The following is a 62,482-nucleotide window of genomic DNA, read 5'->3' on the forward strand; positions in this document are numbered from 1 at the left end:
AAAGCCAGTAGGAGAAAAGAACCTTTCATTCCACTGTGGTAGCCCAGTCAAATCAACCATGCATAGTATTTTTTCCTAATGCTTATATTATAATAAAATGTCTATATCCAGCTGAACTTATAAATCTCTGTCTTGTCTAATGAAGATTTCTGACATGCCAAACATAGCTGCTGGCTCAAAATATCTCACAATATTCCAATATTTCAGACATTTGGTAACAAGACAACCAAATCCTATAGATTTAAAATTGAAAATAATTTACAGCAGCTCCTTCACAAGCTGTCCTGCGCTCCCTCCAAGAGCCAGTCTCTCTCTAACCCCACAAAACCCTCTTCTGCTTTATCATCTACCCCTACCCTTCCTCTGAAACACAGGGCTTGCAAAACATATCCGTGGCCATAATTCAGTTGAATGCTTGAACTTTTAAACAAAAATTTTCAAGACAGTAAATAAAAAGAATAGAAATAAGTCAAAACCCTGAAATATCAAAAGCTCATCTGGTTTTCAGACTTAAGATTTCCTTCATCACATGTTTCAGGAGCATCAGGGAAACACCACTCACACCCACATTAATAAAAACTGGGAACATAAGCAAAATTCATTTCTCAAAATCCCCAAGCACTTTAGGTCTTGGTTCAAGATTTTGTTTGCTTGCTTAAATTGTGAAAAAATCTGAGTAAAAGGTGTTGGGTTTGAGGTGTTTGGGATGTTTTTTTCAGAATTCCCTGTTGAAAGTAATTTCTCTTTTCCAACCAATCCTGCCTGCCAGCTAGGTGTGCCATCAATTCACTGGAAAATTTGTGTCAGACCATCTTGTTGAAATTTTGGCAGTGCACTGTTACATGTGAGCATTCACAAAACACCAGGGTTTTCCAGGCTCCCTGCCAAAGGAATGCTTCGGAGAATGTATGTATATACTGTATTCCTACAGTCTTCAAAGTTTTAGCTTTGAATTATCTGAATTGTTTTGAGTTTGAGACATCATTAGGTCCTATTAAATAACAAAATATGTAAAAATAAGAGCCTGTGCTTGCTTGAACTAGCAACTCTGTCACTTTTACCTTTGTGACTTTATCTATGATGACATTTGCTTTTTTGTGCTCTTCTATTTAACAGTTCTTCCAGCAGTTGCTTTTCTGTTTTTCTCAGACTTGATTTTCAGCTCCATTGTTTTGCATTTTACTTGGCTGCATAAAAGGTGCATACATCCCTTGCATTCTTTGTGAATGGGATTTTTCCCCAAACATTATTTATCTTAAATCTTCACAGTACTTTTTTAAAGGCTTTTTTTATCTTCCTTCTTTTTTAACTTAATCTATTTGCTACCACCCAAGGATGTCATCTCAGTCTCTTCCTCCTCTCCTTTCCATTTTTATCCCTCTCCCTCCATTGCCTACATTTCCCCGTTTGTATTATCACCACCCTTCTCTAACACCATCTTTTTGGAGTATCACATCAATTTTTACCTCCAGGAAGCTGAACTACAACTAGCAATAAATTTATTTGAATATTTTACTTTTCTTGACTAGGAGCTGAGCCTGCACAAGTATTTTGAAATGTTATCAAGCTCAAAACAGTGTCAAACCAGAATGGTTTCTGTTGCCACAGAATCCAAACTGAAACTGAATCAGAAGATGCACTGGTTTAATTGCCTGCCCACACACCCATCCGCAGTGCTTGCCTACCCTCACTCCCCACTCTCACATGCCACCACTGCTCTTAGTTTTTTCCATTCTGTCATCCCTCATCTCGTATCTGTTGCTCTTCTCTCTCATCACCTCCAGCCACTGCTGTTCCTGGAGTGCATCTCTTCTTTATCTTCCAAATTTCAGTCCGTCTAGATTGTAACTCTCACACAAACAAGGATTTCTCCAAGTCTAATGCTGCTTTGCCAACAGCATCTCCTCCTTCACTCCTTGTGAAGATCTTATCTTATTCCACTTCTAGCTGTTCCTCTTTCCCCACTCTTCCTCCTTTGAATGGGGCTGCCAATGAGTTATTTTTTCTTCTCTTCCTCTGTGTTCCTACTGCCTACTTCAGTCTACCCTCTTTGCTTAAATTCGCCAAGCTCTGGTCTTGTTCTCCACCATTTTCAGGTCTCTTTCAATATCATCCACCAGTGCTTCAGAAATTCACCCTGTCACCCACTTTTTCTGGGACTTCCAATTCTTTTTCAGCCCATGAGGAAAATTGTCAGCTGTGACATTTCTTGGAGATCTTCTTCTCTTTTACTCAGACAGGACATTAACTCTTGCTGGGTTTTACATAGATATATCTTACTTTCTTTCCCTTCTCATTAAAACAAGAGAGTGGGTTTGTGATCTGAACTATCTGTGCCAGAAGAAACACTGGGCTGCTCGGGTGGTACCTTCCATCTGTGCACACAGCAGTCCTCCCTGTTTTTTCACCAGTAAGTCCTATAATGCCTTCCTTTCCCTTTTCTTTCAGTATTTCCAAGAAGTGTATCTTCTTTTTCTTTAGCCCTCACATGTAGCATTTTCTTCACCCATATCTATCCAGACCAATGTTTTAAAGGTAATTTCTTTCATTTTTAGAAGAAGGTTTTCTTGGGTTATTTCCAGGCTGTCTACCATCTCTTCATACCCTGGACCAAGAGTAATCCTCTTAAAAGGTTCCCACCCATAAAATCTTCCACTAGGCAGCTTGAAAGGTTCTTGGAATAAATTTTCAAACACACTTATGTTTTGTCTTCCACTCTCCCAGATGCTCAAGAGCCACTGTCTGTAAATTTCTACGAAACAATTCATTATTTCCCTTCAGCATTATCTTTAAAGCCCTCTGGTTTTGGGCTGCCTACAAAAGACTTGACAACATTTAGACCTCTGGTATGCTGAGGTCACTGCCTATGATGCTGACTAATATTTTCTGTGTTTCCTGGTGTTCCTCCGTCTGCCTGTCTCCATCTGTTGTTTCCTTGCTCATCCTGGTAAGCTGCTCGGAGGCGGGGCTGACTTGCTGTTCCCTGCCGGCGCAGCTGCTGCAGCCTGCGCTCCCTGGCCGAGGCTTGTGCCCGTGGAATCTCTGCTTCCACAGACCACATGGGATAACCAGGCCCGTGCCTCACTGAGGATCTGCCCACCCCTGTACTGGGAGTTTTGGCCAGGCTGCTCTCGGGATGGCCGCTGGCTTAAGTGATCATTTACTCTGGTGCCTTATGTTCAAACACTGCTCACCATCAGCAGTGGAAGTTATTTCATTGACCTCACTTAGGCAATATCACAAAACACCAAACACTCTGGCAGAGTAAGGTTCCCTCTGTAGGATAGCTTGCCCACAGCATGTGTCTGTCTCAGGGCCAGCCTTGCTAGTCCATCCATTTAATTCACTCAGAAAATCACATTGAGACGGTAGGACATAAAGAGACCCATTTGCCCATTGCACTAATCTAAGCCTTTTAATTTGCTGCAGTATAAGTAGGGACCAGTGAAGAAAGATGATTTAGCATAAAAACCTGCCCAGCATGCTGATATGAGAACTATGAATAGATCAGTGTTAGAGGTGCAGGACAGGTCATGATAGTGTAATGGCTGTCAGAGAGGAGGCTGCTAATGCCTCAGCTGAACTAAATGAATTCTCCCCAGGTCTCTCGCTGAAAAGTAAAAGACAGAAACTAGAATTCTAGCAATAAATGCAAAATTTTACCAGCTCGCCCCTGACTGCCTGGTACAGGAGGATGGTAGCATGGATGCAAGTGAGAAAAGCACTAGGATGCAAGGCTAACAGAGAAAGAAGGCAGAAGCCCACAGCTGTGCTCTTTCTTCAGGATGGCAAAGGCTGATAAAGTTTTGACATCCTAAGATGAATTATCAGAAACCCAAACACGAGCATATTGTATTACTCTCCTAGCTTCTGCTGCTTTCAATGAAGGGGGAAAATTATTTAATTTTTTTGACAATTGGACTCCAGAAATCCTAGCTATTTAAAGATGTGAGGCAGAGGATCATTAATTTGAAAGAAAGCATATCCTGGTCTATAAAAAAACTACAAAAATACAAGTAAACAAATAAGCATTTTCTGTGGGACCAATGAAACTCTACTCTTGTCTCCATTTAGCAGTGTTCCATAGTTTTCACATGTGCTCCCTGTCCTCAATATGTAACAATATCACAGCCATACAGCTTCCTACCTCATTCCAACTGAGCCTGCATCCATCCTGGCAGCATTTAAAACAATATTTTGGATTACCATCTCTTACAGCAAAATCTTTAATTTGCAGCTCATTAAATGCAATCTCTTTGACCTTATAAAGCCAAGTACTATTCTGTTCTCATTCAAATCCTCCTCAAATTCAATCCTTTGAGGCTCACACATTCAATGTGAAAAACTACAAGAGAGAGAAAATAAAAGGTCTAACAGAACCCCTTTCTCTGACTTTCTCATGGCATGTCAGAAAATCCCAAAAATAAGATTCCAAAGGTCCTTTGAATGACAGGAAATCTTTTGGCCCAATTCAGCTGTGTATTAAACTTTCTTCTCTAAAACTTCCCCTTTGCAGTGCTTAGCTCTCACAATACAAATAAAAAAAAAAAATCTGTCTTCTTGTTGCAGCACTAGGGCTTTTTTTTTTTTCATTTTTATAGAGGACATAGTATAGTTCCAGCCCATGAAAATAGAGCTATCATCAGTAGATTCTGTAAGTATCTGTGCTTCCCAAGTGTTTTCTTTTCATTAGACTATTTTTAATTTCACAATGATTTTTCTCCAACATTAAGTAAAGCTCAGGTGATACTAACACTTTTATCCATTGAACATGTTTAGACAGGCTTTTAGTCCTTCATTCATATTAGTTTTGACTGGTATACAAAAGTCCTTCAAATTTAGAAACATTTGGAAATGTAATTAAAGCTGCTTGTCCTGACTTCTAAATAGAGAAGACAAATGCTAAATAAGACCTAGATAAAACAGAAGCCTTACTTTTCAGTTATTCTGTATGTAATTCATAAATTTCTTAAATCTATAGTTCAAGAATTTCAAAATATTGAGGGGTTTAAAATATTTCCATTCTAAAACCTCTCACTATATAAATTTACAAGAGCACCTAGCTCATCTATATAGCCAAGACAATTCTAAATGTTTGAGGTTAGATGTCCCAAGATTGGGACATCCAAAACAAGTGACTACTTGTCATCACTGGTATATTTTTAGGACCTTATGCCTTTAAATTATGTTAATGTACTTTCATGTCTTATTATTTAAACTTCACCAAAAGCTTCTGCTAAGGGCAGCACTTCTATCAATATAGTACAGAAGGTTTTCAAGGTGTAATTCAAGGAATCGTTCAGGCGATAAGAGAACAAGAAAACAAATAAAAGAATGAGTGAAAATATCCAGTTGAATTCCTTCCTCTGGATATCTCACACAGTTGAAAAAAATAATGCCATGTGTAGTCTTGGGAGGAAAGTTTGTTCAGTGTCACCCTAGGAGCTGCAGGACCCAGGCAAACTGATTTGTTACATCTCTGAAGTATAGTCAGGATCAGGATGCAAAACTGAATTCCTGATCTTTGCATAGTTTGGTGTGGGATTTTTGAGTCTTTTCATCATACTTACTTTACATTACTTTAGAATCTACATTAATCGGACATTAGGCCAAAGTGTTTGCTAATATTCAGGATTTCTGAGGAAGGGATGTTGGTGAAAGCTTGTTTCATACAGATGCAAATGTGAGGATGGACACAAAGTCCTCCTTCCCTCACACTGGACATGGTGAAGGACAACTTCAGCCTTGAGTCAAGGCCTACTGTGGGCAGAAGGGCCTCCAGGAGTACTCACTGGGGGCCACAGTCCCAGCAGTTGCCTTTCTGGATTCTTGGCTTTCTATTCCTTTTCAGCTTCTATCTCTTTCTCAGTGGGCAGAGAAACTTGAGCTCTTCACCCCAGTGAAACTGGGCAGAGGTCTGTGCTCCTGGTGTTCAGGGAAAACCCATTAAAACACCAGGTCACAGTTCCTCTTCAAGTTTTTCCAAGGAGGTTGGTGATTTAAGCATCAGTTCTAATAGCACCTTCTGGCGTTAGACAATGGGAAATTTAAGTGCTCTTACACTTGGGCTGAAAGGAAAGTAGGCAGCACTTCACTGAGACACTGACCAGTGAGCAAACACACTCCCTGGCAGACCTCCAGCCTACACTTACCCCAGAGCTATTCCAAGAAGAGCAATGTCAGAGCTCAGATCCAGAGTTCAAACTGTATCTAATTATAATCAATCAATATTATTGTGGAAAACTTCTTCCAACTACATTTGGAAAATGTGTGAGGTAGCCAAAGCATCCCTGAAAGCCTTCAGAGAATCTTGGCTCAACAAGGGGGTCAAAAAACAAAACATTGTATAACAGCTCACCATCTGTTCTGCACTTTTAAATTCTGCCTCAGCACAGAGAGGGGTGTGACACAAAGAAATGAAGATTTGAACTCAGCCTCATAGTACACCAGCATTTTTTCTTGCTTGATTGTGTACTAAAACTGCCTGTAAAGTCAATAACTTCCTATGGCTTCACAGCAAAGCGGAAAGATTAAAAAAGAGTCATGGTCCTTTGAAGATGTGGAAGGCAGTAAGTGAGCAGGCTGAATCCTCTTTGGATTTGAAAGTCTATGCAGTGCTAACAGTTCTGCTTTAAGGTGTCAAAATTGCCTTAAATCTTTACCTTTGTTATATCCTGCTGGTATAGACATGTAATAGAACAGGCCTGACTATTCCAAATGACGTAGACAGCATCATTTTTCTGTCTGCGTTTTTTTGAAACACAGCCGATGAGCACCTTTTTTTTTTTTAATTTGTTTAGTTGTTTAATGCACAAACACTTTTAATTACTTTAACAAGAACAGTATGGCTATGCAATGTATAGCATGAAACCCCACTAGATTTTACTGTGGTTTGTAGAAACTCACAAACATGAAGTTCCAAACCAAATACTTAGGCCTCTGTCTCTTCATTAGGCTATTAAGTTCTCACTAAACTCAGTGCAAAGCCAGAAGTCTAGGAAAGACTTAGGAGCAGAAATATTTTGCTGCTCTCTGTTTGGAAAACCAGGCTAGTGTATTTTAATGGAAACAAGAAGAAACAGGAGGCAGGAGAAGGAGGCATAGCATGGGGGTGCAACATCTCCCATGCCACCTTTGGTGGCAACCTGGCCAAGGCTTGCACAGTAACTCAGTGCCCACCGCACCAAAACTCCTTGTCTGGGAGGTGGTGTCCTGCCCCCAGCGTTGTGGTCCCTGGAGCTCCCAGGAACACAGGGCAAATCTGAGGCCCTGCTGCAGCACAAGCAAACGGCCCAGGGCAGGCTGGGAATTGAACAAAAAGCACTTTCTGGAATAGTTGGTCCCCTTCACCAGACTGGGTGCCAACCCTTCCCTTGTTTGGTGCCAAGTCCAGCAGCTTAGTTAGGCTGTCACCAAGGACCTAAAACAGCCTATTATTTCTTTAGGGACAGCTTCACCACCTTTCTCTCCTCCTTGTCTACTTCTTTGTTAGAGTTTTTCACAGGGCTGGTGAGCAAGTTTTTTAAACTACAGTAATATAGTTGTTCTTAGTATTAATAAGAACGATCACTACACATTCATTTGTTACTCCCCAATAACAAAATGCATGGCCCCTCTCAGTAAAACAGTTTGTCCACATCACAGACATCCCTGGGCTAGTCCTATGAATTTTTCAGCCTCCTACTACGACACCATAAAGAGCTATTCTGGACTGCATAGACACATTTTTGGCATCAGGTATCTTCCTCAAGAAACTCCTGCTGTCTCATGGGAATTGTCGAATTAGCTTGAGGTATAGCTTGAGTGTTGCCCCTGAGCAGACTCCCATAAGTTTCTATCACAGACTAAACTGTGCTTTAAGCTTCAGGCAGCTGACTTAATGGAGGGCAAGGGATGGTAGATTGAAGCTCAAGTGTAGCTGACCTTTCAGCTCATAAAGCAGCGAAGACCTGAGTATCCTGTGCTAATACAAGCACTCCTGCTGACAGCACATGACCAGAGCTGCTGGCATACAGCTGCAAAAGCGGGAGATGGCTTGGCTTGGGTGCTGACAGGGTCCCTGTCCCTGCCTGACCCTCACTATCACACTGCACAGGCCTCTGAGCTGCGTGGCAGTCAGGTCCTGAGCCGCCACGGGTAAGGGTGCACTTTCTGGGCTAAATCATCATCAGTTATAGCTTGCCTGAAAACAAGACGTTGTTAATTATTTATATTAAGCCTTTCTTATTCCTTGGGCTGAGCTTTGAGTCCTAAACAGTATGGCTTCAGCTTGGCTACTCATGCAGTTGGCACTGCAATGGTGTTTAGCACAGATACAGAGAATGTAACATCTATCATATAAACGTAGCTATGTAACAGTTACCATATAAACTTTTCCTTCTAATTTTTTTCAAGGCTTTCTTAAAGAAATAAGATTTACACAACTCACCTTATCTCTTCAGCCTCCTGTCTGTCTGTCTGTTTCCCTTCCTCAGTAATTTCTACTGTGTAACTTCAAACAAATTTGAAAATTGCTTAGGTGTCTTTGGTATTTTCAAGCAAGTTAAGAGAGGTCTTCTTGAGTTCTAACCAAAAGAGACTGAAATAAGAGTTTCATTTTAAACAGAAATAGCAGACCAAAGTGCAAATATCAGCAGGAATTCATACTTTGCAATTTCTGCTTCTTACGGAATTACTTGCTAGGATTGCAAGTGACACACATTGGGACATGCAGGGAATGATTAACATGAGTTAAGCATCTTCTTAAGCATATGGAATTTGACAAAGCAGTGAGCAGGGGGTAGGATGTGATAACCATATGCAAGTATCTAAAGCATTCAGATAACAGTGCAGGAGAGAAATCATAGAAGCACAGAATGATTTGGGTAGGGAGGCACCTTAAAGATCATCTCATTACAACCCCTCTGCCACGGGCAGGGACACATTCCACTAGACCAGATTGCTTAAAGCCCCATCTAAACTGGTCTTGAACACTTCCACAGCCACAGCTTCTCTGGTCAACCTGCTCCTCACCATTTCTATAAGGAAAATTTCTTTCTAAGATCTAAGCTAAACCTACTCTCTTTCAGTGTAAAGCCATCACCCCTTGTCCTATCACTATGTGTGCTTGTAAAAAGTCCTTATTCAGCTCTCTTGTAGGCCCTTTTAAATACTGGAAGGTGCTACAATCTATCCCTGAAACCCTCTCTTCTCCAGAACGAACAACCCCAACACTCTCCGCCTGCCTTTAGAATCACTGTGGATAAGGGCTGGCCAAGTATGAACTCTTAATGACACTCTACATAAGCTTCTTCACCCCTCTGTGAAGCTGGCAGTCTCAGTAGGGAAGCACATCCATTTCACACAAGCAGGAGAGGAGCCCAGCATAACAGCTAGTGCCAGTGATAAAATCCACACCTGAAAGGGGTCAGAGTCACCAGAAACTTCATATTCTGGTCTAAAATCTGCTCACTCAGTGAGACATCCCTCCTTCACCCTAAAAACCTCACTTACAAAACCAAATTAATTTGACTCCTGTGACTGTGAGGAAAACCCAAGATAAGTAGTCAAATGCCACAGATGAATGTGGCATAAAACCTTGAAAGCACAGACAGTGATGGCTTCAGCCTTCCTGGAGTGTGGTGCTTCTTCCCCCTGAGCTCTGTGACTTACTCCTGAGTTGTAAAGTCAAGCCCTCAGTCCTTTCCTGAGTGCTAGTTTTGATTTATAATATACCTTCAACCCTGAAAGACAGTATGTTGCACATACAAAGTTTTCTCAGCCACTCCCACTCCTCAACAGATTTATTGTCTTCAAATAGTTCTGCTGGAGTTCCACTCCAGGCTTCTGCACACTGGCTCTGTTTTGTCTGCCTGAGGTTAACTTTCTTAGTACTCTCTAGTATTCATTCAGTCCAGGAATATAATCCCCAAGGATTTCAAGATCTCTTTACTATAGCAGCATTTCCAGTTTCTGACTGTGGAAGAAATATTGATGTGAGTTCCTTGAAACCCTTTCCCTATGAAGTGTCAATAATTACCATCTTGGCATACAAAAAGGAGACTTTGGCAGGCTGCCCAGTAACATCAGACAGGTCTGGAACAGTCACAAAAGCTCAGCTTTCTGTAACAGTACCTGACATGATTGTAAGAAATCACATAATTGACTTCTAGGAATTTGAAAAGAAGATATATTTCTTGTTTAACTTTTATCAACAACATTAGGACCTATCCTTTTGATACTGGGTTACCAGAATTCAAACATAAACTCTGACTTCTTTCACTATCTATTTAATTGCTGTTTCAGTTATGAAAGCAGGGTTTTCCTCCTGGTTTAAGTCACAAAAAAATTTGCTGGCCAGAGCATTTTTGATTTAACTTGATAGTTCTATGTGGTGTGAGGTTTTAACTAAAGCTGTATGAAACTTTCTTCAAACTCAAATTTTTCTGAATTTTTTTTCCTATTTTTGAGACAAAAAAAAAAAAGCAAGAATTGCAAACTAAAAATAAATGAATTTTTTTTTAAAAAAGCGAGATGCAACTATCAGAATTTAAACTGATTTTAAACCACAGGAATCATTTGACCCGAGCCATACCAGGACAGTGTAGGTCAGTGTACGCCATTTGGCCCAAAGTTCCTTTGAGAAGCACATGAATTTGAGTTAACCTGACCTCATTGGAAGGGCCAAACAGATTAACATTTCACATACCTCACTTCTTATCTATGCATCCACTGAGGCCTGAATTGCATCCTTATTAAAAGTTCTTTAAACACCAGCATATTCACAATGCCAAGGGCAAGTATTTTATCCCACTTATTTCAGCACTGATTCAGAGTAATCAGGTAGAAAAAATACTGTGTTCAAGGAATCCATGCTCAAATCAAACTACTAAATATACCCCAGAAACTATATTCCTCAGTGGCAAAATGTCTCTGCTTTTCCTTTTATTTTTGCCTTTACTTTCACATTTTTAGTTCTATTTCTATATTCTCAGTGTATCCATTTCTAAGATCATAACATAATCACTGAGCTCAAAAAGATTATTTGAAATTCCAGTATGTCTGCAGGTTCATCAGTGTGTTAGAAAGGAGACCATACAACATGCCAGAAACACATAAACAGAGGAGATGAAGTAAGAGGAGTCAATAAGAAATTGTTAACAATAAATATAATTATGTATGGTACTGAAACACCAAATGAGAAGAAATCTGGCCATAACCTACTGGTCAATGAATGGAGTTTTTTTCCACTTTAAGACCTTTCTAACAGCAGCTAGAGAAACTGATGAAAAAAAATTTATAAAAATAATAAAAAAATTTATTTTATAGACTGATACATGAACTGTTCTGAATATATTATTTATGATATTCTTTCTTTATGGCTGTTATGGTAATTCTGTACAAAATCTCAAGATCCATTCAAACTCCACAAGCACACAAAACTTCCTGTTACTAGCACTTAATCAGCCCTAAAATAGACATTATAAACCTACAGCTCAACTGGAGAAATCAGCAAGGAAGGAAAAGAACTGCAAGAGTATTCCGTGAGAAAATGCAAGCAGAGCTGAAAACGGCTCTGTCACCCTCTGATGCCCCCTCCCATGACCTTTATCAAGTGATTTCTCTACTTCTTTGCCCAGTTTACACATCCTGCCATGTTCAGTAAACACACAAAAGCCAAATATGTAAATGCAGAACTGAAAATAAAGGGCTACCGGGAAATAAGAAATTACCAGCTGGCACAAATCACCATTGCTTGACTGAAGTCACTTTGTGCTGATGGATGAGCCAACTGTATCTTTCTACTCTAGCAGTCAAGTGGCCCTGGGATCCCACAGCACTCTTTCTTATGTCTACTCATTTCATTGCTATCATATCTTTGTCTAACTCCTTAAAAAAAATAAGAAAAACAAACAATGAAAAACTGCCACAGCTGTTCTTGTAAAACACTATTTTAAAAAAAAATATCTGAATAAACATGCCTTAACAAAAGGACATTTGGGACTTTCACGTTGTCATCAATTACTTTGTCTGAGGGGGTAGGATGGAAACATGTACACCATAAGGATCAGCCCGCCATCAGTGTTGTGCTACATGGCTCATACACACTCATTAGGTAAGCGGCTGTCAGTGAATCTTAAAGATCAAAACAGAAGATGCAAGAAATCTGTTTATATAATAAACTGGAGATCAGACACACAGGACATTACAAGAAAACTGGTTTCCATCTAGTATAGATGGATTTGAATTTGTTTATGTTACAGAAGAGTGAGTTACAGAGATCTGAGAAAAGTGTTACAGCACTTACCACAACTAGCAAACAGCTCTTCTCTTTAAAATATTTTTTAGAATGCTACTATCTTTCTCGCCCTCCTGTTTGCCCCCTCAGTTTTTACAAGAAAGGCTCTAACACAGCCAAGAGGGAAATATTTTGAGGTAGTGATTAGATATTTTTCCCTAAAGCAGTTAGCACAATTGATTCTTCATGTATCAGGATTGCCCAGCAGGAAGCTAAACTCTAAAAGCTTTCTGGTCAGAAGCAAGTCCCAGCCTTCGATCTTTGCGTTTCCCAGCCTCTCTGAGACAGCCCATATCATTTGAAGGAACGCAGTAAAAGGGACGTGCCAAACACCAGTTACTGTGATGAAGAATCAGAGACAAATCAAACGGCTGTGCCAGGGCATGCAGAGCCCGTGCGTCTCTACAGTTTTTATCTGGAGCTGGGACAAGGCTTGCAGAGTGTGGTACAGCTGATTCCCATCCTTTCTGGGCAGGGGTTCCTAATTTCATTCCTAGAGACTCTAGTTTTCAGATTCCGGAATCACAGAGATTACTTCCATCTTTAAAGGACATTTTTAGTGATGCCCAGGGCTCAAAGGGGGCTGGAAACTCACAGGGAAAAAGTTTGTCTGATTCGTGACATGGAAATACCATCTCTCAGGGTAAAAGAAATCTTTCTGAACACACTCATTCCTATTTCTGTCTCCCTGAGGAGGGTATCTGTAAGGGAGGCAATGTAAGTGGCCTATTCACAAGCCCACAAGCAGCTTTTAAAATATTCACATTGAGAGAAAGACTGCAGATTAATTTACTGCAGATTTGGCATTAGAAGTGGAGGCACTCTGCAGGATTTGGGTGCACTGTGGAACAGCACTCTCATGTAATATGGCAGAAACACAAACACATATACTCTAAACAATGGACTCTATTGGCCCCAGCTGGGAGGCCACAAAACAAGAACATTTCTAGAGACAGACCTGGCCAGCAATTAGTTGTATGCCAAGAAGCAAGCTCCACCAAGACTGCCCAAGCCAATTTCTACCCAAGTCACCTGCATCAGGCCTCATTTTATCTGTCCAACCACCACCCATTAGCAATGTCACTGTTTCTCCTGCGAGCTGTCCCTGCATTCTGTCCCTCACCCTAGCATGGCCCAAAAGCTCCCCAGCATTTCAGTGCTGACCTCCAGTTTCACCCATCATTTTTATCATGGAATCAAGACTACTGTTCTTAGGACCAACCTATTCACATGAGCTGTGTCTAAACTTTTATTTCTGTATCAGTCTTTTTAAAATAGTTTATTTCTATGCAATCCAACAACCTAGTCTTCATAAAATTCTACCAAGATAAAAAGTGCTTATGTGGGTTTTAGCTTATTCACATATCTTTATCTGCAGCTTGAGCAAAACGTGAGTGGATGAATCCTTACTGCTGCAAGTATATTTTCTCCCACAGTATGGTCCTTTTTTAAAAAAATTAATTCATTCATTTCTTAAAAAACCCCTCTTGATATCAACTTCAGGTCAAAATTGTTAATCCAGTGTCAACTCCATTATTGTCAATTACCTTACAAAACCTAGATTTTAACATGAGAAATAGAAATATTCATCATGTCATTTTATAACCCACCAAGTGATTATTCAGACTAAAGCACTGATTTCAAAATCACAGCAAGCAACTAAGACACAATTAAACTTTTATCCCTGCAGATTTTGAGAGGTATTTATTTCCTGCTAAAAAAAACAAAAATAAAGGAAACAATAGTTTTCTGTAGTGGGAAATTTTAGTTTGATTTGATGAAAGAGCAGGAAGAAATATTTTCATGTAAGTACTAGACATGAGAGATAAAAATTAAGACAGCAAGCAAGTTTTGTTTTGGGATTTTTACAATCAATATTTTATTTTGCATAACACCTTGATGTTTCCCCATATTTTGCTTCATTTTCCCACTTACGTCTACATTAGAGTAAGAATAGAATTGATCTGCTTCTACATTAAAGAAAAGTTTTTCATCTGGGACCAACTTAGTGAAATACATCTAACACTTTTCCAGCACAGTGGCCATCTGCATAAATACCACATTATTATTTCTGAGCCACCTGTGACCCTTTCCATGCTGCAAACAACACCAGTTGGTGAAATGAGCATCTTGGATAATCATTTGAGACAATCATTTTGTCCATAATTATAAGTGGAATTTTCTTGTCAAGATCCTTTAGCCTAGATCACACAAAAAATGCAAGCAGAAGCCAGGTTCCAGGAAATGGCTTCAAGCAGTTATAAGCAGTATGTTACCAGCTGCACCAGCCAGGAGCTTCCAAAGCCAGCAACAGGTACTTCCATTCTGCCCTTCACTGCCCCAGCTCCACTGATAATCTGCCCTGGGTCACCTCCCAGGCAAAAATGCACAGGTTTGGTTTTGGTTTCTTTCTGCCAAAGTCTTCATACCTTACTGCAGCTTTTGAACACAGAACCCTTGCAAACAAGGTCTCTGCAAGTCCAAGCATCACTTGCAGCAGTACAAACAGGACCTTTAAGTACAAACTAAAGATTACTATTCAACAGAAATTAACCGTACTCAAACACCGATTTTCCAGGCCTCAATCCTGATAAAGTGCTTTAAATTCATTTGTAACAATGCATGAAATCTCACAACTCAAATTTAGTGCTTGACCCTCAGCCCTGCAGGAATTCCAAGAAACGACACAAGACCAGTGTTCTGGCACACTGACACTTCATATTCTGCTTCTGCATGAGATAAAGAGCCAGGTCTGGACTTCAAAGTAGTATCATCCCATGATCAAGCTTTTTTAACGTGACAGTCATACACACGCCTGGCTGCTGCAGTCCTGTTCCCCATGGGCAAGGAACTAACTCACAAGAAACTGAGCCACTGACCATCCTTGCACTTGCCAATTGCCCACAATGGTTTAACTCAGCCTGCTCCAATGCTCTTCAGACCTGTGTGTGTATATTCAATCTCACCTACTCATAAAATTATTGAGAAGACTCCTCTGGACCTGACTGTGGAGATGGACCATAATAAAAATAATTGGGTCCAGACAAGGTTATCACCTCCCATGAGGGCAGGCTGAACACACAACAAAATGTAAGGCTTGGAGGAAACCTGACATTTCATTCCAGGGCCCAAGCTCCATTCTTTACAGCATTTCCATGCAGACACTGCCACAAGAGAAGCGAATCAAATCCAAACCAGCCTGTGTTTATCCTCTTTCTTCCTAGGCCTTTATGTACTGTTGCGTTTCATCCCTTCCCTCCTGCACTACCTAGCATGACCTATTGTTTTTTTCATCAAGTTATCTAATTAATTTGGGGCCAGATCAACAGATTACTCACAACACTAGCCTTAGCAAATCACCCATGAATAATCTGGATCAATCCCTTAGACTGTCAGCTCTTCTGAGCAAAGACTGTACTTTATTATTCACATGCAGAGTAGTCTGTACACCAAGTGTGTAATATACATAATTCATTTAAAAATAATAATAGTACACTAAGAATGAATAACATGCCAGCAGGAAAGTTCCCTGACTGCACAATGATCAGTAACTCAGAACTGCTCACACACAGCTGAGGCTTGGAAAACCAAATGGATGGTAAAGGCAAAGGTTTAAGGCAAAGAACTAAGAGTAAGAGCTGCAGTGGTACTCCCAAAAAATTGTCAGGAAAAATCTTCAGAACTCTCTGTGCCCCAAGTTCATGTTCTGAAGAAATAACAGTACCAAATGTGCAAGTATTCTCCTTCTCCTACTTGATATACTCAAGGGTAAACAAGGACTTGGAAATAGGAGGACAACATAGTGTATATTAAACATACGTAATATGTAATTGCATAATGGCATACTTTTCAATGTGAGACACCTTCTTGTGTTTATTGTTTATAGATGATATCTCAAAATCTACAACACAGTTAAAGGAAACAGACACTTCTGCACCCCAGTGTGTGGGGTGTGTGTAACATCATGTGAGCTATGCATTGACAGAAAATTTACATTTACAGAACACAGACAGTACACTAGAACAGAAAATGTTTTATGATAAAATATAAACCTATGACATTGACCTTCCAGCTTCACCATTTAATCCGGCCTTGACCCTCCAGCAACTAAATATTCATGACAAGCATGACCTCTGGGCTCTTCTCTCACACCCAGTTGTACCTAAGAGTCAGAGAATTAACCCTTTCACAAGCCAATGTTTTGGGGGAGTTGTCTTTTCCTCTTACTATTATGCCAGTGGGTCTTTTTTCACTTTGCCATCTACAATAGCCTGGCTATTCTTTTTTCATATTTAAAAACCTTTATGCAAATCAAGCTGGTAGCACAGCAACCTAAAGTTCTTGCATTAATGCAGAGTATTATTCACATATAAAAATTCCATTTAAATCCCATTAAGGTTATGACATAAATCCAAACAAACTAGAAAATGCACAGTTAAGGTGGAAAACTGACATATGTCTTCCAGTCTCTTAGCAGAAGAAAGCAGAATAAGAAACCTATTAGTGTGTCACCCAGTTGGAGCAAGGCAGAGAAGCACATATGTTACCTTCCTGCCTTTTAACTGTTCATTCCATTGCATCTGGCATTCCTTTGTTTTATTTTTCCTTAATGCCTGTGTCCCAGTGTGAGGGGTCCTAGAAGATTGTTTTTGTCTGTAAATACTTCTGGACAATATCCGTTCTGAGGGACAAGAGAGGCAGCCACTATAAAACAGCTGTAAACTGGGGGGAAAAGCCAGATTAGCATTTTATATTTTTCTGGAGGTGTTTCTGGTGTTTAGTAAAAGTCAATGACACATACGACAGTGTCCCAATTAGCAGCACTGCTGCTACAAGCTAGAGGCACCTACTTTTGTTCTCACATGTTTCTCCCTTTGAATTCCTGACACTTCATAGTAATGAACGACACTGCAAGGTCTTGGGAAAAGACCAGAATTATGCTTCTGCAATATTTAAAATGGTCTCAGCATGGCTGAGCTGAAGGAATGGGTGTAGGCAGCACTCTCTTTTGGATAATCCACTACAGCTTGTGAGGATGTGCAGTATGGTGGTGCTCCTGGGCAACTATAGCTTGTGCTGCACATACCTGCATAAGTAGATGGATCTCTCTGCCTATTATGCACAAAGTTTCATCCTGCAGCCATGCAATAAGAACAAGGGGAAAGGGAAGAGGTTAGTTGAGCTTTTAGCTGCATTAGTCAAGCTACAGATGCTACAGTTAGTTGTGAAATTTCAATCAGAATCAAGTCCAGAGTATGTGCCACTCCATATGTTTGTTACACAGGCAAGTATGGCATAGTGGGCTGGTATTGGAAAATGTGGGGTCTATTCTTTTTCTTTGGAGTTGAATGCAACTTGATTGCTGTTTTTCTTCTTTTTGGTAATGATAAGTGTACAGAAACAAGCTGGTTCAGGCAGTGAAGCTGTTGTCTTGACTAGAATCCCAAGTTTGATTTGAATTAGCCATTCATAAGATATACATATGCACACACACAGGCGCACACACAAAGCTTTGAAAGTGGTTCCATCTGTTTTTTGGTAAGGCTGGGTGATAATTAGGAAAAGTGGAAATATTTGATGTTCTGGGTTTGTGACCTGACATGTCTTTCTTCGTGTTGTCATTGAACACTTCAGTCCTAAACAGAATGGTATTAATTGGGGATACAGTAGAGCTGAGGATTAAGGTTTAGAGAGAGGGTGATTTTTTTTTTTTTTAATTTAGAGTATATTTTACTTCACTCTCTCTTGAAGAAGATATTTTTCCCTTCCTCTGTTCTAAGCAAACATTCTACAAATCATACTCTGAATAAAACACATCACAGACTTCCATGGAAACAGCAGCCAGCACGAGGAAAGAGTGGAAAGTGTTCAAGGTGACAAGAATACCTTCTGCACCGCCATCACAAGATACAAGATACAAGATGAACCCTAGCAAGTACAGAAGAAGCTGACATGACAGTACAAAACTAAACAAGATCACAATGTTTGGGAGAGAGAGGGAGGAAAGGAACATATGTGCCCAAAGCTATCCTTTCCTGCCAATTATTGAATCCTTGACAAATGACAAACATTCAGGGTCTATTTTGGATGAACCTTCAAGGAAGGTTGAGAGAACAGCTTAAATTGCCAATGTCCAATGTCTTCTTGGACACTTTGCATTTCAGATTAATAAATAACTGCAATTAGACAAATATCTGTGAAGGATGAGAGGTGCCTACAAGTACATATTGTGCTTGAATTCATAGGAGATGCTTTTAGCCTTTGTCCTTAGAGGCCTCTTTCAAACTGTGTTGAACTGCTGTAGAAGTCAGGTCTTCACTGGCTTGTGAAGAAAAATGGATTACAAGGCTGACCCTGAAAAACACAGAGATAAAATATGTAAGTAGCTATCAACTCCGTGGACAGGTATATTTATGGGAAGCCTTTCCTAAAGAAGCAAGATTTTTTTTTTACTTATAGTAGTATTCTTACTCTTTCCAACATCCAAGTGCTCACTGACTCCTATTCCATCTTTTCTTCTCCCATTTCTAAATGTTTATGCATTCTCACCCAGAAACTCCTCCGGAGCTCCGACACTATATTTTCTTCCACCTAGGATTCCCAGCAGCTCTCTTCCTCAACTCCACCTTACTCACAGCTCAGCTGCTGCAGTCATCTGATCGGCTCTATGGCTCATGTCTTCCCATCACATATGTTCCTTCCTCAACAAATATAAGATTGTCTTCCACAATTGCCATTTCCACTGTTGCTCATTCTAGGTGAGCATTTGCTACTCAAACCAAATGGTTTTTGCTCCTTATGTTTCCAATCCTTCATTCTGCACCACTATTCTGCTCCTCACCTCTACTCAATATGCTTCTTTCTTGAAATCTCTTTTAAAGACAACATAGAGATGACAGCAATAGGGCAGTTTTGACCTTTCACCTGGAAGAGTCAGTGTGTTTTTCTGAAATTTTTAAGGGTATCAGTCTGCAGAGACAAGAGCCAGCATACTCCAGTTTTCAGTGCCAAGAATGTAGCTCAGACTCCAGAAATAAAAGGATTAAGGCAGTATGTCTTAATAGGTCTCTTTAGGTACAGATAGGCTGACTTCAAAGGTTTGCAGCTCACTCTGCTCCAACCTCGCTGACATCCATGCCATCTAATCAAACTCATCACCCAGTCAGATATGCTACTTGAACTCATCTTTATGCTGTCACCCAAATCTGAATCAATCCAAAGAAACCAGGTAGCTTAAACACCGGGGTTCAGAGGTTGAGACTTCTAGGATGACTCATTCTGATATAAATGGATGAAAAAGCTCTTACCTGAGGAGCTCAGCCAGGAGGTAAAGCAGAATAGTCTCCTCAGAAAGAGGATGGTGCTTGCATGGCTGAAGGTTTCAGTCCCACACATCTCCTCTGCATGTGTGAGTGACTCTATTGAGTCACTCATGCACATTATCATGCATTCAAGTGCAGGAGTAGTTTCTTTTAAGCAAGTAAAAGGCTAAGCTATTTGATCAAGGCCACAAATCAGCATGCCAGAGACAGGACTGTTCTAACATGCTAGTAAGCCAGTCAGATTGAAAGCTTAAACTCTGGAGACAGGAGTCACCTTTTATGTATTTGAAGTGTACCCAGCATAACAGCATTCAGTCCTTGCTGATGTTTCTGAGTAGCAGCCTAATGTAGATAGTAAATGACACGTAGACCAATGGGCATGTGGCTTTATATAGTTTTTTTAAAAACCTCTTGGGATCATAAAAACATCACCGTTTCAACAAAATAGGGTGTGTCCTCTGCTAAATGTCTCAAGCTATTTTCCTGAATTAATAAAAAAAATACCCTGCTAAGACAGCTTTCCTATACCAAAATTTTCCTTTCAGGTTGTTTTGTTCCCTTTACAACTGTCAGTGACACCACAGCATTTGAAGCATAAGGAGGAAGTTATGTTGAGTAGCTACTGTGAGAGGAAATAAAGGTGGACAGAAAATGAATAAAATATCACAGATAGACTTAAAAGGTGTTTGAAATCTCTTCACCTGTATTAACCCCAGCACTTTGTTAATTATGAGGATTAACATGCTTCCTGTACATTACAATAAGTTATTTCAGCTGCTGGAGAAAGATGGTGTGCCCACTCAGACATTAAAGTCCAGTCTACAGATTGCTTGCTCACGGAGTCATGAAATAAATGCAGGTGTCCTAACTGGCACAGTGAAAACACCAGTCTATCAGGAGGGAACAGGCACGAGGCAATAGCTCATATACAAGAATGAATCTAAAACCAAACATATATACTCTCGATAAGTTGTAAGAGGAGCTTTATTTCTGTCACATCTGATCATCTTCAAAAATTGCATTAGTTGACCTTATTAGTTTCTGGATCAGGTGTTGCCATCCTCTCTACCACTTGCTTAACAGATATAATCATTTTGTGGAAAACTTGTATGGGGTTCAATTCCTCCCAGACTACCTTCTACTTTGTTTATGTCAGTGAAGGACTGATCGATGATAAAAGGGGTCACATAAGTACGTGTACAATTCCTGACCAAAAAAAAAAAAAAGCTTCAGAAATAGGTGGGCAAACCTTGTTCAGAGTCATCCTTTTGCCAGCTGTCCAAACACCACTTCACTTCTGAAGGGCTAGGGCTCTATCTAGTTTGCCATAATTTAGCCCCTAAAACATCAGAAAAAGTCTCAGTAAATGAAATTCAGCACACATTCTCCTGTTCTGATACTCTTTTAAGCAACACTGCCTCAGGATACATTAGTTTCATTATCTCTGTGTCTATAATAAGATCCTAGTGCATGACAGCCAAAGATTGCCATTTATCCTTCCACAATGACATGTTTCATTTTGGTTAGTGGAAAGGGTATGTTATGTGAGCCACAGCCCTGTAATTTCTACTCAGCATCGTATCATGGACATGACATTTGGCCCTGAATGCTTCCCATGAGAGGAGGGCTGTTGTACTGATTCAGAATAAATATTGCTGGCTCCTTCAACAAAAACAAAGTTTCACTTTTAGCTGAACTGTTCAGCACAGAAAATTTCTTGGGGGAAGAAAAGTATAAAGAACTATTTTGGAGAAAACTACACTTTTTGTTTTCACTTTTGAGGTGCATGTTTCACAGAGGACGAAGATCTTCTTAGCTCTAAGACATACATTTTGCAATAGGAACAAGTAATTAAGTGCCAGCTTATTTCTGTGCACCAGTTATGGCTTGGTTGAAACATTAATCCCTATGATGAAGACTGAAGAACTGAGACTCAGTTTCTCCATCCTTGGTTTCCTCAACATTTATGAAGAGTACTAAATGAAAAAGAGCAAGAATCAGAGAGCCTACTCTAGATGTCTGTGTTAAATATTACGGTATCTACAAATAGATACTTAGCCTCAGCATTAACTAATCCTAAAGTAGCATCTCCACGCAGTCAGAGAAGAGGTTCAGGCATCTTCAAAGAGGAACTCAAAAGCCTAGTGCTCAGTGGGTAAAGTGATGGAGTTGAATAAAATGGTCAGTGAAAAATAGTGAGAGGAGGAGTATCTGCTGTTTGGCTGAGGATATTTGATGTATGATTTAAGGCTGCTTTAATGATGTACTTCCTGCTAGAGTTTACCCAGACCTGAAAACTCCTCTAAGCACTCAGCAGTGGTGACATTTAGGGATCATGAGCTAGAAGTGGGAAATTTTCTGAGTAACTGCACTTTCTGATGACTCTTTACAGTCACCTGTACCTTCTGTGTTAAAAAAAAAAAAAAGGGCCGGGGGGGCCCCCCGGGAAACAGCAGAAGAGCATACTTTTAAGATTAAGCTGGTTCTTTCTATAATGGAAATATGTATAACATGTTTTTTCCTGAGATTTTGGAGGACTTCATTCGATGATGCAGCAGACCCTTTTCTATTTACTGTGGGCTTGTACTTTGTGAGGCACACTTAGCTTAATATTAAGGACATGTCACTGGGAAAAATTTTAGTACTTTAAAGTCTGTCCACCTCCTTAGTCTAGAGCACCACACACCATATGTGAGCTATCTAGCCCAGCTTCACTGTTGAAGGGTTTGTGTCGGCTGTCTGTGGAGGGGCAGCTGCAGAAGAGACAGCTAGAACACAGCAAGCTCCATAGAAACAGCAGAGCTGTCACTGGAGCCATCCAATGTACAGGACCACCAGGGACTTTGAATAGGTACTCCAGTAGGTAGTCTGTGCTGAAATCCTTTCTGAAAGTAATGTCTGTGAGTTACCATGTCTATGCAAGAGGCAGGGCAGCCTCTCTGGAGTGGCATCACCAACCCCATTAACAGCACTGTCCCACCCAGTGGTGCCTCATCTTGCAAGTGGTTTCCCTGGAGATACCGTGATAATGATCTCCCACTCTTCTTTCCACATATCCCCTTAGTTTGTCTAGAGCGGGATCAAAATGCAAACCCAGCGGTGTGCCACTGAGGAACAATGTTTTGGTTTGTATCAAAGATGTAGAAGAAAATTATTTAGAGGAACATCCCATGCACATTGCTCTCCAACATACTGTTAAATACTCTGTGGAAGACAGGGTAACTTGCGTATTTTCTGCCAGTCTCCCGAGGTTGATAGAGCTTATAAAAAAATAACAGAATCATCAATTCATAGAACAGTTAAGGTTGGAAAACACCTGTAAGATCATTAAGTCCAAGCATTAATCTAGCACACCATGTTCACCAGTAAACCATATCCCCAAGTCTCATGTCCACACATTTTTTGAACACTTCCAGGGATGGTGATTCCACCATTTTCTTGGACAGCTTGTTAAACTGACCAGAAAACAAAGCACCTCTTGTGAGTTTATTTCAAAAATTTGAGTACCTTCATGCAAAACATATCGTGATGCCGTAGCTGATGCGAGATACAATGAATAAACTGTTAACATCACTGGTGAGGGAGAGGGAAGTATTTTTCTGATTAGACATCACCATAAGTGTAGTCACTTTAGCTGAAACTTATATTTGTTTATGAAAATAATAAATATGAGGTCCCAAACCAGCTTACCGTACAGAAGACATCTAAAACCAATAGAAAGGATCACTCTCTAAAAATGCCTTTTTCTCTCCATAGAGTATAAAGAAATTCTACTTTAATCTGTAATCCCTAAATTGTGACTGTAATCCCTAAATTATTACTATATAAATGTCTAAAGCTGAGTGGAGAGAAGCTCACCCTGTGTTTTAGCTCAGGTCAGCTAACCAGAATTGAAAGAAGTTGTTTGACTACCTCCCATGACTTCATACAATTCTGTTGTTTTTCCACCTGCAGTTTGAGTGTCTGCAGAAATTTCCATTAGTCATGTCAAAAAAGAGCCTCTCTACAGCCCTTGATGGTTACATCTTTGCTTAGCAGTTCATCATGAAGTAATGCAAAGTATCATACTTTATTTGCTTGACCATCAATGAAATTGTGAAGGGACACAGCTGTGCTGGTACTTTATTATTATATTACCCCTCAGGAGCAGGAGAAGCAGGACTACCTTATACACAGTCCCTTCTGTCTACTTTGGGTGAGGCACACAGTTTTTTCACAGTCTTTTCACAGTCAGACCGTTTCTTCTTAAAGATTTACACTCCCTATCAGCTTGTTAACATACTGCTGCAAAGCATTAGGTAAGAATCTATATAATAAGTGCTTTGTTTCAGAGACCTTGATTAAAATCTGTAAGATCATATTGATTACGTTCCTAGTAAAAACTGACAGCATGGTTGAATTATATACAACATGTTGTGTCAGGTTGCCTGTGCAATGGAAAGAACAGAAAAAAATCTGGATAACTTGCATTTTTCCTATGTGTTTTCTTAAATTTTGATCTATACTCTTTAGATGTATTTCATCTAATCAGAACATTATACTTCACAATCCTGAAATAAACATTAATGGCTGATCTAAGCTTTGTCTCTTAGAAATGCAGGATGATGAAGTGCACAAGCAGAGATGTAACAGTCTCCAGGCAGCTATTCTGCCCCCAGGAGAACAGCAGCAGCATGGGTGCCTTGGAGAACTGATACCCCCAAGCTCAGCTCTGCTATGGCCCCCACGAGGCCACTTGCTGTGACCTGAGCTCTGGCCACATGCAGGCATAGGGGTTGGGCTATCCAGCTCCCCTCCCCAGAATCACAGCTATCCCTGCTCATATCCTTTTCTTTTATTAGCTCTGTATTCCCCCTAATTTGAGACTGTTTCATGGCTACATGAAGCTCCATCTCCTCTCCCCACCTTCCAGCAACTGACTGCTTTCCAGCTCTAGGCTTCCTCTTAGTCACCCTCAGTCCTGTGACACTTTCTGTCTGTGCTTCCTCTCCTTCTTGATGTATTTGTCCAGCCAGCAGAAATCATTATATCTTTACTCATCCAGCAATAACTAATTCTGCTAGTCCTGGACAAGGAGATTTTTCCCATCTTGCTCTCCTCCCTGCATATAGTAAATATTTGCATAATGTATTAAGTATGTGGGGAAACCTCAAAAGATTTGGTTCAATGCCTTTTGGATAAGCACCTGAAAAGCTTGGCTGTTTGTGCAAACCTAATCCAAACAATCTGATTCTTGAGTTAATGGTCTGGAAATCTTGTGAGAGCAGGTTGTTTCACAGTACAAGATTTCTTGTAAATTTTGGTTCTCCTGTTGGAGTGGTAGGACAGTGAAAATAACCTCTTGTATTGTTTTGACACTTCTTTTCAAGGATTCAGGACAAAGAGAGAAGAAAGTTACCCAGATTTTTCTAAGCCTTACAAAAGTATCAGTCCACTTAATCTGATGTTTCAGGTGAGAACTCAGAATGGGAGATTACAACATCCAAGCCAATTCAGCTGTTCTTTTATAGCAGTGTTCACCCACTTTATTGATATGCATCAGGTATTGGTAAAATAATACACTACATACTCTGACTGACTGGCTAATAGGAATCTGTCAAACTATGAATGCTATAACAGTCACATAATAATAACACAGCACTACAGAAGGTAATAAATTACATACTTGCCACCATCCTTCACGTATTCTATACGGATCATGGGTTATGGTTATTGGTTGCAGTGTGTATTACCAGGTCCCAGGGTCACCAGAACAGAGTTAAATGATGTAAGGGAGTAAGTAAAATGATGATCTATGTTCAAAACCAGCACTAGCCTTGGTACCTATTTACCTCATGCAGTATGTTTCTATACTAAGTATGAATAATCAGGTTCCCTGAAAAGGAAGAGAAAATTGGCAATGCCAGGGGCAGAATAGCACTTTCCATTTATCATTAATTTTGGATTGAAAACCTTATTTATTTCTGTAGGTGCTGCAGGTTGTGGGGGATTGCTTAGAGTTGGCAAAGTTTCTCACACAGATCTGTAAGACTCTCTACCCTGTACATTATTTACTTTCTTCACCAAAGTTCATCTGTGAACATCATGTGGAAAGAAAGCATTCCAGCAGGTCTGTGTGCCACTCTCAGATAACAGCTGAGCCTCAGACCAAAGGCCACAATAATCCTAGCTTTTTGTTACTGATACTGCTCCTACTTGAGCAAGAGGAGTTATTTCTTTCAATTTAGACAATGCAGTATTTGTGCTTTAGTTTGAAGTATCATCCACTTACATTTTATTCATGAGTCCTTTCAACTTCATTCCATCTCCACACTTCAGTGTATTGCATACCCACAGATTTGGTAGACCTCAAAGACAATGCTGATATATCATAACTTGTACTCCAGGGAAACACGAGGATGGAATACATAGTGGCTCAGCACAATCAGAGACTGCTTCCAGATTCACAGGGAAGATGGTTCTGAATAGGGAAAAACAAACATAGTTACACAAAATTGTATTGTTAAAAATTGCCAATTACATAAATCAATGATATTTTACACTGTACATGGATTTATAGACTATTTAGGATTGACTGATACAGCTATTAACTGCATACTGTCAGCAAGTTATGCATCTCTTGGTGTCAGCAAAAAAAAAAAAAGGTGAGGGTGTTACTTTTACATCTGAGATGAAATTGTGTTGTATTTTCAAAGCAGATGTCATCTTAGGAAAAATTATGCTTAGGCAGGAGTTTTCATGTAAATAATTTTCTGATGGGCAATCTATCGTTGTTTGGATTTTTCCTCAAGTATTTATATAAACCCAAAGGTTTTTAAGAGCAGCTATAATGCTGGGGGAAAAAACAGGAAAGTGGGAAACAGTTTAGAGCCCAAATGACCGAACTTAAAGGATCCCTAACTCCAGACCTCATTTGGTCTTTTACCTGTTTAGGTAACACCTAAAATAAGTAATCTTCTTTGTCCAATCGTTCCCCATCACCTGCTCAACATATGCATTATGCCCAATTACACCTCTGGAAAGCATCAGCACGGCTTGGGGAGAATAACCCGACAAACTGGGCAGTAACATCCATTCTCTTTCTAGGCATTCAGTTTGTCACGTATTTATTGCAGAGTGTGCTTTTAATGCTTTCTGTGTCTGCCCTGCTGCATGTAAGGCCAGACAAATCTCTGTACCAAATGCCAACCCAACTCTTTTTTGTGTGCCCCCGCACCCCCCAAAAACAATGAGGTGCTCAGGTGTAATTGTACAGAATTTGAACAATAATCCTGGCTTTCTCCTGAAAATGAACACTAGTGCATGAAAGGTAATATACCCCTATTTTGCTGAGTGCAGGGCTCTGAAAGGTCACACTGGGAGAGAGACTGTGAATTGTTTGGAAAATAGCCAATTTGATTACAATGAGCAATTCCGAGCTTACAGTTTGCTTGTGTCTATCCTGCCTAAAGTGGCATCATTTATAATAAAAACTGTATTGCAGAAGTGCTGTGGAAGAAATCACAAGCCCAATTTCTATTCTGTTGAAGAATCAGAAAGGGGACTCTAATATCAAAACCGAGATACAACCTGTTCAACATTGCCTACAATAGGGACATTCAAAGCAACTTCAGAAGCATTATATTGATATTAATACATACCTGCTAAACAGTCACAATTAACAGCAGTTTGGGGATAAAATGAACACTAAAAGCTACTGTCAAGTTTTGAAGGAACATTTTAATTTTTACAAATACAAAATTCAAAACAGACAGAATCCAAGTCATTTCTTTATTCTCACTGTCAAGGTGTAGCACCTGTCACTCTCCTGGAAATTGCCATGTGCTTTCCTGTTAACCCAGTGGCTAATGAGACCAGTTTGAATTCACACATAACAACGATTCACTTGTCTGATTCACAAGTCCTCTTCATCTCATGGCATGAAATGGCAGGATTCAAAAATTTAGTACAATGCTACTTGATTTGCCTGTAATTCCTGATGTGAAGCATCATTGTTAGGGCCAGTTTAGATAAATGAGTTTTACCAGACTGTTTGTTCTGGACATATTTCAAGATTATGCTTTATTTGCCTAGGGTTTGCAGTCATCTGGTAACTCTAACACACATCCACCGGGGTGCACATGCTCAGGGGGTCTGACACCTTGTCCTGGGGTGGCTGTATCATACTGTATTCGCTATTGTCTACTTATTGCCCAGACATGAATCCTGTGCCAGTCTGTGCCTTTAAGCTGGGTCCGAGACAAAACGGGGGGAAGCCGAGCGAATTCTTCAGCGTGGTTTGTTTTCAAGGACTCACACACTCCCCTGCCTTCTCACCGCTGCAGAGCCGAGGGAGCACCTTCCTGCTTTTTCCCCAGCTCTCGGCTCCTCTTCTCAGGAGAGACAGACGAAGAGTTAAAATTCTTTGCTTTTTAGCTAGCCTGCTAGCTGAGGCAAGGAAGTTTTCCTGGGACTGTGGCTTTTTCTTGTTCTCCTGGAACTGTTCTGCTCCAGTCCAGAACACTATCACCTGGAGGCCCCACACCGTGTCCCGGAGGGGCCCACACCACACCCCAGATCTGGAGGGAGCAGAGCCACACCTACAGAAAGGACTCTGAATCTACCCAGGTCTTCTCCACAGCGAGAGGTTTTATTATTTAACATTATTCATTCTCTTGTGCCTGCATGCACCCTGCTTGTTAAATAAACTGCTTTTTTTTCACTTTCCTCCAAGAAATTTTTTCCGAACCTGTGGGGGAGGGGCTGCTGAAACCTGCCTTCTATTAGAGGATATGTTCATTTCAGACGTTTCCTCCTAATTTGTCTCAAACTGAGACACACCTTTAGAAATACAGCAGCCCTACTTACAGGTTCTTGCAGGTGAGTTGCTTACAGATTGAAGCTCCCTCTCAATTCCTTGCGTATTTATAAGTATCTGATTAATGAATAACCATGGCTAGTTGCAGGACTGCAATTGAAACTGCAGAGGACTTGCAAATGATCTGAGTCATTTTAGAGGAGGCCACATCGACCTGTTTTACGTCCCCTTGTTTCATTTAGTCATATTGGAAAGCTACAGTGCAATCAGAGTTAATCCTTCCAATGGCCTGGTGTGATAGTTGCACAATTCACTAGTAAACTATTACCATGTGATTCCTTGCTGGAAATCAACTGTTCATAGGTAAATAATGGGGTTGGATGTTCCATCTTAATATCAAGGGGGAAAAAACAAAACAGAATAAACAAAAAGTGCCCCTCCCCAAATTATCTATTATGTCTAGAAGTTTCTTTAGGTTTCTACTCCCTGAGGAGCTTTCTTCAAGTTTTTGACATGGTGGTCAGCCAGGAGAAGTCCATTCAACTTCTACCAGAAATAGCCAAAATATCTTCTCAGAGCTTGGATAAGTGTGAAGGACTAACTGGAGACCAAAAAAACCCCTGCTGTTACAGTCTGTTCTTTCAGAAAAAATATTCTCAGTACCTGATTTACATAGGTAGTCTCATCCAAGCCCAGAGCTTGATGAAGATCACTCATCATTCCAATTTTCTGGTATCCAAGCATCTTTTCTTAAATTTGTTTTCTTCTGCTGTGGCTGTTTTTGACACTTTTCATGAAAGATTCTCCTATCCTAATTTCCAATGACATTAAGACAATAAAGAGTAATGTGAAGAATTTTCACCCGATGTTAAGGATTAATGGCCTAGTCTTCAATTTTTAGTTCATTAAGAACTCCTTCCAAAATAATCCATTTTCTGATGTTTGGGAGGCTTTGGTCTAGTAAAAGGCAAGGGATTTTAAAAACACCTTTTATGTGAGCCATTTAAAAACTGTCATAAATAGACGAAAAGAAAAAGTAATATACAAAATAATCACAAATGGAAAACAGACTGGGCCACAGATTTTCAGACTCTTTCAGCCACCATGGAGAGTTGTAATGCATATTTCCAGCATTTGTGGGGTTTTTTTAACTTTTTACTATTGAAAACTGTAAGTTAAACATCATGCCATAGTTCTTTACAAAGGAGCCTGTGGGGGGAAAAAAATCAACAAATTATAAATCTCTAGCCAGGTTACCAAACTTCTCTCTGTAACAAAGAAATGCAGAGAAATTTGCCTATTTGTAAACTTTCTGAGACAAATATCAAGACATTGTTATAAGGAAGGGCTAGGCACCAAAGAATTTACATATCCATAAAGATTTGATACTGAAATTATTTTTCCAGCCTCAAAAAATAAAATCTCATAGAATCAGAGGATGGTTTAAGAGGCAAAGGATCTTTTTCTGCTAAACAAAGCAGCCAAAAATTCAGTTGTGTTTAATGGAAATGTTTCATTTGACCTAGTTTATCATTACTACACAAAATAAAAAGTTGTTTCTGACTGAAAAAATCAATGTTTATAATTTTGTTCATAGTAAAGTAGATATTTCTTATTGCACTTGTGATTTATTAGCAAATAATTCACTTAAATGAAACCACTCATTTTCTGAAATTCTTACAGCAAATCAGCATTTTCCCTTGAAAGAGATAATGTAGAATTCCCATCCAACCACACTGAAGAATGTTCTTCTATCTTCAGGCATGGCTTAAAAAGCATTGACTTTTCACCTGTCTAAGACAGTATTGAAGCTTATGGTTCTCTTTCTTGACTCTCTTTCAGATAGTTAGAATCAGACAAATGCATCAGGAGAGCATTATTTCCCACAAATCACCTTTTTGAAATATTACATGAAGCAATGGGGAATCTCCTAATCTCAGGAGTGACATCCTCTGTGTGTATGAACTGAAGCTGTACTTGTGTAGACATAAGCAAGAACTCCACATTCCACCATCACCTAACTAAAACCATTACCCCTGCTGAATTGTTCCCACGTAAGTGTTGAGTGCTATCACAGTTCATCTGTTCTCTGAGTCATTCTCAGTATATAGTATTTCTAATGTTGAAAACTATCTATTTTCTATCTAAAGTAAAAGAAAGGAGGGCAGAACTAAAAAAAACCAGCTTATTTTTCTCCTTCTTTTTTTGTAAGTAACCTTGAATCAGAAATTTGCAGTTTGCGTCTGTATATCTCATCAAGAATATATGTCATTTCTCTAAATAAGCATCATATATCTCAATAGTAGGGTCAGTTACCCACCCCTACCCCCTCAGAGTAGCTGATCTATCAAGTTAAATCACAGGCTTTTTGATATAAGTGTCAATGTAGATCTGACAATAAAAAAATAACTCACAGTGGGGCAGAAAAAGAGTAAACAAGGCAGAAAAAAAAATTAACTCCTTGAGCTCTCAAGTTACTAAAATCCAGAGAGGCTGGTGCACAATTCATGCTGTAATACAGAGTATCTTTTAGTTCAACTATTTTGAATGCATACACAGTTTTTAATGAACTTATCTTTCCTTTCATTTCCAGACCTCTTGAACTACACGTTGTCTTTCTTTTCTTGCTCTTCTCTGAGAACTTTACTGCTTCAGCATCCATATAACCCCTTCCTCTCTGATGGACACCATTCCCCGCCACAGTCTTATTTTTCACCAAATTAAAAAAGCTCAAAATACAGTGTTCCCAGAGGCATTTAAAAACCCCAGCATCTGCTAAAACAGAGAAAGCTTGTAGAATAGATAAGACTGAAATTTGACTTGATCAGAAGATTTTCTAGCAGAAGTTTTTTCTACAAATTCCACATTAAAATGCTTAATGGGAACAGATGTCCAAGTTCCAAGAAGCACGAAATGTTCAGTCAAGCAAGATAATAGGAGACCAAAGTCTCCTTCTCAGAAGAGCCACCAGCCCAATACTAGAGGATTCATGTGTGTACAAGATAAGGCAGCTCCAGCCCTGCTCCAGTGATAAGGATCTGTCCAGAATGAAAGAGCTCCTGCAGGAAGCTGAAACCCAGTATGAGATGCAATGGGACACAGCCAACACCATGACTTGTTGGGTGCTTCCCTGGCACTTCTCCAGCCCTGAGTGGGCAGGAGAAGTAGCACAGCATGATTGGCTCCCACTGGTCCCTCTCCCCTTGTTTCCCCTCCCTGGGCTTCACACACCCTCACCTGTATGCCTATGGCTACATATGCTCATCAGTTCCATCCTCCAAACCTCACCTGGGCATAACCTCAGAGAAGTAGGTGACACAGGCCTAAAGAGGGCTGGGAGTACACTCATAATCCACCAGTGTGGACAACAACAACCAACACAGCACCACCCTAACTCTGACTTGGCTTCTCCTAACAGCCAGTGGGTCTGAGACCCTTTGTCTGATGCATGCATCCTGCTCTTTATATTCTGCATGGTGGTTCACCCCAAAGAGGAAGGGTACATCTTTCTCAAGTCCTTTGTGTAAGAGCATCTCAAAGACCAGATGCTCTTTCCAAAGACGGTGTCTACGTGTAGCATCCAGATTTTCGTTACAAAAGATTTTGACTTCACCCCAATACAGAAGTGGGGGAGAAGTACATACTCTCTAAAACTTTGAAGATACATTTTCTTGGTCATATTTAATAATGTGTTCCTGCATAAATACTGTGGTGCATTTAAGCTCCAGTCTGGCTTCCTTCAAAGTCAGCACCTTACTCCCGACAGCAGCTACACAAGATCACTGCACTGCAAAGCTGTGCCAAGCATCAGTCTTACTTCAGTAAGCAGCACATAAAATGCTACTGGCTTGGCAATAGAGAGAGATAAAAACACTCATTCAGTCTCTCAGTTACAGGATATCTCCATACTCAGGAAGATGACAAAAGACGAGCACATATAAAAGGTACTTGAATAGAACAAAAGTAAGATTATTATTTACTTCAGCCTAAAAGACCTAGTCTATGAAAACCACTTTTTCCTCTTAAAAAAGCATTGAGTTTGCAGCTGTCACAGTGAAAGCTTTATACCATGAGCTCTAGTGCTGTTCTGCAGGAAGGGCTTGCTTTATCCACCAGCTTGTAAGTGAAGTGGGATGTGATGGACAGTGCAGCCACAAAGAGCATTGTAATGGGGGAACTTGGAAAGAAAAGGACCCTGAGAATAAGTACAGTGAAGGGGCCCATGTTAGGCCTCCTTGACATATTCCTTTGGTTTAATAATAAGTGTTTTACTGTTCTCAGCAGTGCTTATGTTCCAAGTATTAACGAACTCCCTACAAAAAACACAGAAGTTATGCAGTACACACAGACTTAGGAGAGGAAATGTATTAGCTTTAGATGCCAGGCCTTCAATGGATGGTGGATTTTCCATTTCCACCCCAGATTTCAGTAGTCTGCAAGGATGGCTCTGGAGAACACCTTCCAGTCTTGCTGTCCTGCTCGTTTTCCCTGCAGACTCCTCCATTTCAGGAAGATCCTCTTTGGGAAGCATTCATAGCATGCTTGTTTCCAATTTATTAATTAGAACTAAGTAACTGGGCCAAAACGTAATATGCATATGAGCAAACACAATTAGAATAAAGTGTGGAAGTAGCAAATTCATCTAATGATCAAGTTGATTAAATTACTTCAGATAAACCAACAATTCCTTATAAGCACTGTGCGATGGCTTAGGAAGGCTACAGTCTCGTTTAGCTCTCAGCCTGGAAAATAACAGGGCTTTTATCAACTCTCACTGCCAAGTGACAAGTTTAAGTTCCAGCCAAATAGCTGGTACAGGGAGTGTCAATCGCTCCCGGGCTGAAACTAGTGTTGAGACTGCAGCTCTGCTGCCAGCCCCAAGAGTTTGTGCAGATTATTGATTATCTAACACCAGCCAACCCTTTCTCTCACTGCCCTCTCCCCCTCAAAACTTCCAGCAATGGATTACAGTGGATTACATCGGAGATATTTCAATATTTCAACATGACACAGCTTCTTAAATCTAATATTCAGAAGATAAATTCAATGAAATAGTGTGATCTATCATGATTCAGCTGTAGCTAGTTGTAGCAAAAATCATTCTTTACTCACTGTGCTCTGGGAGTTCTTGCTCCACATGTATGCTAGCCAACAGCTTTCATTTTAAAAATGCAAGAATATTGAAGTAGAAGTGATCCTTAACTTACAAAGATTGGAAAATAAACAGGTGGAAAAGCAGACAAAATCTGAGAGAAAAATTAAGCCAGAAAAAAAAATGCAACTTTTTTTACTTAAAAGATGCATTTTGGGAGCTCACTTTTTTCCTGCAGAAATACCTGCCTCATGACAGAAATGGCCATGGGACCTTTGTTTTGTTTTTGGGGTCTTTGGCTATTAACCTGTTTTTAGATTAGTAACACTTCATTGCTATCAAAATCCTTCCCCTGCTGAAACTGGGGTTTCAGCTGCTGTGCAAGGTGCAATTTCTGGAAGAGTAAACCACACAGAAGAGTGGACATGGCCATGCAATAGAGAGCAGAATCCAGTGCTATCCTCCACATACTCTCGAGAACTGTGCTTTAGTTCCACTAAACTCTTCAATCGCTAAAAGATGAGTTTATATGAAAGAATTAATGATATCCCATTTAACATGAACCTAGGAATCCAGAAGACAGTTACAGAATCTTGGCAAATCACACTAGATTAATGTATTTGAATTGGTGCCTAAAATGTTCAGATCAATGTCTTGGGTTTTTGGTCGACAGCTTTTTCCCCTTCAAACTGACAGAGGTCACAGTACATGCAGTTCATCATTTCAAGGCATAAGAATTAGGCTTTGACTAATTGGAAGATTTGCCTGTTATTTAAATGAAACTTGTTTGCAGTTTCATCATCCGTGTGGAATCCAGAAAGGCATCAGACTATCCCATCAATTTAGTTAGCAAAGAATAAATGAATAAATAGGCTGACAATTTTCTCCCCTGGGACTTACACTGTCACTACATTGTTTCTCCATTATTAATTACCTATGTAAAAATAATTCACTGTACGGCAGTATATACTCTATGCTGTAAATGACTGGATCAGGTGTCTTTCTGCTTGTCTTTCTCTGTGCATTCAGTTCTCTTGGTGTCAGCAAGTGATGCTTGACAGTGCATGCACTGAGGGAAGAAAAGGAAAATCAAGTAGCAGACATCAAAGGGTTACAGCCTACATTTTTTTGGATGGGTACAGTAATCAGGCTAGTTCTTTTCTATTTTGTATGAAAGACTCATTTACAGCTGCTGCTCTGCTTCAGAGGTTTGGATTCAGACTGTTTTGCAAGCAGTTTGTGTGCAAGGCTGAGATGTAATATGTAAGCAGATGTCACTGACAGGTCAAGGAGTCCTTCAAATACTGGAAGCCCACAGATCCCCTATTGAAAAGGGACAGAAGAGAAGCCAAACACGTTTCTTTGAGTCAGACTTTTTTCACAAATATTTTACAAGTGCTTGCTTTGCATAAAAAATCTTGACACAATTTAGTGGAGTAAAAACTTACAAATTCGTTTATTTTCAATGAGCCAATACTCTGCAGATTTATTTCACTTAAATAGTAGGAGAGAGAGGGAAGGAAAAGAGCAGATGGAGGAATTCAGGACTTTCCTGTTATTAAACTTCAGATTTTCATCCACCCTTCTCCTGAGTGCCAGAGGAACAGGTAAATTCATCTGCATCCATTGCTCAATTAGGTCTATCCCAAATAAATTATTTTCTTATGTATTGCCTGGGTAATTTGTTTAGAGTCATTCAAATAATGCCACATTTCAGACTTTGTCATGTGCTTTTTATCTCCTCTGCTGCAGTACTATTAATCCTTTCAAACTTGCAAAACCTAAGTCAAAGCAGAAATTCAGTCTTCTCAGTCCTACATCCCAAAGGGCTCTCATAATTTCAGTACCAGTCCTGTGTAATTTCAAAGCCACTTCACTGACTCTTCCAGGCAACAATTCCTTCACAGCCGAAATTTTCGAAAGGGTTCAGACTTCCAGTCTCTCCGAAAATGCTACCAATAATCCAGGAGAAACACTTTGAGTATTCTCACGAGGATGAGATAGGTTATTTTTTCTTATAGCCCCCTCCTGTATTCTGCAGAAGAATGATGCTGTCTTTAAAGCACTCTTCAGACAAGGATATGGCTTTGGGGAACACAGCAGTAAAAATTTGTGTTCCCATTGGGCTTTTTGTATAGCAGAGTGCACTTTTCAGCATCTTGTATATTATCTGCTCCCTGCATAAAGGAATTCTAAACTAAATTCCTTGCAGGACCTCCCTCCACATAATGCGAAACTTTAATTTCTGCCCTCTGCTTCTTGCATTTGACACAGATTCAAACTGTCTTGCATCAACCATTCTTCCTATTCCCTCAAGATCTTCACGGAGAAAAATTATCTCACCTCTCAGTCTTCTCTTTCAACAGAGTACAGCCCTAATTTCTTTGGTATATTTGGGACAACTAGTTTCCCCCCGTCCATGCATTATTCTGCTTGCTTTTGCTATATCTTTGTCTATCAATCTATAATAATTCTTTAATCTCAGCTGATCAGAAATTAGGATGATAGTACAGGTATGGCCTGTGCTGTACTAAAGTGGAGTAATTTCTAGAAACTTAAAACCACTACTTGCAAAGATGTCTATAAATTTCTACACATTTATGCACCAGTTTTAGTCTTTCTCTTTCAAATTTCTTCCGCTACTCATGAACTAAATTTTCCTGAACTGCATTTCTGCATAGTATGATATTTCAGAGTCTGGTCCTCTGTTTTGTCCAGCTCCTCATTACTTTAGTTTTATCTAGGTCATTCATCTTCCCATTCACACATGTAGCTTCTTTGTACTGGCAGCGCTCCCTATTTCTGCATTATCTGCAAATATTTTTGCTTTATAGTATTTTCATCTTCCTTAGGCTCCAGATAAATAGTATGAATAAGTGTAACAAATCTAGTCTAGTTCTCATCCATGTAATTCTCTGCTCCTCCATTCAGGTCACACCAAAATAAAAATAAAATAAAAATTTTACCAGCTGGTTAAGACAGGATCATCTCCCTGTTAATCCATGTGCATCCCAATTGATCAAATATTATCTCAGTAAGGGACCCTGGATCCTGCCTCTGATGAGTTTTAATAGCATTTTCTCCACCAGCGCCAGCCATATTGTCATCTGCTTCTTTCTGTCATCTCTGACATGGGAAAGAAATGGCTCAGCACTATGCAATCTGTGGTACTTGAATACCTATTCTCAAAACAACACAGCATGAGGATTTCAGAAATATTCAGAACAATGGCTTGACGATAAGAGATCCAGGGTACACATTACATGAATATCACTTTTCAAAATGACACAGCAGGAGGATTTCAGAAACACTTAGCTCCTCCTGCTCCTTCAGAATCAGTACAACATACCCTGTTGATAGAGCAAATCAGCCAAGAAGAGTTTCATGTAAAGGAACTCTGATTTTTTGACAGGTCTTTTTGCACATGCACATCTCGGAAACTTCCAGCCTCCTGGAACAATTTGCCACTCATAATTCCCTATTCATAAAACCCTATAAGAAACCTTCCAAAGTTTGCTACTTTCCTTCTTCTCCATGCTGAGAGCATGATCTCAAAGCACCCCTTACATGAGGATACTTTGAAATGGTGAGGGCTATGGTACACATTGCCATATAGTACATGAAAAGTTCTAAAGTATGCAAAAAAGGGTAAACCCACAAACCTCCCATTTCCATTCTGGAGGAAAACTGTGGTGACAAACAAAAGCTGTGGCAGTGATACTGCTTGGTCTTGTGATAGTGCTCATCTACTGCATTGGCAGCCTGCCCCAGGAGAGCCCCCACAGTCCCAGGTAGAGCAGAGTTTGTCATGAGTTGTGGCAGGGCTCATGCAGGCATGGGGTGGTTTCTGCTGCACCCTTCTGCCCCAGCTGCGCAGGAAACCTGTGCACACTTCCAAATACACAGGGCTGCCGTCTGCAGAGGTGAGGGATGATGAGTCACTGTCCGTCCTGACATAACTCTTGGGGCAGTAAATTCCACCTCTGAGTTTAGCCTGTTTTCTTTCACCCCTGGGAAGAGAAGTTCGAGTCGAGCAGTCTGAAAAATACAAAAAGGCTTTGGCTTGTTGGAAAAGACATGAGCGACTGGTCTCAGTTGTGATGTCCAGATTCTCTTTACACGACCAGTGTTTCCCTCCAGCTGGGAACTGGTCCTCCAGTCTGTTGAAAAAGTATGTGGTTTGTAGTAGCTTATAGTGAACATGCTTCAAGTGTGTTTCGTATTGAGCACAATACTGCTTTGATTGGCCTGCTCTTGCTTGATACCTTCTCTTCTTCTGCTGTACTGATCTCCAGGAGAGAGGAGTGTCCAAAAAAAAAAAAAAAAAAGGGCACTTCTGAATAGGGTGATTTCTCCAGGCTAAATCCATTCAGGATGAGACCCTGCACTACACAGTGTGATTAAATCTTCCCTAGGAATATTGTGTGAAGTGACTAATTCAGAGAGCTTCACAATGTTTATGAAGCCAGGGTCCCACATCTGAAACATACCCCTACTTTTATCTATCACAGGGACTTTTTGGCTCTGACTATTGCTTTCTCTGTGTAGGTTTTATATTTTCCTAGCACTAATGGCAGCGATGTCTGCACAGTTGTATTTAAAGTTGTATCAAAGATATCCAATAATGAGAGCACACTTACAGGGAATTTCAAAGTCATCTCTAAAATATAATTTGGGGCTGAAACTCAGCAAGCAGAATCTCATCCCAGAAGCGAATTCTTTTGTAACATTAAGGGGATTGGGGGTGAGGGGAGAGGGGAGAGGGAAGAGAGAAAATTGCTGTGAAGGTGAACAAAAAAGTGCTTTGTGGGGAAGTGAAGAGACTACCTTCAAAGAGGTTAGAATCCCAAATATTGAAGAGAGTATGTGTGTAGACTTAAATCTGACAGACAATTTTCCCTTTGAAAGTCAGTTCCTGCTTAAGTTCACATTGAGTGTCAAGTGTTTGCCCTCTAAATGAAGCCGAGTACTTATTTTTGAAGGTCTGCTCTTCACCGCAAGCACTAATTTTTGCTCATAATTAGTTAATTGTGTGCAAACTCTATCTATTAAATAAACCCATGAGTGGGCTCTGAGCAGAAAGCCATATTCAGTTTTCTCACTTCCCACTCTTTTGGAGCGCCCCTGCATGAGGCTGGAGTATCTGATTGATTGAGTAGTTCTGATCAAGAAGCTCATGCTGGACCAGCGTGGACAATTAAGAAATGTGAATCCCTTATCACTATCAGTTCTGAGGGGGAAGAAATGAAAGGCACCACAGTTCTTCTCCCTAGACTCCTTCTGATGTTTCAAAGAGAGATTAATGATCCAGTATTTGAACGCACCAAAATACAACCCTAACAAAACCATGGTAATTATTGTGAGCCTTACTTTTGAAACCACGGTTTGTCTAAGAGAAGAAACTGAAGAGCACAAACCAGAGTAACCATAAGCAGAAATGGAAATATGAAGAAGAAGCACCCAGTAAAACCACATCAGGACAAAATTAACAGATCACTATGGAGGACTTTTATACTTTCCATGCTGGATTGACTGGGAAAAGAAGAGGCAGAAAGGCTTGATCAGTTAACAACAGCAGCAGCTGGCCAAATGGTGTTGGCCAAGAAGTCAACAAGACTACATTTCCCACTGTCATGGTTTAGTATAGTCTGAGTTTTTAGTAAAGAGGGCTTCAGCCATGGAAATTATTCTCTTGCAAAGAGGTGCTTACAGCTTCCTCTATGACCTAACAGAACCAATCAACTGGCTAGTTTGAATATTGGGAACTTTTTAAAGCCACTTAAGAAGCTTGACACACCTCTGTGATCCACATTTAAGAACAGAGCACGGGAAAGCGTCTCTTGCTTCCAGCTTTCGGACAGGTAACTGGGGAGCCCACACAGACCAGCGGGGCCGGGCCAGGCCCTGCTCGGCTGGGCCAGGCCAGGAGACAGCCATCCTGGAGCTGTGCAGCCCTGTTCCACCCACAGCCCCTGCAGCCTGCTTGGCCAGCCCCGCCCCAGTGCGGCAGAAAATTCATCTGAGGCCACTGCATCTGAGGCCGCTGACCAGCAAAGATCATGTGACCAACAGCGATAAGGGAATTCCAGCTGCGGGGCCCGGGTGAGATTAACCCTTTTAGTGTTGTAAGTTCCCTCCAGAACAGATGAAGCCTGCAGACATCAATCCTCTCCCAGGTCAGAGGAAGAGGGAAGGTGAAGGCACGTGAAGAAAGTGCCATAAAGACACCAAAGTCTGTGAAGCAGGAAGAGCTGAAACCCTGAGGGAGGAGAAAGAGGAGATGCTTCAAGCTTAGAAGCTGAAATTCTGTTGTAAAGCTATGGTGGTGATGGAGTATGATATATCAGAGTACCCATTGTAATTTCATGAAAGCGTGGGGGGTGGAGCATTCAAACTGCAATTGTGAGCAAAAGTACCTGTGCTGAAATAAGCAAATGTTGAAGTAGCTGTAATTTGATGAGAAGCATGAACAGAGAGAGATGAAAGTGAGGAGGACCCTTGCTCTCAGGGAAGGAGAAGACCTCTGTTCCTAGAGATGAAGATGCTCCCAGAGATAGGTGAAGAGAACCTCTGCTTCTGAACAGCTCATCCTTAAAATGGTACCCCATTTGCAAAGATTGGACCCTTGAAAACAGTTGTGAGGAAAGCTGTAAGTCGGGGAAAGGGACTCTCACACGCGAGCAGAGAACCAACCCAGGCGGTTGGTTGTCTCACTGTGACATTGAAGCCATGAGAGAGCTGTTTCTTGTGGAGATGTCTCCACAGCATGAGCAAGAGAGACTCCTCTCCCTGAGTGAACTGAAAAAGATTATTATAGAGGTGGTAACCTAACTGGAAATCTCAAGGGTTGTCTTTTTACATTGTCAGTGGGAGAAGTGAGAAAGGTGGGGGGAGGAGAAGTGTTCTGAAGGTTTAGTCTGACTTTTTTTTCTTTCTTTTCGGTCTGTTAATAAACTTCTTTATATTCTTTTAAGTTTTGTGCCTGCTTTGCTTTCTCCTGATTCTTCTCTCACAGAAGGAAAATAAGTAAGTAATGGATATTTTGAACCAAACCACTACACTTAATTGGTGTTTCTGCCTGGTTTACGAACTGAACCCGCTATACCCACACAGAATGGTGTGTGGGATTAGGCCTTTGGGAGGAAGTACCCTGAAAGGAGGCAGGCAGCTGTGCCCAGCTTTGTCCACGGCAGGAGCATAGGAGCAGCCTTACCTGTGCTGAGAGCAGCGGTTGCTGTAATTTAGCAGAGCAGTGATTTCACTGCTCTTTGCTCACTGCAAGAGCCAGACATATTGTTACAGCTGATTCACACACAAATGCAAAACAGGGAATTTGTCGGTTTCCCAAAGAGGACCATTTTGCCTCAGCCCAAATGAAAATAAAACAAGCCATTGGATGGACTTCCCATCTATATTGGAAAATAGAGAGTGAACTCTTGGTTTGGACCGTGCCAACCATCTCCAATGTGCTTCCATGCATTTTCAGTTCAGGATTAGAGCCAGGTACCATTGCTGCGACGGATGGCAGCACCTATGACTCCTGGCAGAGACTGCTCTGCGAGAGGATGGATCAGGCAGCAAGCAAGCCCTGCCCCTTCCCCACAGAGCTGCACTCTCTGACAGCTGCCAAGATTCTTTTCGCATACAGGGAATTAAGTTTCACAGACGCCTGTGAGTTCAGTATTGCATCTATTCTGAGAAATTGATTATATCCAGGCCAAGGAGAGCAAGGCAAAAACGTGCCTGGAGATCTGCCCAAGGTCACATCATTAATCTGTTGGAGAGCTTGAAAGGGAGGAGAGATAGATCTGCTGGGTTCTGCTCCTTTGATTAATAACCAAACCAACATGCCCCCTCTTACACCCTGGTCTAAATCCAAGTTAATTAAACCAACTTTGGGTGTGAACATTATTAAATCAGTTGAAACCTGGCTAATATCAAATTAACTTGCACCTGCAGATGTAGAGCCACCAGTCAAACTGCCATAACCTGTTCTGAAACAGAAATGCACAAATCCCCACAGTGGACCCACTACTGCATCTGGTTTGGTGTTGAATGACACCTCTGCAGACCAGTGCTTTGGCCATCCTGGGAAAAGCTGTGCATGGCACAAGGAAGGTAAGAAAAGAAAAGCCAGGCCATGCCTAGTGATATGGAGCCAATACAAGAGGATGTAACTGGCAGCTCTGAATTTTCAGTTGAAAGACTTATCTTTGCAAAATATATAACAGTGCAGCTGTAATTATTAGGAATTGGGATTATCTATTCAAACAATTGAGTAGCCTGGGGAAGTAAGAAGTGAAGGGAGACACAGAGTCTCTAATTAAATCAGCTGACCTAGTTGGGAGAAACAAACTATGGCTCCCATCAGCCATTCTTTGTGTCCAAAATGAAAGCCACAGACTTTGAGCTAAGAGCGGGCTAGAAACAATTGCTCTGAGTGTTCAACCTTCCACAAAGCTACTCAGCAGAGTCATGACTTGCATGTGATACAGCGTGTGTAAATACAGGTACCTGAATCTCACTGTACCTCTGTTTGCTTTGTTTTATGTCTCCTAAAACAACAAAAAAATGCAGCCAAGGCCCTTCTTACTCATCTCAAACGTTGCCGTGTCATGGCAGCTGCCTGGTCTTGACCATCACCACTTAGCAGCTTTCGGGTCAGTGTTTCCTGGCTATGCTGATATGCCTTGTGGCTTAATTACAACGGGAGCAGTGACTGCTTTAAAGAGAAGTTCCTTTGAGGAACAAAGTGGTGAAAAGAGTCTGGCTTATAGAAGCACTTGAAAGGAAATACCAGGTACCAAGTGCTTTGGTCGAGAGGCTCTGTTTTCCTGGCTGTGGGCAAAACATAGAAGGGAAGCCAAGAGAAGAGTCACATCAGTACTCTGCATCATTCTTTGCTCAATTCTTTACACTGAAGATTCTTGTGGATGGAAATTAGGTTCCCATCAGAGATAGATATTGCCAGAATTAGCAGCAAAAAAGTCTGGTCTTGCCATCAGAGGTTCATTAGCATACAAACTGTCTCTGTAAGTGAGAATTGTGTCAGTCACTGATGCTGTGCTCCATTGTCTTCTGTGTTACTGTGCACAGGCAGAACAGTCTGCCTACCCTTACTCTGGGATAATTCACACTCAGCTCATCCCAGTGATATGGAGAGAAAGACCAGAGAGTGAGGTGTTGTTTAGGAAGAAACTAAAACTTTATGCAAATTATACTTTACAAGCGTGAAAAACAACTAGATGGAAGCAAATCAAGATAAATAGGGGGAGGAGAACGGTTAATTACCTTGCACTTTGCAAGGACTGTGTTAGCCTCAGATAGGCTCTCCTCAGTGTGGGATAGATAATTCCCAACAATATCACCACAGTGCTCTCAGAAAGATAACGCTGAAAAGGGAAACCAATTTTAAGGAAAACAATGTTATTTAAAAAGACAGAGATTTCACTGTATGGTCATTTTGAAGTGGGCAAATTAACAATTAAAAAGACTCTCATGTGCCATAATCTCTGATTGTTTTATTTTAATAGCTATCTCAGTACAGAGGATTCTCTTCAGTAACTAGAGATCTCATTTCTGTTAATTTTGTGCAACTCTAAAGGAGTCACTGATGTTCATTTGTAACTTGCCACACACCCCCTCCCCCATCATTGCTTCTTCTAAGAATATGTCTCTTGAAAGCACACTGATTATCAGTGGAATTTCTCTACTTACTTTAGCTTTTGCAGTCCAAACTGTAACTGCTGACCAGTTAGAAAGTGGCCAAGAGAATGCATAACAAATATGACGTCAGAAAACTATCCCCTTTTCCCAACTGTGCTCCACACTGTTTCACCATCTGGAAGCACTGAGAAGGACAAAAAATGCTTGCACAAACCTGCATCTAGACATCAACTCTCAGGAGGACAAATTTCAGCTTCTCTGACTCTCCAATACAGCATTATCTGAGGGCCTTGATGCATTTTAATAAAAAATCCTTTATGTGCTTACGTACTGCTTAGGATTAAAGGAGGTGAGAGATGAAGTCAGACTTTTACAGGTGTTAGCTGCTTCAGTAGACTCTTGTGGGTATAGATCTAAGTGTTTATTCATGTCCACACATGACATCTGTGGTGGAATCAGAAATGGACCATCTCTTGCCAGAAGAGCACATTAACAGGTTAACATTAAAACATCCATCTTTTCTAATGGTGATACCAATTTCCACAAACCTTCTGCCATGAGAGTGTTACACCAGCAGAGAGGTATTGGGAACAAGCCCTTGCATTGCAGCAAAAGCAGCCCATCTAAAAAAGATATGTCTTTCTGAGGAGTTAAAAGAGGGGGGAACCCCACAGCCTCTTAAAATAAACACAGAAATCTACAGATACATATACATACACAGAATAGAATACTGTTCATTTATGAACTTGACCACTAGTGGCAGAGCCAACACAGAATCTGTTTTGAAACCAGTGGAAACAGGAGACGTGGCTATGTGTCACATCCTGTACAGAAATGGTCACTTTACCTCTGCAATGAGCTAAATACATTAATCAATAAAGGGTTAAAGGAATAACTGAACCATACAGCTTTCCAGGCTGGTTACATCTAACCCATAAACACAATTTTGATTTCAGGGGACCTACGCTTCCTTTTCTCTTTGAAACCTGACCTCACTGCTCTGGCTTCTGTTATGCAGAATGCTAATTATCCTGCAGAAATGATACTGCAAGGCTCTGGGTATGCCCATGCTGTGACTTGGGGGCATGGGTTTCGGTGCTTTAGACATCATTTGGGTGAGTCAAAGTTTTATCTGAAACTTTATAACATGAAAAATTACTGTCTCCCCAGAAATAAATTATTTCTTATACATTTTTCATTTTATAATTTTTTGGGGATGTCAAGTAAAACAATTTTTCACTTTTCCAGTTTTTGGACTTCTCTATTCCTTTTTCCTCTCCACTTTTAATCCATAGAAGAAAGGAAAATGGGCAGATAAAACTGACATTTAAAAATACTTAAAAGGTGGTGAGAGAAATAACTAATGAACACCCAAAAGCTACAACAAACCAGTTTAAATTTTCTTTGTAAATAATTTTAAGAAGTTGAATTTTAAAATTTTTTAATATTTATATTATACACATTGCCTCTTTTTTGGCAGCTCTGATCATAATACGTGTTCTCCGGACTACAAAACATTAAACCAGTGTTTCACTACAAAGCCTGTAACTGAGGGCAGCTTCCTAGAAAACCCATTGAAGAGACAGTTTCCTAGCAATCCCATTGAAATAAATGCTTTCCTCCATTCTGATCAAAAGGATGGAATCCATATGTCCACTAAAAATGTATATATCCTTATCTGCTCAAGGAAGATAAATCTATGTATATTTGCTCATTTTTTCCCCTTTCATAATTCATTGTCAGAGGACTTGGAACAGCAAAAGAAATAAAACACAAAATGTAGCTATGGATCATAAAATATTTTACAGAGGTGGATCGGAATAATTTTATCCCCTTCTACAAATGAAGCTGTTGAAGCACAGAGAAGAAAAGCAGTGCACTGGAGTCAGTGACTATCCAGGTTTCTTAATTCCTGCCACTATTTGCTGTCCATTAAACCTCATCCACAGAGTGTTCAGGACTGGGTGGAAGAAGCATCCCTTGGCATTCTCCCTACTAGGCCAGAAATGAAAACAAATTACGTCTCCTGGGAAATTGCTTCTACGGGAAGAAGACTTTCCAAGTTGGAAAGAACAGAAATGTTACTGAGATTTTCATCCCAAACAAGAATAGCCAACAAATCTGACATGGTACCAGTCTTGGGTATTATTTTGCTGGCCCTTAGAGCACAGGACAAGTCCCAGTGTCCATCTGCCAAGACCTAAGTGCTGTAGTCAGATCCCCAAATAAAAAGAGACACAGTTTTGCCCAAGAGCTAGAAAGCTGGCTAGACAATGATCCAAATTTTTTTTAAGAGAGACTTTGGTATGCTAATTCACACCTTGCAGCTCCAATTCTACACCAAAAAGCTGCGGACAATAATCATTCTCCTGTTAATGAGAAATAGTTTGCAATTTCCCTAGAATGAGCCCAGCAGGAGAGCCAGGTGTTCTTAGCACCACCTGGCAGGCTAACTTTATGTGCCTACAAGTCCAAGAACAAGCAGTGATGCCAATACACTACCATTTTTCTAAAATGTGTGGCTCTGCAGCTCTAGTGAGCTCCCCTGCCTAGAGGGAAATAACTTTGTAGAAATAAGTGTTCTAGCAAATGGGGAGCATGCCCCAGTTCATCACATCCTAGTAGCTAAGACAGTCCCTGATATCCAGCCTATTTATGTTGTCTTCAGATAACCAAACTCATAGCATTACAGAATCATCTCTTCACAGGGGGCATACAGATTACCCTTAAAGGGAGAAGTCAGACTTGATAGTCAGGTCATACAAAGCTTTTGAAGGACTTCTTCCACCTCATTCAGAAATTCAGATACAACAGCCAGCTCTCAAGGACATTGCTTGGCTTTGAGATATGCCCTGAAGGGCTACAGTAGGTCCAGAAATCAATGAGTAGCTCGAACCTCATCATAAACACACTGTAGGCTTTTTTCACCTGTGACAGCTATATTGAGGATAATTTCATATTACTAAAGTGCTTCAGAACAATCATGTGTGAGAGGATGCAATAATGTGAGAATTGTTTACACAAAACCACACAGCAGACTTCAGCTCTGTAGGACACGTAGCAAGTTTTTCTCTTTGCTGATGGGTAATGCTGCATACCAAGAAAAGCAGCAGTTCCTACAGCTATATTGTGTATGTGTATGTCAAGCAAACGCACTGGTGGGAGTGATGGGTGGTTTCAGGAATGTGCAGCCATCTCCCACTTGCACTGGGCAGGAGGCAATTTTGGGTCATTCAGAAGAGAGGAGGAAAATGGAACACAGTGAAGAGCACAGCAAGAAGACTATACCTTCCCCTGGTGTTTCCACCTTTCAAGTTCAACAGGGATTTTCCCTCTCTTCCCATGCATGGGGGACCCTGGGAACCCAAAGTACAGCAGGCCACTTGAAGGCATGGCCCATGGAAAATTTCAGCCCCCTTGGAAAAGCCAGCAGGATCTGATTAACTGAGTGAGAAGGTGGAAAGTATGTGTGTCACCCGTGTTAACCTTGCTCTTGTATTTATGTCTCCTACACTCGCCTAACAGCAGGAAATCTCTTTTGCTACTGTACAAAAGAAATTTCACTCTGCTTTGTGGTATGTACAGCTTACAGCACAATGATCCTCCTTCAAACAATGATGAAAACTCTCCTAAACTATATTGCTGTGTAGGATTCAAGGAACAGTATGATGTAGGGATATATATGTCTGTGATATCTGATAGGAAGAGATATATATTTTTACATTTGTAGGATTTATAAAGCACAATTTGAGAAGGATCTGTTTCTATCAGTTGTTACCAGTCAGCATCCCAAACACATAGAGAGTAAAAGCTGAACAGGATACCAGTAAGGCCTACAGCCCACTCAAGGAATAGGTTTGCAAAGGATACAATTTCAAATTTTACTTTAAAGATACTATTAATTTCTTTTTTATAAAGAAATTTCTTGCCACTCTTAGCTCAAGGTCAAAGGTTTTGTTTGAAAATTTGAAATTAAAGAGACAATAACTGGATGAGGTGATGAAATTCATCGAATCACTCATTCAAAATGTTTCTGTGGCAAAAAGCTGCATCCCACCAGCACTGCACACTAACCTGACAAGTATATGGTGCACACAGCAGTCCCTTATTGCTCAATTTCATTTCCTTATGGTGTCTGGTTAGCAAGCAATAGCCAGGATATGCCATCCCTCTTAACTCACTGTAAGTAGCAAAGCAAATTCTCCTCCCTTTATGTCTTGTTTTAAAGGCAAACTCCTTCAACTCCAATCAAACTAACTGTTCACAAGACACTTTGATCCCCAGCATGTACTCCCAACACATGCTGAATAATGCCAGATTTTGCTCCCATAAACAAATCCCAACAAGTGCCACTGTACTGTTTCCAGTCTTGTCTGGCAGTAGTCAGCCCAGGCAGGATCTGAGAGAGTCGTTTCACTTCACACACAGCTCTCAATGAATGCCACCATCTGCTTTTAGGTGGTTAAACAACCTCTACATTGGGTCTGAAAATATCCATCAAATCCTGCAGTTTCTGACATGGGATAATTTCAGCTTTCTGCTATACCAGCCCTGGCCAACTGTAATAGACTTGCTCCAGACTTATACGAGTGGGAAAGGGAAGAAGTCTGATCTATGGTGGTTTCCCTCAGAAGGGCTCAGGGCCAACGATCCTTTGGCATTCCCGGCCCCATGCACAGACACTCATCCCCTAAATTGTACTGATGGTGTAAGGGAGCACATGGTGACCTGGGATGCTTGGTTTACCCAAGTCTGCAAAAAAATGCAAAGAGCAAGGTGGGGCAGGGAATACTTTTAACCTACATCAGCTTTGTCTCCCCATTTCAGCCTACAGCCTGAAAACGCCATCCAACCCATGGACAAACTGATCCAGAACAGCAAAGACATCCAAACACTCTTTATGGGCTTCATACTAAATAATTTGCCTTCACTCTCCCGAGAGTCCTATGAAGACCCAGCTTTAATCAACCCCTTGGACTCCTTCCTACCACACTGCTAAATAGGGCAGAGCTGGGGACCAGCTACACCTTGTTCCTGCAGCCTTTTCTTCTGCTGGATCAGGACCACTGTATGGTGAAGTGGCTGCCATAGCAGCCTTGTTAAACCACTCCCTGGACATGGCACTCAAACAGTGTCTTGCAGAGATCTAAGTGATTTGCCACTCCTGAGCCAGCATCTACATGAACACTTACGTAATTATCCTTATCTATTAATTGACTAATAGTCAATTAATAATGATCTTTACTAATTTCTGGTATATCCAAAAATACAATACTGATGACATTTGTTTATCATACACAAGAGCAAGAGATGACACAGACATAGTAACTCTGACATCAATCTCCAGTATTGCTAAAGAGTGAATTATGAAAAAGACGCCTGGGCATCAATATTCCCCAGATGAAGAAATACGTCATATGTCATAATATGTCCAAAACTAGGTTACTGCAGCAATCTTCAGACTTTTCAGATCAGATTGGTGTTCTAAATATGCTTATTTTCTAACTTTTCAATGCAGACAGGTGACAATAATTGTATGATCATAGTTACAAACCAGATGTGGTTGCTTATGGTAGTTTTCAGCAGATGCAAGGGATACTTAGAGGCATCAGCTTTACCCCAGCAGAGCTGTGGAAATTAGGATTGGCTTCTTTGCAGCAATTTAGGGGGTATAAATATCCACAAGCAACAGGTATTTATTTCTATGCCTGCAGGTAAAAACAAGTGGTAATAGTAATTGCAAAGCAATATATTTATAATTGCAATAGATCATACCCTTCGAGGGTAGACTTCAAGATTAGTTTCTGAGTCCTGAAGCATACTAAACAGTTCTTCTAGCAAGATACAGTATGCTCTCAGCAACATAAAAGAAGGAAGTACCTGGTTAGAAACACACACGCTTGAAAATGGGTTTAACACTTCCACGTACCTGCTATGGAAGCTTGCTCTGATAAAATCCATATGAAGAAAAAGGTGTCATTTGTTCAAAATGTTGCTGACTGTATGGCATTGCCCACTGCACCTCCATTTCATCACCAGACATGGGACAGAACTGGCCTCCTGACACAATGGTGCACAGAGAAACAGCCACAGCACAGGTGCTGCCCTGCTCAGTCGCCACACACAGACTTCGCTGACAGCTGTGCAAGGGCCGGAGCCCACTGCCAGCAAGAGCTCAGATCAGAGTGCAAGTGCTCACTCACTAAGCCAGGGCCACTAGTACTCTCCATGGACCACTCCCAGAAAAAAACATAGACCTGAAGCATATTTATTAACTTGTACAATCTGCTTTTGTGGTTTTGCAAAGATTATGAAATAAGCAGTCCTTTTTTGAAAACCCCAGGAGAAAGACTCCTTAATCTATTTATTAATCCAGTTTTATCCTACAACTGCATGCCTTATATACCTTACCAAGAATTTCACCAGAGCTATCATTTGATGTTTTCATTTAAGTACTTCTTAGAATTAAAAAACAAAATCCTCCTTCTCTTGTGTTTACACCCTCCCAATTTTTCCCTTATACAAGTGCTTATTAAGCCATCTTAGCTGAAATATTTTTGTCCACTTTTGGTTTTTTGCTGCACTCCTACAAACCTTTTTCTGAAGAACCCCTTGTCTAGAAAACTGGGATTTTGTAGCAACAACTACGAGAAAACCATGACTCAAGCCCAAAACACTTTGTTTTGAAGCATGGGCCTAGTATCACATTACCTCCTTGCATTCTGTAACATCAGACTGTGCCTCACATGGTGGGAAAGTCCTGAGGTACTGGGCATTTTTCAAGAGAATGAATGGTGAATCACAGCAGCTTTAGGCAGAGCCAGAACACAGCTTAGCTGACAGGAGAAAATAAAAATCAACAGACCTGTAACTCCCAGGAAGCACTCTCAGATGTGGACTCAAGGGAGAAGGAGGCAAAGACAGTAACAGAGACTAAAGTGTTTTTACTGCCCTACTGGCTTCTGCCTTTGCCCTCTCCTGGCCTTGCCCTGATGCCTCATGTTCCACCCTCGTGCTTACGGCTCACGCTCTTGCCGTTGCACACCATTCCAGCCCCTTATGGCTCCTCTGGCTCTAAAGGCAAGTTGAATCCAATGCAACAGCTCTACAATAGAGTTTGTGTCAAGGTGTGCATGTGCACACATATGTGTGTCTGACATACCTTCCCACCTTGGATGCCTTTAACACGAGGCCAATCCCTACTGCAGAACTCAAGGCAAAGGGCATGTCCCTGTGTAGGGGAGTGAGCAAGGCTAAGCCATCCTGGTCCCTTATAACTACACGAAGAGAGCAGAGTATCTCCACTGAAAATGTTTCTATATTCAAGCATGCATTTCTTAGAGGAAACACCATTTTCTATGGAAAGTACACACCCGTTGCAAATAATAAAGGGGTACTTCTGCAAAAACCTGTTTCTCTATAACATGGCAGATTTTCACCCTGACCTACTCAGATCTTATTGACAACTCTCAGACTAGGCTTTCAACTAATTCCTTCAGGCTGTATCCACAAGGATTCTGCTTACCCTCTAGAGTCAGAGTGTCAGTACAGCATCACATCAATCATATTGCCCTTCTTTGGACCTGGCCCAGGTGTGTGCTCTGGTCAATGTGTATGTAGGGCTTCTCTGCAGCATCCAGACATCCCAGGGGATCTGTGATGGGAAAACAAGTGTTCTTCAGCTTACTGGTGACATCCAAAGAAATGAAGGGGGAAAAATTGAAGGAAAAAGAGACACCAAAACCTTCAGCATGTGGGGTTGGCCCAGGGCAAAGAGGAGCCTGCCTTTTGATACCATCTTTCACAGTTCCCTTCTGGACAAAATGTCCAGTACACAGATGGACAAACACATCATGCAACACATCACAGCTGAGCAACTGGCTCACCAGTCAGGCACAGAGGCTTGTAGTGAATGGGGTGACATCAGACTGGTGACTTGTCAGCAGTAGGGTTCCACAGGGCTCCACCCCCAGCCCTGAGCTCTTCAAAATCTTCACAAACAACTCGAACACAGAAGTGGAAGGGATACTGAGCAAGTTCACAGATGATACAAAACTGGGAGGAGCTGCCGACTCCCTCAAGGACAGGGAGGCCCTGGAGGGAGACCTCAACAAATGAGAGGGTTAAGCAATCACCAACCATATGAAGTTCAACAAGGGAGTGCTGGATCCTGCACCCAGGATGGGGCAACCCTGGATGTACAGGCAGACTGGGGAATGAGATGCTGGAAAGCAGTGCCATGGAAAGGGATGTGGGGCTCCTGGTCCCTGGCAAGCTGAACATGAGCCAGCAGTGCCCTGGCAGCCAGGAGGGCCAATGGTGTCCTGGGGGGCATCAGGCACAGCATCGCCAGGTGGGCAAGGGAGGGGATTGTCCAGCTCTGGTCTGCACTGGGGCAGCCTCATCTTGAGCCCTGGGGGCAGTTTTGGGTGCCACAATATAAAAAAGACATTAAAGTATTAGAGAGTGTCCAAAGGAGGGCAAGAAAGAGGGTGAAGGGCCTTGAGGAGAAACCATATGAGAAGTGGCTGAGGTTACTGGGTTTGTTGAGCCTGGAGGAGACTGAGGGGAGACCTCATCACAGTCTGAAGATTCCTTACAAGGGGAAGGGGGGGTGGGCACTGATGTCTGTGGTGACCAGTGACAGGACCTGAGGGAATGACCTGAAGTTGTATCAGGGAAGGTTTAGGCTGGATATCAGGAAAAGGTTCTTCACCCAGAGGGTGATTGGGCACTGGAACAGGCTCCCCAAGGAAGTGGCCACAGCACCAAGCCTGGTAGGGTTCAAGAAGTGTTTGGACAATGCTCTCAGGCACAGGGTGTGACTCTTGGGGATGGTGCTGTGCAGGGCCAGGAGCGGGACTCCGTGTTCCTTGTGGGTCTCTTCTAGCTCAACATATTTTGTGATTCCCTCAGGGCACCTCCACAACAAGTGGTAGCAGATCCCAGCTTGGGCAGTATCCATTATCAACATGGGGCAGGCATGTACTCCCTCCTGCTTCTCCTCCACATCCGCTTGGGCAGTGGGCATTACTTGTTTCTCACTCACCATGCCAAATTGCAGATATTAAATTATACTCAGAAGGGCCTGTAAAATACAAGCAAAGCCAAATAAGAAACATAGCTCAGAAATTTATCTTAAAAAAAAAGAAAGGAAACAAGCAAACTACTATAAAGGCTATGGAATTAAAACAATGTCTTTTCCCAGATTCATGCTGAGCTCTAGGTGCATGCAACATTTCATGCAAATCAGATGTAATTTACTGTGTGATTTGTTTCTTCAATAAAAAAAGTGAGAATATGGAGAACAATAATTTTCCTACATTTTAGCTACACATTTCTCCATAAATAGCATAACTATTATAATGACTTCTCACATGAGCTCATAGAGTGATTGCCTCTGTGTGAAACACAGGCAGATCATTTCTTTATTGTGCTCAGGATGCCACAGAGTTCAGTCATAAGGGTATGTGTGTATCTGCACAAATACACAAGCACATGCAGACTAGAGACAGCCCTATAAACAAATATGTGTTTAACATGGAATGTATACTGTACGATCTGTGCCCGTGTTTGTGTGAGTGTGTATCAACCACTTTGTTCCCATTGCTTCTCTCATCCAGAACCACCATATTCCCTCAGATAATGTGGCACTGAACTAGCTCCTAGTGACAAACGTAGAGCTACAGCTACCATGGACTTCCTAAGAGTAAAGACTTTTTCCCTGCAAATGAGAGAGATTTCATCAGTTGCTATGTGGGCACGTAGGAGTTGTCAGATATAAAATTCATCTGTAATTAGCAATACGTGGAAAGTAAATATAATGGTGTCAACATAACATGCAATGCTGTTGCTAACCAAAGTCATTGCAAGGCTAATATCTCACAACATGAGAGGCAACAAAATGGTCAGCATGATGAGTCCTTCAGTTGAAAAAGGCCTGATTATCAGTCATTCCTGGAGGTATAAAAGAGGTATTGCAGATATGGCATTGTCATAATGTCACTTCCAAGGTGAAAAGCAAAGTGTTAAATTTTTTCTCAAAAGCATTTTATTCAAATTACTGGTTTTTATTTAAAAAAAATTAATTGGGAAAAGTTAAACTGGGGCTTGGGATAAGGCAGTTATAAGGGAGAAACACTTATGTGAATATTTCCTAGAAGAAACCTTACCTACAATGTTGGAAAAACAGGTACAAAACAGAACAAGAGGTAAGGTTCTGAAATGCGGAAGTTGCGTATTCCATCTCTAAAATAGACCAGTAAGTTTAGAGACACGCACACATATACACAATGTATATGAGTGACAATGAATTTTTATAATAAGCCTGCATGGAATATAGAAGTGAGAAAAATAGGCAGATAAATTACAGTGAACTTTTGATATTATTATATATTAAAGTATTTTATTACAAATACTTCTGTGGAGCTTACTTAGAAAACCCAGGTTGGGTGTAAGGTTTGGGAGGGGGAAGTTATTTTGGTAAAGTAGAGCAGCTATTTTCCCAGCTGAATAGTAATGGGAGAATAATAAATTCTTGATTGCATTTTCTTGCTTTTTTTGACATTGTGTTTTAGATTTGTCATTTGTATATATTAATACATAATCAGCTTTGCAATAAATTCTGTTTGTGAAACCATTTCCTGATGGTCTTGATAGATTTGTACATAGAAACAGAAAGGCAGGCATCAATAAGACAGGCTTATTCAAGATGTAAAAATGAAAACCTTAATCAAAAATACTGGGTTTATTTGTAAGTTTAGGAAAAAAATGGACGAATTTTGAGTTAAACAAAGGATGTGAAATATAAAGCTCCCAACTAACATTTGCTCAGAACCCAGTATTTCAGTTTAATAAAAAAGAGAGCATGCTCAGGCAATGAAGAAATATTGATAATGACATTTTTCATCTGGGAGAAGGAGGATAATGTCAAAGAGTCGCTGTTGTGACAGGTCTGCTAAAACCTGATGCATCCTTCTCATAGGTATGAGGCACACAGACACAGTGCTTGTGTCCTTCCAATGATGGGCGTGAATTTTCCACCCGTTCACTCATCATAGTTCCAACACGTAATGCAAGTTTGCTCCTTTGCCCAAGGACAGCCACTCTAGCTAAAATATTAATGATTTCAGACTTGCAGACATCTGGTCTTCTCCACATCCCCACAAAATCATATTTCTTGACTGGAATCTTGAGAAAACCCATCCAGATAAAGTTAAGGCTTCAAGCCAAGGCTTAAGAAAGTGATGTCTGCAGGAAGCCTAAATAAGTAGCTTCAAGTAGACATGAAACTTTTAATTGACTGAAGTAAAAGTGAAACTCATCCTAAATTCTCAGTCCCTCACCAGGAACAATGATGCAACCCCTGAAGATCTATTAGGGCGCTACGAGGTCCTTGAAACCTGGTACCTTGGCATCTCCCCTCAGGATCTCATGGCTCTATGGTTCTCAAGGATGAGAAACCTGTCTGCCACTCCCCTATGCCAAGCAGGTCAGCTCTCCTCCTCTGCTTTCTTATTCTCCCAAACTCCTTTGAGCTCCAAAGCAGACCAGGGGATACCACTCTGGTTTGAGTCTGGGGAGAATGCGCAGAGCATGAGCCATTTTCCCCTTTGCAGCATTGCTCTGCCAACCAACTTGGTGTGATACCACTCTGAGCAGGGCAAGCCTTTCACAGCCAGGAGCTGAGTCAGCTTTTCTATCATTCACACATTTTGCAAACCGACGAAGATTTTCTTCAGTGTCTTTTCCATCTGAAATTTCTCACAAAACCGTTTTATATATGCAGCGCCTGTGCAAAGATTTTGTTGCATGTGCTAAAAATTTGGAATTCCTGCTCTTGCAATGGCATATCCTGCACACTGCATTTTCCTAGCTTGATTGGAGCAGTATGACTGTGAATTGTATTATCCTTGACAAGGGCCAAGTCAGAATCTCTTTCCTGCCAATAATTGACAGTGTGAACTGAAAATTCACTACTTTGTTGGAACATTTATGCCAGCAAATTGGTTTTCAGGTGTATTGCTGGTTTTCAAACGCTCCAGTAATGAGGAACATATTAAACATCTAGACTGATTTATAGGAAACGAACCCAGAACAGGTGCTGCTACCTCAGCCCAGGCTTATTTGCTAACAGAATATGAATAGAAATGTTTTATACCAAACTTGAACATCATATATGACAGGATACCTCAGTCCATCTCTCTCTACACAGATGGTTTTTCTTATGAAGCAATTTCTAGGTCTCAGGCTGAACTCTTTGTTTTCTGGAAAGGAAAAAAAAAATCAATTTGGGGGCTCCAATAGCTAGTAGACATTTTTATGATAGCTACAATGCAAGTATGTATTTAGAGAGATTTTTCAACACTACTGGAGTAGCAGTAAACAACTTCTTTACTGCCTGATAATGCAGAGATGCTTACTTTCATCAAAATAAATCTTGAACAGGTTTCAGTACTACTCTGAAATGAGAGGTTCAGGGACTGGGACAGGAAGACCTTGAAAGGGAATGATACTTTATTGATTTACTTAGGTAACTATTTTCTTGGCAGTACTTAGCATGGGTGCAAAACACCTATTATGTGCTGACTGTAATTTTTTATAGCCTTCATTTAAAATGATGAAGTGGTTATTCCATGCTTGGTAGGACTTTGTATGTTTTGCAAGACACAAGCCTGCTTTCCAAAGTCTGCACAAGCCACATGAGCATTCAGCCACAGATTTTCTGCCGTCTTTCAGAATGCCTTGTGTTTGAGGTTTTATCAACACACACCCTAAAAAGCACCTTCCCCATTTGTTTGTTCACATGAAAAAATGTCTCCATTCCACTCACTACATTTACAATTAGGACTAATAATATTTCCTCTATATTATATTCAGTACAAAACAAATTCCTCCATTTTCCTTCGCACAGTTGATATGGGCCCCCCTTATTCTCCTTACAAATCACAATAAATCACATAGAAGGGATTTGGGAAGTGGCCTATTTAGAGCAGACATCAAAAAGCCCTCTTCACCTTCCTTTTTGTCAAGGAATTATCCAGAAGGAAAAACTAGCATATGTCCAGGGAGTAAAAAAGTCTTGGAAATCACTGATTTTAATTCTGCAGAAGGTCTGTCAAAACTTATTTACATAGTAATTCATTCTTCTGCTCCAAAAGCTGGTGTCACTCTCCTATGTAGACATCCTTCAGACAGGTATCTCTCTCTGTGCTGCTTCCCTGCCTCTCCAGGGCTGCAAAGGAACAGGGCCACCAAGGGAGCAAACTGTTAACCTATTATAAAGTTACCATCCTGACTGATCTATGTGATAAGCTGAATCCACCTCCTGAGAGTCCTTTCCATTGGCACAAAAGGAGAACCATTTGATAGAACCATGTGTCGGCACCTCCTAGAGCTTAGGGCAGTCTCAGATTGTGCCACAGGAGCAAGAGGAAACCAGAATGCATTTTTCATTTCCCAGGATTTTGAAATCTTCTCCTGCCTGTACTAGAAGGATGCTATTGTACAAGCGAAGTAAACAAATCCAAGGGATACAAAGATTCTCCCTTGTAAAAGAGGGCTCATCACCCCACCTCTGGGGTCTGTCTGAAGTCCACGTTCAACATGGGAAGTTTAAAAGCATTCCTTATTTTCACCAGCTAAAGGAGTAAGACAGGTGTTCATCAGCACAAGGACATCATCCTTGTCCTCTCATCACTGTTGAGAGGGGTACCCAGAAGGCACTGGCTGTTCCAGGTAAGGGCTCTTTGTCTGGACCCGACCAAGCCTCAGCTAAGGTCAGTCAGGACTGGGATCATTTTGCACTGTCTCTCTGTCTTTGACCACCATGAAGCTGAGAAAGCTTTTGAAGAAACCTGCTTGATCTCCACTATAGAAGATTTTGAAGAGGTCATGGATTAGCTCTGAACATCATCACTGTTGGCTCTATGAGTAAATACATTTTTTTTCCTGAAATACATTTTCTTTCCTGAAATCAGAAAATAGGGGAATAAATGAAGAAACCAACATATGGATAAAACATTTGGCTGGAAAATAGCATCAGATTAAATTTTGCCCTCTGGTTTGTTCTATGGCTAACTGAAGTCCGCTTATGGTGAGACCAGGAAAAATGCAAGACACCTAATAGCAGGTCAGGTGAGATGTTACTCGGTAAGCATTGTACATTGCAAGTGTTACACAGAAAGACAAAATACTTGATTAACTGATTCTGGCAACCTGGCACACTGCAAAAGAAAAATTAACATATATCCTACAAAGGATATCCCCATATATCCTACAAAGCAATTACAGCATACTTAATTCAGATTTTTTTACATAATATAATTGTAAAAATAATTTGAGAGTGGAATCATTACCCACAAGATGACAGAATTATTAGCAAGCCAGCAAAAAGAGAATTAGTTGCTAGATACCATCATTACACATTCAGATGCTAGTAGTGGCTTCTTGAAATTACAGCTGATGGCACAAGGTTTAAACTGGTGCTCCAGATAATTGTAAGTACTAATTCACAGAGAAGTTTTCCTACAGACTCACTTCATGCTTCTGTTAAACCATGACAGTCTGCCTACCAAAAGTGCCCAGCTTTGGGCCACAGGGAGCTGCCCAGTTCCCTGGGAACAAGGAATACCCACATGGATGTATTTTGTGGCACTGCAGAGGTAACAGATAGATTTGCTTTTTTTGTCCGAAGCACAGATTTGGGGCTTTCATGTCCTCTGAACCCACTCAGCTATGTGAAGCATCTGAAACCTTTCCCTGCTGCTCATCTGTGAGAGGTGACAGAGAGCCAAAACCCTGCCATTCCCTGGGGTGATGGGACTCAGCATGACACCTCCAGACCTGGAAGTCATCTATTCCTCCTGCAGGGATTATCTGTCCTCATGTAGTTAACGAGTTAATACTAACCATATGGTTGATTACAGCAATTATTGCAAACACAATGTCTAATGAAGGCAAAAGTATGGTAAAATAATTAGACTTAATTATGACATTCACATTTGAAATTATGTGTCACTTACTCTGCATGAAAGATGAAAAATTCCTCCCGAAACGGCGTAAATTTAAGCTTCCTCTGCATTCTCCAAAGCCAGGATTCCTGCAGCATTGGAAGAAACAGGGGGATGTGTTTATGAAGCTCCAAAAGTTGAGACTACATAAGGCACCCAGGCGTTATTTTTTTTTTGGCCCATCCACAGGCTTTTGTTTTTGTGGGTAACTCTCCCTCCTCACCCTGTGTTCTCACAACTGTGCTGGAAGCTTCAGAGGGGTCAGAAAGGCAATAAGGGTCCTGGAAAAATTCCCAGAATCCTCCAGTCCCCATGTTATTTCACATACTTGAAAATAGTTCCTCACACAGGCATAGCTCAGGAGACTCTCCCAGGTCTTCCTTCTAATGGCATGCATGACCTGGAGTTTTCTAAGGGCAGTCCCATCTTCCACTACGTGAAGAGCTCTTCCTTGTTCTTTGCTTCCCTAAGCAGTAGCCCGTGGCCCAAGTCAATTTTAATTTACAAATAGCAGTCTCATTTTGGAAGTTTGTAACAGATACTTGCACATAAAATATTGGCTGCAGTGGGAGAGGGGAATTTCAGGTTGGTGCATTTGTCACAGTGCTCAAAATTCCGGCTGTATCGATTTGCTCAATTCATTTTACAGTGCTATTTTCATTAGCTAATCCTGGGGAGTTCGCTGCCCTGTATCTATTAAGTACACACTCACACGCACACACATTCCGAGTGGAGGAGGACAGATTTCATTAAAAAGCACCACAGACGGGAAGGTATCCAAGTCACTTCCAATACATTATATTAGCTCAACTGGAGGTTTTCCTTAGAGTTCGCAGAGTTCATGGTTAAAGCTTTTCTTCTGATGGCCTGAGTCATGCACTCCAGTATGTGCTTCCTGATCACTGCCTGCTAGCTGGGAAATATTTATGTTATGTGGTTTAAACTTCAGCATGAAAATTATTTTGACAAAATACACAGTAGGAGCACTTGGTCTGCTTTACTTCACGTCAATATGAAAGTGGCCTCTTCATGTGGCCTCTTACTTTATTCACTGTAACATCTCAATGGGAACCTGCAAGGTTAATCAAGAACCTGTCTATAAATGGATGCTCTTCACATAACCTGAAGCCTTTTTTTCTGCGTAAAGTCACCAATCGTAATTTACGAATGGCTGCTGTAGTATTTTGTCATCCCTGGGAACATGTGCAGGCACATGGCACATTCTAGGAATGAAAATAATGTGATTTGGAACCAAATCTGCTTGGTACATACCTAGCAGGCTCTGGAGGCCGTTTCTGCCATGCTTACCCACTGTTCTACCCTACCACAAGCAACACTGACAGCTTGCAAAGCACCTGGTCTGCTACAACACCAGCAGCAGAACTGAACAGTGGGCAACCACATCCGGCCCACCCACAGACTCTCTGGCCAGTAGAAGTTTGTTTCCCCCATGTCCTGCTCGTGCTCTGCTTCCCTCCTTGCCTGAGCACAGCCAGTGAAGCACAGCCGCGGCACCTTTCCCACGTTGTTGGCGTGTCTCATGCCTGGTGACTCTCACTGGGGGAAAAAAGCAGGCAGGATTGGGAACTACAGCAATATATATACACAAATGGGAGCCATCCTCCGTTGCAAAGTAAATTCCAGGCAGCAGTCTGTGCCACTGGCAAATCACGTAATGACAGTGTCTAGAGGAAAACCTGCCAGTTGTTCCATGCAACAAATCAAACCCCTTCGAAACTCCTTGGATTCCCAAAAGGTGAATCAGTTTTTCTCTTTATAGGTGACCTCAGCTGAACAAATCATTAATTCAAGAAAGGTGAAAGGACAAACCATGGGATTTTCAAGTGCTGCCCAGGCACCTAAAGAACAGGAAGCATCTGCTTATGGGATCCATGTTACCATGGATGGGATCAGTGCACGTAATTGTCACTGTAAAGTGGCAATATTTTCCAGCAATTCACAGGTAAGAGGTTTTGGGGTTGTTTTGTTTTGTTTTGAGTTATGTTTACTCCATATATAGAAAAATAAGGTAGAGTTGACTCACAATACTCTCTGGGAAATGCAGACCTTTTTATTCATTCATAGTATTTGGAAAGATTCTTCATTCTTACAAAATCCGCATTCACCTGGAGTAATTTTCAGACCATTCACAGTTATCTGAGGTTGGAGTATTGGAAAACTGCTGCAGGGCAGGGAAGGAATGAAGATGCATAGGCTCCCTAACAGCCAAGATTCTGAATTACATCACTGTTCCATAAATATATTCATTTTATTCATGTTCATTCCTGAAAGAATTTACTGCACCAAGGATGTCATCTTGACTATGTATCTTAGAATTGATCATTTCCCCAATTAAGCTGTTCGGGCCTCAGACTTAAAGAGCTGTCACAGCTGCTGGAAGATGATTTATCTCCTGATGACGGGCAGAGCTCCTGACCAAAAATTATTAATGACAGAACTTCTTTTTTTGAAATAACCTTAACCCAAGCATATATCTTCTTAGTCACATTAATATCTGAACACATACCCCCAATACTTAGCCAGGTATTAAATGGATGTAAAATCCTAAACCTTAGTCTTTTAATATAGAGCCTTTCAAATGAAGAATAAGAGATTAATCCAGGCCAGGCTGTACAGCAACTGCTGCTGTTTCATGGGAAATGCAGGCTCTGAACAGTGCTTTGTTTTACATTGCTCTGCTAACTTCCACAACGGAACTCCCCCAGGCTGGTCTGGGAAAGGATTCCCCCTGACAGGAAAAGGCAAGAAGATGAAACATGACATGTGTCTGTTCACCAGTTCAGGTCAATTATTTTTGTGTAAGTCTCCTCTAGGGTTTAACACCACTCCCACTGAAGTTACTGAGGAGTTCTGCCATTGGCATTCACGAGGCAAGAAACAGGCCCTTCATCAGCATGGGTTTGTGACCACTGCTACAGCAGTTGGGGCCCACTGCTGCCCTGGACAAGAGGAATTTATTACATTTAATAGCTTGGCAAATTTTAATATAAAATAAACTGAAGGGACATTGTTTGTGGGGATTGTTGTATACACAATATGGCTCAGGTCTGTGTGAAGACTTGAACAGCAGCGTCCGGATATGGTTGAGTTCTCCTGTACCATGAATGCATAAAAGGATACAGGCACAAACTCAACCCAAACTTTCTCTAATTTTAATGGCCATAAAATCTTTTGCACCTCAAAAACCACCCTCACAAATGTCATTGAGAGTGAGATAATTCACACACTCAGCTGAGCAGTTCTACCATATTCCAGATATATGTCAAAACTTCTGTTTAAACTTTTGTTTTAATTAGTTCAAGAATTCATCCAAATGTTTAAAAGTTTTAAACAGCTACGTGTCTTTCTTATTATTCAGTTCCCTTATTATTCATTTTCAAAGGGTCCTCTGACACCTATCAAATCTGATAGACGGAGCAGTGATTTCTCTCAGGCGAGTGTAAATCTTACACCACTTCCCACATGATATTACTTTCCACATGTCTGATGGCTCTGGAAACAAGTAATCAAATTAATAGGACTATTTAACTTTCATTCATATCTTAGCTGCCACCATAAATTTTTAACCATCAGAAAACAGTAAAATGTTAGTTTTGCTTTATTTGGAGAAGACATTCATTTTCACAACTTCTGCCTTATTGAACCCAGCAGCTTATTTCTTGGGTAAGACAGCATGATTCACACTGAGAGCAGTTTCAATAACCACTCCAAACTTTTGCTATTTACATTTGGTTTTTTGAACAGGTCATATTCCCAGCATTGAAAGTTTATGATCATTTAATAGGGAGACTGTAAATATAATCTACCTTGGTCTGAAAACTTCAGTAGTTAAAAAAATACAGCAGGAACCAAATGCAGCAACACAGTTCCTCAGCTGACCCACTGAGCTCCTCTTTGGTGATATTCATTCCTGGGAACATATCAAAACTCTGCTCACTGTGCTGGCTATTTGCTGCTACTGCAGCAGCTTCAATACATCGTTACTCTTCTGCAAAATGCCCACTAGTCTCAGCCCAGGATCTGTAAGGGATCATGTCACTTTTCAGGAACAAGTTTTGCTGTCTTCTGCTAGACTGTGGCTCAATGGAAATAGCACAGAGAGCTGCTGGTCCAGGGCCAAGAAACTGAGGGCATGATGAGGGCAATGCAAAAGTCATCAACTATACAAATGTATGACTTTTTGCTACTCAGATAAGGTATGGTAATAGCCTGCCTGTGTGCTCTGAGTTACACTCTCAGTTGCAGACTGAAACTTCTTAACTTAAATCACCATGAATCATACCACTTTTTCCCCAA

The 62,482-nt window shown here is 40.9% G+C and overlaps 1 long non-coding RNA gene across 1 annotated transcript; it reads right to left on the reverse strand.

The window, feature by feature from the left end:
• Positions 1-14,244: 14,244 nt before the first annotated feature.
• LOC121659344 lies at positions 14,245-51,499 on the reverse strand. Its single transcript, XR_006014291.1, has 4 exons — positions 51,041-51,499; positions 50,680-50,808; positions 25,871-26,059; positions 14,245-18,631 (listed from the first exon to the last, which is right to left on the reverse strand). It is a non-coding gene; the product is annotated as an uncharacterized LOC121659344 (long non-coding RNA).
• Positions 51,500-62,482: the final 10,983 nt, after the last annotated feature.

The sequence above is a fragment of the Corvus kubaryi genome, unplaced genomic scaffold (genome assembly GCF_017639235.1).
Source record: "Corvus kubaryi isolate FWS band 111438036 unplaced genomic scaffold, C.kubaryi_AGA036_p1.0 split3-73, whole genome shotgun sequence".
NCBI lineage: Eukaryota > Metazoa > Chordata > Aves > Passeriformes > Corvidae > Corvus > Corvus kubaryi.